This window comes from Sorex araneus, chromosome 2, assembly GCF_027595985.1.
Source record: "Sorex araneus isolate mSorAra2 chromosome 2, mSorAra2.pri, whole genome shotgun sequence".
NCBI lineage: Eukaryota > Metazoa > Chordata > Mammalia > Eulipotyphla > Soricidae > Sorex > Sorex araneus.
This window is the reverse complement of record NC_073303.1, coordinates 223098565-223169031: the sequence shown is the minus strand read 5'-3', so window position 1 is coordinate 223169031 and position 70467 is coordinate 223098565. Positions and strand designations below refer to the sequence as shown.

General features: G+C 48.3%; 2 protein-coding genes across 7 annotated transcripts; one reads left to right on the top strand and one right to left on the bottom strand.

Moving 5' to 3' along the window:
• Positions 1-12273: 12273 nt before the first annotated feature.
• On the bottom strand, positions 12274-61177 carry CBX5 (chromobox 5). 4 transcript variants are annotated; one of them, XM_004601559.3, is made up of 6 exons: positions 40913-40994; positions 40671-40774; positions 38820-38997; positions 30771-30957; positions 24669-24769; positions 12274-21300 (listed from the first exon to the last, which is right to left on the bottom strand). In XM_004601559.3, the coding sequence occupies exons 3-6, from the start codon at positions 38954-38956 to the stop codon at positions 21150-21152; spliced, it is 576 nt and encodes a 191-aa protein (XP_004601616.1). In that variant the 5' UTR covers positions 38957-38997; positions 40671-40774; positions 40913-40994; the 3' UTR covers positions 12274-21149. The 4 variants fall into 4 exon arrangements, with proteins under 4 accessions (XP_004601616.1, XP_054985095.1, XP_004601614.1 ...); XM_055129120.1 differs by having other exon boundaries at positions 40909-40931; XM_004601557.2 differs by lacking the exons at positions 40671-40774; positions 40913-40994 and adding an exon at positions 61029-61177.
• A 548-nt stretch (positions 61178-61725) lies between these two features.
• Positions 61726-68043, top strand: HNRNPA1 (heterogeneous nuclear ribonucleoprotein A1). 3 transcript variants are annotated; one of them, XR_008628666.1, is made up of 12 exons: positions 61726-61868; positions 62430-62546; positions 62811-62957; positions 63056-63266; positions 63354-63446; positions 63551-63643; positions 63907-63981; positions 64190-64348; positions 64888-65043; positions 65255-65317; positions 67692-67773; positions 67911-68043. XR_008628666.1 is itself a non-coding variant. In XM_004601560.2 (11 exons), the coding sequence occupies exons 1-10, from the start codon at positions 61854-61856 to the stop codon at positions 65308-65310; spliced, it is 1122 nt and encodes a 373-aa protein (XP_004601617.1). In that variant the 5' UTR covers positions 61726-61853; the 3' UTR covers positions 65311-65317; positions 65551-66265. The 3 variants fall into 3 exon arrangements, 2 of the variants coding, with proteins under 2 accessions (XP_004601617.1, XP_004601618.1); XM_004601560.2 differs by lacking the exons at positions 67692-67773; positions 67911-68043 and adding an exon at positions 65551-66265; XM_004601561.2 differs by lacking the exons at positions 64190-64348; positions 67692-67773; positions 67911-68043 and adding an exon at positions 65551-66265.
• Positions 68044-70467: the final 2424 nt, after the last annotated feature.

Sequence of the window (70467 nt, the reverse complement as noted above, 5' to 3'; positions counted from 1 at the left end):
ATCACTCCTGGCGGGGCTCTGGGGACCGTATAGGGTGCTGGGGATGGAACCCAGGTCAGCAAGGCCACGACGGCGTGCAAGGCCACTCCAACCCCTCGCCCCCACATTGCTCACTTTTGCTTCAAACAAAACGTTTGCCTAATTTCACTGCTTCTGACCACCTGGGAAGTGAAGAGTACCAGAATACCGGTACATTCCTGTATCACACATAAGAGGACACAGAAACTTTAAGCCTCCGTCACATAGCAAGTCACACTGGCACAGGCAAGGTCACCGTACTTGATGCAAGAATAAGTCCAGGCGGGGCTGGAGCAATAGCACAGCGGGTAGGGCATTTGCCTTGCACGCAGCCAACCCGGGTTCGATTCCCAGCATCCCATAGGGTCCCCTAAGCACCACCAGGGGTAATTCCTGAGTGCAGAGCCAGGAGTAACCCCTGTGCACTGCCGGGTGTGACCCAAAAAAGAAAAAAAAAAGTCCAGGCTTCCCTGATCCCTCTCCCAGGCTGTCTCTACTCGAGGCCACTCCCTGCCCACAGGCGAAGGATCAGACTAGAGAGAGCTGGGGTACAGCAGCGCCTTCCTGGGGGTACAGAGAGACCATCTTAGGAAATCCCCTGAGTAGACTGCAATGCAAAGGGGGGGATCAAGGCACAGCAGGACCCGCGTCCTGGGCTGCAGGGTCCCTCCGCTCATTCCTACAGTTTTCCTGGTTCACTGGGGAGGGGGCCTGTCAGAACCCCCTCTTGGGGGGAGGGGAGATCTCTGAGTCACCCACGTGTCTGTCCCTGTGGGAAACTGAGAGTACTTGGTCAGCTGCTGTTATTCAACCCGCCCACCAGCCTATATGGTGGGACAGCGCTCGCCTCTACATCATCTTTCACCAACTGGTTAACGCTCCCCTCGACCTCCCCCACCTCCCCGGTTCCCGTGGCGAAGCACCTTCTGCCCTCATCCCCGTGCCCTGTAACATCACACGCCCTCACATCATCCTGCAAGTCTGCCCACCGGCAGGGAAGTCCTTCCTGGTGTCTGACCACTTACTCCTCCGACCGCAGTTTCAACCAAACCCAACCAATCCCATCCACCTGGGAGAAAGCAGCTGCTTGGCTCTCCTTTCCCTTAGCCGGACATGCCACCCCGCCCAGGTCTTTGCACGCTGACACCCAAGTCCCAGCCTCGGTGTCAAGGGAACCCAAGGTCGCCTCCTGATTGGCTGCCCCCTGCCTTCCATTTCCCCCGCTCGCTCCCCGGGCCTCCCCAGGCCATGCACATCCCACACGCCTGGACCCCCAGAGATGTGGCTCAGTTTCCCCGGCCGGCAGCTGCACCAGCGCGGCCGCGTTCGTTTGCTGCGTTCAAAGCACTTTGAAACGAGCGCCTCGCGGCTCAGAGGAAGGGGATGGGGTCCGGGGAGAGCGCTGCGGGGACGCCAGCTCGGGGCCAGAGAACTGAAGGTCGCGCGAGAGGAGGTGAAGCTGCCAGCCGGGAGGTGGTCACCTATCTGCCTTGCGGATCCGCTGTCCTCGGGGAGGACACTGCGCCAGGCGCCCTGCCCCGCCGCGCCCGAGCCGCGCGCACATCTCCCATTCTCGGCGCAAGGAAGACCCCTGGTGGCTGTCGCGGGAAGAGCCGGCCACGAAGGGGGCGGGGAGGAGGGGGCGTGCCGGGAGGTGACGGGGCTCGGGCCTGGCTCCTTTCAATGTCTAGTTCGGGATTAGACGCTTGCTGGGGCGGGGAGGGTCTGCAGGGGGGTGGCTCTGCTGCACCCTCTCCCCGTCCCACGGGGACACTTCCGAGACAGTCTTCTTGCTACGACACAAGGAGAAAAAAAAAAAAAAAACAGCAGGCACGACTATGGTTAGACTTCTAGTAGGACTTCTGCAGGGGAGGAGGAGAGGCCGGGAGGACGCATCGCAGTTAAAGGATGGATGGATGGATGGATGGATGGATGGATGGATGGATGGATGGATGGATGGATGGAGGCCTCCCTCCTCTCGGTTTTGGAGGAGGGGAGAGAATGTCCTGGGACCAGATTCGCGTGGGATTTGCAGACCGTACCGCCAGGCTCCTTGCCGGGCACGGAGAGGAGCGCTCACCAGCCGGGAGCTTCGGTGCCCGAGGCGGGCTTGTGGGGTGGGGGGCGGCGGGGGATGGCAAGGTCCCTGGGGACGGGAAAGGCCCCCCCCCCCCACCCTACACTCGCCGATTGTCGGGGCAGGAAAGATGCGCCCCGCGGGGTCTGAACCCCTTTGGGGGAGCGCAAGAGCATTGACAACGCAGCACCCCTCCCCCGCCCCCCGCCTTTCGGCGCCGCGGCCCCCCGCTGCCGGGCAGCGCTCATTTGCATACATTTGCATAACCAGCTGCGCACAGCTGCATCCGGCTCTGGGCCATCAATTCGTGGCAGGCGGCTGCGGGCGAGCGGACCCCACGCAGGGCGGACGCGCTCCGGGCGCGCCTGCTCAGCTCAGGCCCGGGGTGCTGGCGGGTTCTCACGCCCCCCTGCGCTCTATCGGCGTCTCGCGCCCCCGTCTGGGCATCCGTCTTCCTCGCTCCACCGCAGGCCGAGCCTGGTGCTTCGTCTCTCCAGCACTCTGCTGGGTCCTGGTCTCCAGCCTGAGTCCAGACGCCTGGGGCCAGGGGAGTCCGGCCGGGTTTTCCTACCTCTGCATACACCCAGTCTCCCAGGAGGGGGTCCTCTGGGGGCGCTTGCCTAACACAGTCCAACTAGGGGCGACAGTTTAAACCCCCATGGACTCCTGAGGCTGGCATCATGAAGCTTGTAGTGCCCGTGCTTACCAACGGAATATCCCTTGGTTTCTGCTCGTACCTTGCTATCTGTCGCCTTTCCTCCCAGATGGTATCATAAGCAGACCCAGAAACATCACGGCTCGTACCAGAGATTCTTGAAATTCCCTTTTGCGCTCACTCCCTCTGCCTGGCCTCTACCTGGGCTGTTTCCACTGGAACAACAGTTTTGGACCCTGAAGTAACTCAAAGGGGTGAGGCAAGTGCACGCAGGGCAAGGCCCGTTTGATGCCCCGCACACCTCATGTCCTCCTTAGTGATCGTGTGCAGCCCTAGTGGCCGCGGACACCGCTAGTCAAGCCTCTATTTAAATACAGACAGACGGATAGATTAGATAGATGAGACATGATGAAGAGAGTATGGGGCTGGAGCAATAGCACAGCGGGGAGGGCGTTTGCCCTGCATGCGGCTGACCCAGGTTCGATTCCCAGCATCCCCTATGGTCCCCCAAGCGCCGCCAGGAGTAATTCCTGAGTGCATGAGCCAAGAGTAACCCCTGTGCATCGCTGAGTGTGACCCCCAAAAAAGAGAGAGAAAGAGAGAGAGTACAGGGGGTAAGGCATTTACTTGTCTTGCATGCGTTGGATCTGGATTCAGCTGCCAGCACCATGACCCCAAAATGCACACATGAAAACCTATGTCATGATATTTAATTACCATAAATATACATACAAACACATCCTTAAATCATGCTAAAATGTTCCTTCCTCAGGACCAAAGACCCAGATGTGCTAAGGGATTACTCCTTGTTCTGTGCTCAGGAATCATTCCTGGCAGGGATCAGGGGACCAGATGGGGTGCTGGGAACCGGAAACTGAAACTGGGTCAGTCGTGTGCAAGGCAAATCCCCTACCCACTGTGGAGAGAGGCTCTGGCCCCTGTTATTGTTTTTCAGTGAAGCAAAATAGTTTCAAATAAAACTAGGGTATCGGAGGAAGAAGAAAGCAACATGCGGAAAATGCCGGCTTTCCCAGAGGGAGTAGTCAGGGGCACCCCAAAAAGTAAATGAAAGGAATTACACATCCCTAGTTGAGACGAGGGAGACCCCAGAATAGGGATGCTACTGAGTAATGTTTTGCAGGCAGGAGCCCCAGATTTAATCCCCTTGCCCTGTGTGGCCCCCTAATTACTGCTGGAGGACTCGGCACAGAGCCAGGACTAACTCCTGAGCACTTCCAAGTATTTATCCCCCGAGAAAAGTGTTCCTCTCCGGGGAGACTATTCTGTTTCTCCTCCCTTTGGTAGTCAGATCTACTAATACTTACTGGCTAGATCTCTGACCAGTAACACCCTCCGGATTGTGGGCCTCATTGTTCAAACCAGGACTATGCCTGTTCTTTAAGTTCCCAGAAACACCTCCCAAGACAGGCTCATAAGTAATGAGGGGCCAGAGTGACAATACTGTAGGGAGGGCATTTGCCTTGCATATGGCTGACCCAGCTTCGATCCCCGCATCCCATATGGTCTCCTGAGTCAGCCAGGAGTGACTCCTGAGTGCAGTACCAGGAGGAATCCTTGAGCACTAGGGTGTGGCTCAGATTTTTTTTTAAGGATTTAATTTTTTTTAATTTTAATTTAATTTAATTTAATTTTTTGCTTTTTGGGTCACACCTGGCAATGCACAGGGGTCACTCCTGGTTCTGCACTCAGAAATTACCCCTGGTGGTGCTCAGGGGACCATATGGGATGCTGGGAATCGAATCCCGGGTTGGCCGCATGCAAGGCAAACGCCCTACTCGCTGTGCTATCTCTCCAGCCCCAGGATTTAATTTTTTTTTTAAGAGAGAGAGAGAAGCGATACTAGACTCTTTGGGGACCAAGCAGCCTCTCCATGGTGTATGTCACCCCTGGGAGAGTTCCTGCCTTCCCTGAGTTCTTTTGGGATCAAGCACCTCTCAAACAGCCCCAAGACTGAGAGCGGAGAGGAGCCAGAGAATTATCCCCAGAGAGCTGGCGAGAGGAAAGCCCTGGACTCTGAGTCAGAGACCTAAACCAGAACTGCGTGATCCTGGAAAAAAAGTTACTTCCTCCGTCTCAACTGAAATCACTGTCACTGTCACTGTCCTCCTGTTGTTCATCAATTTGCTCGAGCAGGCACCAGTAACATCTCCATTGTGAGACTTGTTGTTACTGTTTTTTGCATATCGAATATGCCACAGGTAGCTTGCCAGGCTCTGCCGTGCGGGAGAGATACTCTCAGTAGCTTGCCGGGCTCTCCGAGAGGGACGAAGGAACCGAACCCGGGTCGTCCGCGTGCAAGGCAAACGCCCTACCCGCTGTGCTATGGCTCGACTGAAATAAATGGGAAAAAGAGTTACGACTCAAGAGGGACTTCCTAGTGACTGAGGTGGGGGAAATAGCCTATGAAAGGCTACTGCACCAAAGTCTTGGATTTCTGGACTCCAGGCAGGTGACGGGAGGGTCCATCTCCCCCCCACCCCCACCCCCCGCTGCACCCCATGGGAGGAAGCACCTCTTCACATCCCAAGCCCAAAGGCTCCAGCTCCAGAGGTTTCTGAGGCCTTCCATTTCAGCAGCAGCCCCTCTGCAAGGCGCCAGGGGCCTGGAGACAGTCCAGGGTTGTCGTGGAGGTCAAACCCTGCTGTCCTCATGCTGTGCTGTTCCCCCGCTGTCTGGCAGAGGGCAGCACACACCCCCTAATCACTGCAGGCTGCCCAACTGGCCAGAGGCAGGGGAAGCCTGTGGGGACCCTTTCTGAGCCACCTTCTGAGTCCTGGGCCAGAGAGACAGTGCAGCAGAGAAGGTGCTTGCCTTGCATATGGCGGACCCGGGTTCAATCCCCGGCAGAGTTTATGGTCCCCTGATCCCACCAGCTGTAAGCCCTGCGCATAGCTGGGTGTGGCTGAAATCAAACAATACCCCCCAGTAATAACTGACTCTTGGTGTCCACTTTCCTCACCTGTTCTCTCCATCCCCTCCCGGGCAGGTGTTGGTCTCCTGACACCTGACTCTGTTGCTCAACTTTGCACTTAGAAGAATGCAGTTTCATTCATTCATTGATTCATTCATTAATCCACCTACTCTTTTTTTTTTTTTTTTTTTGCTTTTTGGGTTATACCCAGCGATGCTCAGGTGTTACTCCTGGCTCACGCACTCAGGAATTACTCCTGGTGGTGCTTCCTGGTGGTGCTCGGGGGACCCTATAGGGTGCTGGGACTCAAACCCGGGTCAGCAGCATGCAAGGCAAATGCCCTCCCCGCTGTGCTATCGCTCCGGCCCCAGCATGCTTCCTTTTAAAACATCAGTCAGTACTCAGGATTTGCTGCCCCTGCTCAGGCCAGAGCTTCCCAGAAACCCTATTTCTGGTCTGGTCTCTGGTTCCTTGGCTGGTGACGAGACCCTTGCTGTTAAGCCCAGACATACCTTGGGTTCATGTACCAGCTCCTGTCCCTGAGAACTGCAGCCTGACACCTGGCCAGGGTGTGACAAGGGACACGGAGTGTACATCCTGCAGGAGGGAGGGGCCTGCCACCTCCCAAGCATGCTTCTTGGTGTTTCCAGGGGAGTCTCACACTTGGTGCCAATGAGACAAATCCACGCTCTCTCTCTTTTTTTTCTTTTTCTTTTTGGGTCACACCCAGCAATGCACAGGGGTTACTCCTGGCTCTGCATTCAAGAATTAGTCCTGGCAGTGCTTGGAGAACCATATGGGATGCTGGGAACCAAACCCGGGTCGGCCGCGTGCAAGGCAAACACCCTCCCCGCTATGCTATCGCTCCAACCCCCCAAGCTCTCTTGATACCAGATCATGCCACTCTATTTTTGTTTTGGGGCCACCCCCGACTGTGCTCCTGGCTCTGTGGTCAGGGATCACCCCTGGCAGGGCTGGGGACCCTATGCAGTCCTGGGCATGGAACCTGGCTTGGTTGCTTGGTTGCAAGGCAACTGCCATAATCCCTATACTATCTCTCTGGCCTCTATAATAAATATTTTTATGGGGGTAATCATTAAAAAAAAGAAAAATGGGCCTCTGTTAAAAAAAAAGGAAAAAAAAAGAAACGGGATATCATTATTAGCATTTGGTGGACTCCCTCAACAAACTAATACTCAGAGTGGAAGTAATTAATTGGGTTGGCCACACCCAGTGGTGCTCCTCTGGCGAACTCTGCTCACCAGAAATAGAGCTGGGGTGGGCCACCTGCGAGGGAAGCACCTGAGCTTCTACACTAACCTTCTGGTCCCAGGAAGGGAAATTAATTTACCCAATTACACAGCCTGCAGATGTCAACAACCCACCTTCAATTTTCACCTTGTGACTTTCTCCTACTGCCGTGCCAAGTTGTACTTCAGCTAATTCAGGAAGGAGGTCAGGGACCAGAGGAAGTACAGAGGGACAGAGGGTGGGGCACGTGCTTCGCACCCAGCATCACGCAAGGTGATCCAACCTCTGCCAAGAGTGAGCTCTGAGCACAGAGCCAGGAGTAAGCACTGAGCAGCACCCAGATGTGGCCAAAAAAAAAAAAAAAGAGGTAAATTTTTTAAAAAATTTATTCTTTTATTGAATCACCATGTGGAAAGTTACAAAGCTTTCAGGTTTAAGTCTCAGTTATACAATGCTCGAACACCCATCCCTTCACCAGTGCACATATTCCACCACCAAGAATCCCAGTATAGCTCCCCCCACCCCCCACCTCCCCAGCCTGCTACCCCACCTGTGTAACTGGTAAATTTCACTTTACTTTCACTTTACTTTGATTACATTCAATATTTCAACAACAAAAAAAACTCACTATTATTGTTTGGAGTTTCTCCCCCCAAAGCCGAACCTGCTGAAAAGGAAGCATTTGATAGTTTGTTTTCCATTGCTGAGAATGAAGAGATATGAGGTCGAGCGGTAAAAAAGGTAAATTTTGAATTTAAAGAAATATTGGGAGGCCAGAGTGAAGAACAGTGGGTAGGGCGCTTGCCTTGCACACAGCTGACTTGGGTTTGATTCCCCCAGCATCCATATGGTCCCCTGAGCACCACCAGGAGGGATTCCTGAGTGCAGAGCCAGGAGTAACCCCTGAACATCACTAGGTATGGTCCAAAAAAGCCAGAACCCCCCCCCCCCCCAGAATATTGGAAGGTGGTGGGTGTTGGGTCACATCCAGTGGTACTTGGTGGCTATTTCGGGCTAAATGCTCCTGGTGCTTTCGGGGACTTTGTGGAGCCAGGGATGGAACCTGGCTCTCCTGCATGCAAAGCATGTGCTCTGCCCATTGAACTACCTCTCAGGCCCCTCAGTGGTAAGTTTATCTTGTTTCCAGATCTCTCAGCTCACTCTCCATCTAGCCACTCTTTTGACCCTAGACCTTCCAATTGCAAGCGACCCTTAGATTCTCTGTCTCCTATCTATGGACACCAGTTCCAATGCAGAGCCAACAGCTTTCCTTGACCCCCAAGGCACCTCCTGAGACCTGTTTCCAGTGTCAACTGAAGTGCCTTTCAATCAAATTCATAAATGATTTGCAGATTATCTTGTGCCTTGAATTACCCAGGCCACAGTTTCTCCTCCATTATTTGAGCGGCTCAATTTGGACGAGGTGGAATTGAGAATTTATTCAAATGAATACAAACATGTTCAGAGTTCTGCTCAATTAAGGTATTTCTTTAACACACACACACACACACACACACACACACATACACACCTGCCATTTCCTTGTTGGCAAAGAGAGAACTGGTTTGGTTATCATCTCTTTTTTTTTTTTTTGCTTTCTGGGTCACATCCGGTGATGCTCAGGGGTTACTCCTGGCTCATGCACTGGTGGTGCTCAGGGGATGTTGGGAATCGAACCTGGGTCAGCCGCATGCAAGGCAAACACCCTACCCGCTGTGCTATCGCTCCAGCCCCTTGGTCATCATCTCTTTTTGGGTGACACCAACAGCTTTTGGGATCCAAGCAATCCCTAAAGCACATCCAGGTACCCCATCCTGCAGCCAATGACATCTCCACAATCCACATCCCCACCCCCAGGAACCTCCTTCTCACGCCCTTCCTGAAACCTCTTGAAACAGGATTGGGGGTTGGACGAAGAAGAAAACATCAGGATTCCAGGCCTCCACCCCCTCCTGAAGTCACTCAGCCTGAAGTAATCTAAAAAAAAATTATTTATTTTTTTTAGGGCCGTCATCCAGAGCAAAGACTGTTCTAACTCAGAACATGTGAGGGTAAATTGGGAGCTGATTCACTGCCCGGAGCGTTCTCAGTGTCCCGGAGGATTGTGAGGGGCTGGGGTCAGCTTGCCCGGAGGCAGAGACTTTGGCCCTTGGGGGAAAACGCTGGGTGGGCGCCTCCACAGCCTCACATCTGGGCTTTGGCCTGCACAGGTTCCGGCCCACTCATCCTCCTTCTCTCGCCATCCCACTCCAGTCTCCCTGATTTTCAGAGAGAGGACTTTGTCCTCACTTCCCCTTCCACCTCCTCTAGCCAAATAGAAGCTTTGTCCCCGGCCAACACAGAACCTTCATCCAAACCAGAGAACCCCTGGGGCCGCAGGAAGGATGAAAGGATCCCCCAAAGCCTTTTCGTGCCAGCAGCAGCCCCCCCGCAATGTGTCAGCGAGCTTGATTCTCAGCACCCTTGGTTCTCCTGCCGGCGCCTCACCAAGCCTGCTGAGAAAGGGCACTGGCGGCGGAGTCTGCACACACCCCCCCTTCCCTTCCGGGAGGGGTCATCTCATTATGCACAGAACGGCGTGCACCTGTTTCCAGAGGAAAGACGGAGCTCATAAAGTGTTGCAGGTTATTGCAAGAAAGATGGTAATTTGATGGGATTGAAATTCAATGTCCAAATTGAGGCTGCTTGGGAAATTTAGTGCGTGCGTGCGTGTGTGTGCGCGCGTGTGTGTGTGTGTGTGTGTGTGTGTGTGTGTGTGTGTGTGTGTGTTGGTGGGGGCGGAGAAAATGGAGAGTAGAAACGACTGAAAAAAGACAAAGAGAAAAACACACACTGGAGATAGTAGACAAAGGGGAGAAACCATTAAAAAAAAATAATACAGCTGCACAAATAAAGGCAGAAGCCGCGAGCAGGGAACCGACACCTGGAAAGCGAAGCGAGGCGGCGCGGCGGCGCGGCTGGGGCGCTGGAAGCCCAGACAAAGGCGCCGGGCCGGGCGCGGACCCTCGCGGGGGGCGCCCGCTCAGCTTTCAGCGCCCGTGTCCCCCCACCCCGCCCAGCGCCTGCGTGACGGGGCCCCTGCACACCAGCCGGTCCCACCTTTGCCCTGTTCGCGCCCCCGGACTGCAAGGCTCGGGTACCAGCCTAGCGTGTCCACAGACTGGAATGCGCGCCCCCACCAAACACACACATGTTCTTGTGCCACCGCTAAATGTTGGGGCGCTTCACATCCCCCATGCCCCTTAGACACAAGGGCTCCCACATCCTTGCACAGGCCGGAGGCGGTCTGGAAGTGGCTCCCACCATCTGGGCGCAGACCCGGGCCCGGCTCCTCCCTGCGCCATCCGCATCCCCGGGGCTGTCAGAGGCGCATCGATTTCACCAGCTCCTGGGCCCCGGGTGCAGACAGAAATGCCCCTCTGCCGCCTCCTCCTGCACACCGGGAGAGGCAGGGTTCTAGGGGCAAGAGTTATGAGCCACGATGAGCTCATCTGCCGGTGCCACACTGGCCCACCCCGACAGACCCACGCGAGGGCAACAAAATCAGGACCCGGTGGCTGAGGAGGGCGCTCGGGGAGCCCCTCTTTCCAAGGGGGCCACAGCCGGGACAAAGTGGCGTGGAGGGTGAGCGTGGACAAGCAGTCCTGGGCTTCAGCGCTAGGGAATAAATAATGCCCAGAAGGGTCGGGCTCTGAAGTGGACCAAATGGCTCTCCTGTCCCATGTTTATGGGGTCATGGACCATTAAGTCAGCCAACCTACAGATGTCTTCATAAGACTTTACGAGATTAGACTGGGGAAACCCTATAACTCAGCTGCAAGAAGGGAAGAGAAGAGGGGAGAATATTGCAAATAAGACTCGGTGGAGAAAGCAAAGCGCAGCCTTCCGGCACCTCGGGGCCCGGTGTCTGGCTTCCTGGGTCCTCCATTCTTCCTGCCTCAGTCTTCTGTGGGAGTCTCTGCATCTGTTATGCAGAACCATATTACCCAATAAATGAGGAGGATGTTTTGGGGGGCCATACCCAGCAGAGCCCAGGGGTTTAGGGACACCTGGTCTACCTCCTGGGAGTTGTTTTTAGCAATGCTTAGATCATGAGGAACTGAACCCAAGATTTCTTCCTGCAAAACAACTACACTAGACTTTTGAACTACCTCCCTGACCTTCCTAGTAATTTTTTTGGGGGGAGCACACCCACTCCTGACTCTGCACTCAGGATTTACTCCCGGCAGTTCTCAGGGGATGCCGGGGATGCCATATGGGATGCCAGGGATCAAACCCTGGTCTGCCTTATACAAGGCAAGTGTCTTACCCACTGTACTCTCACCAGATCAATTTTTTTTTTTGTTTCTGGGCCACACCTGCCTGTGCTCAGGGATCACTCCTACTGGGGCTCGGGGACCCATACGGGGTGCTGGAGATGGAGCCAGGTTGGCTGCATGCAAGGCAAGTGCGTAGCCCGCTATACGATGTCCCTGCACCCCACCCCCCAGTAAATTTCTGATTAAGATGCTCTCATTTCCCTCCAACCCCAACTTCCATTGCCTCCCCACAATCATTAGGTGCTCAGAAAAGATCGTTTCTCCAGGGCCGGGAGTTTATGACGTGGGCCTCTGGGCCCAGAGCTGAGCCAGACCCGGAAGCAGTGCAGATGAGGAGGCAGACGCTCTGAAGGGCTAAAGAAGGTGCCAGCAGGTCAGACTTTCTCTTCTCCCAGGTTTACACCACGCTGTGGTTATTTGCACAAAGTCAGAAGTCAGCAATCCCATAACAAAGATTAACAACTTTTTTTTTTTTTTGGGGGGGGGGGTCTCACCCAGAGATGCACAGGGGTTACTCCTGGCTCTGTACTCAAGAATCACCCCTGGTGATGCTCAGGGGACCATATGGGATGCTGGGAATTGAACCCAGGTCAGCCTCGTGCAAGGCGAACACCCTACCCGCTGTGCTATCACTCCAGCCCCAAGATTAACAACTCTTAAAGCCAGGTTTTGTCTCTTTTTTCCCTCTTTTTGGGGTGGGGGCAGCTGGAGGGAGTCTTACCAGAAGTGCTGGAAGCTACTCCTGGCAGTACCCAGTCTTATGATGTGAGCCTGCAAGTTCAAGGCTCAGTAGGGCCCTGGGATGCGGTTTTGCCTGGGTTCAGGGTATGTGTGTGTGGCATGTGGCAGAGGAATGTAGCTTTAGACCAAACTCAGGGCCTCACATGTGCATGGCATGGATCCGCCCTTACATCTTATCTTCCCAGCCTTCTTTCTGAAATGGGTGTGTGTGACTTCTGGTTGACACTCTAGGGCAGAAGCGAAGGATGTCGAGTCCAGATCTTCAAACCACCACTCAGGATCCGTATTTGAAAAGCAACCATTTATTAGAACCAATACAAGAGTATGAAAAGAGGAGGAAAGAGGGTAGAAGGGAGAGAGTGAGGACTGCATCAGACGTCAGTTGTGGAAATACATAAATTGCCTACTTTCAAACATTTACATTTAAATTCAAACATATATATGTATATGCCTATACATATATATACATATATCATTTATCTTAAAAAAAATTAAAAGCAGACATGTTTGGCAGAAATAGAACAACAAAAAGCCACAACCAAAACTCCTGCACAAAGCAAAAAAAGGTCCATTAGAGAAGATCCCGTTTTTCCTTTCAGAAATCCAGCTACCAGGTATGATTTGTTTCGTAACTCGGGATGGTCCAGGGGCCGAAATCCAGCTTCTCAAGTCTCCTAGGTCCCATCCCTCGGGAAGGCCAGCAGGCCCTGGGAGTCAAGTCCTGGCTACTTGGCGGGGCAGGAGAGGTGGGGAGTGTAGACCACGCTCTCTCCATCTCCGGGGTTCCACAGAACCCACCGGTGCAGCGGGTGCTGTGTGGACAGAGGAGCAGAATGTGACCACAGCAAGGGGCCAGGACCTTGTGCTTTTTTACGGGTTCCAAGTCTGGGGCCAAGGAGAGGGAGATGAATGAGCCCTATAGGTTAAGAGGAGCTGTCTGAACCCCTGAACTGGAATGGAAAGTAAAGCTCCTGAGCCCACACCGGAGCAAACAGAAAGAGTGTCCGAAGTCTTCCCAAACCCGGAGGAACAAAAGGTCAAAGTCAAATTCAGACTGTGACACCGAGAAAGAGGTAACATCTATGCTCTACGTGGTGAACTGGAAGGAGCTTTCAGGAGGATCACTGTCCAATCAGAGTCAAATGTGTTTCTAGAAAAAGAAATTCATCAGGTAGCTTTTTTTTTTTGGGGGGGGGGGGTAGGGGACAGAGGATATGATTGCTTCCTGAACCATGCTTTCTGCCTTCTGAGCGTTACCCAGCTGTCCTAAGTCCAGTTTGGGGCGTGCTAAGCGGCCCTAGCAATCAAACTTACTGGGTTTGTTTGGCTCCTAAGACAGCCCAAGTCTGTCCCCAGGGAATGGAACCTTCCTTTCCTATGTGCAGAGAAGGAAAGAAGCAGTTGCATTGCTGCCACGTGATTCCTTAGTCCAAGGTTCTTGGGTCCGAAATAGCCTCTTGGTAGATGCAAAACAGAAAATACTAAGTGCCTTCCCCATAACATCCTAAGTCTGCACGACGGAGACTCCGACACATTCACGAAAACACTGTCAACATCTGAACTAGCAGCTTTGAGGAGGGGTGGGGGGCAAAGAACTTGCCAAGGTCACAGAGTAGTTCCAGCCTTGGAACAACTAAGTGAGGACGAAAGCCTGTTAGGCCTATACTTAGGCTCAAGACATCCTCCGCTGAGGAGCCTGTGGTATTCTACCAACTTCGATTAACAATGCCTCACAACACCCCGTGAGGTAGGTAGGTCAGGGTTATTACCCCCATTTGGCAGATGGGGAACTGAGGCATTGAAAGGAGTGACTTGCCCAAGGTCAGCCGTTATGAAACAGTTGGGGAGACTGGCAAACACACTTAATTCTTGTTCCATGGCCTAGAGCATTCTACTTCGGAAGGGGACATTTGACACTTGCCTTGCCTGCGTGAGGGTTCAATCCTTGGCACCGCCACCACCACCAAACAGAAAAACAATAAACAAGGAACCAGGAGTCTGGGGAGACAGGATAGTGGCTACAGAGCTTGCCTTGCACGGGGCAGACTTGGGGTTCAATCCCAGTACCCCAGGGTTTGATCCCTAGCACCCCGTAAGGTCTCCAGACTCTTCTAGGAGTGACCCCTGGGCACAGCGCCAGGAGTTAGCCCTGAGCTGTGACCTGAAAACAAACAAAAATGTGCATTTGGGAGCAATAGACAGTTGGTAGATACAGCTCACTCTGCTAAGTAGATGAAGTCAATCAACCCACAAGTATAATAAGAGCCTTTTATTTATCTAGCACATACAGGAACAACATCAGAGAAATGAACCGCTTCTGAAAGTCAGGTGTTGGTGGGTATTTTAAAAACAGAATACAAATTTAACATTAAGAGCACATGTTCTTTTGCAAAGAAATCATCATTTCCAACTGCAGGTGAGGTACAACGGTAGAGTGCATGCCTTGTACACGAGGCCCTTGGTTTTATCCCTGGCACAGTGACCCCCAGGAAAGAAAAATGAAATTTCACTTTCTTACAAAGGTGAAAGACGAAGTCACACTGATTTCTCAAACATGTCTGTGCCGAGTCACCTAAATTCTGAAAAATCCAGAACAAAGCGACGCAGGAGAAAAAGGACTGCCACCGCTGGTGCTGGTCGGGACAGCGCTCTGCACCCCCGGCTGGAGGTGGCAGGAAGAGGGTGACGGCAGTGACATCTTTACGGACAACCCCGCCCTCAGCTCTGCCACCTCCCCACAGTGCCCAGGGCCAGAATCTCTCCAAGCTTTTGACGTCCGTCAAACACTATGAACAGATCTTCCGAAGCAGCTTGAGAACAGAAGCAGAACTGCAAGCCGGCCAGACAGTTAGCTCAGTGGGGTGAGCGACCGCTCTGTATGCCAGAGGCCCGCGTCCAGTCCCTGGTGCCACTCGGTCCCCTGAACCAGAAATGGCTCCTAAGCACCGCTGAGCGTGTCCAAAAGCCAAACAAAGCAAAGAACAGAAAGTATAACTAGTGAACCCTAGATTCTCCTTCAGAGAGCGGAGACGAAGGGTTGTAATTGTCAGAGACTCTCACAGGATTTTTTTTTTTGGTGCTCCTTCCAAGACATAAATCACAAAAGGAAGGCAAAAAAGATGCCACCCTCCCCCCCAAAAAAAAGGTTACTTCCACTACAATTAAAGAAGAAAAAGAGACAAAACAACTAAAAATAGCATCGCCACCTGGGCACTTTGGAATTACCCTGGACTCTGGTAAAATTCGATGTTCTTATCTTAGATTTAAAAACTAAAACTAGGGAGGAAAAACAAATTTAGCAACGGGCCGTCAGATCTCCTCGAACAATGTCCATAGAGGAAGGTCCCACGTGAACAGAAGAGCAGAGGACGATCTATCACCTACCTATCAGCTATCTATGCCCTAGAGCGTGCAGCAACGTCACCGGGCACGAGCACTCTAGACGGAAATCTAAACCTTTCCTCACTGATCACAGGAGCAAATCCGGATGATGAATCAAGGCTGAAGAGAGCAGCAATGACAGTCCGTGGTCAATCTGCACCTGGAATCCCCCTGTCTGCGACAAACTGGCCACTGGCAGATGGGTCAACTCTAAGGGTCACACTGGCCAGCGCCAGGGGACAGCAGATACAAAAAGGAGAGAATGACAAGATAAAAAGTTCATTGCATTCAATTTGGTCTAATTTCTTGATAATAGTTCCCTATTAGATTTTCCGATTAATACTGATGGCTCTTACCTAGGCTGTGATAATTAGGTTTTGATCTATTGTGACATTAATGATCACAATCAGTTGACTTTGAAATTATCTTAATTAATGGCTCTTGCCTGTCAGCTCCCTCTGTACAGGCTGACCCCGCCCCCTCCCACTTTTAACTCCTTCCTTCTCCTGCGACCTCAGAGACAAATGGCATGAGGCAGTTACTTCTCAAAAAAACAAAAAAAAAAAAACCAGGATTCATTTTTGGCTTTAGGGCCACACCCACAGCGTCAGGGCTTCTTCCCGGCAGGGCTCAAACCCCAGGTTGGCTGCATGCAAAGCAAGAGCCCTCCTGCCTGCTGGTCCTATCTCTCAGATGCACCGGCAGGATTCTGAACTACTTCCAAACATTTATCCTGCAGAGAAACAATGCGATGTAATACTAAGTAAAATGAGGATCAGGATGAAAAGGCAAGAGAATATGAATAGGGAAAAAAAAATCACTGAATAGGCGGGGAAAAGTCCAAGGTCAAGATGATGTAAAGGGCAACAAGCTGAAAGACCTACACTTAAAGAGAAGATGAGGTAGATTAAAATTCAAGAATTCCAGCACAGGCCAGAAGACACTAGAACTGCTTTTACGAAGCTATCCAAAGAACTTCCACACTTCAGCTTTCCAGAAGTTACTCTACTTCCTAGGAATCCTGACTTCTAAAGACTGTGCAAGCTTCTCAATCATCCAGAGAAAAAGATTTTTTCCTGTTGTCAAGAGTTAGAACTTGGAACTTTGTTAAGCCCCTGGAGAGTTTATCTCAGCACCTCACCCTGAACGTCTCCTTACAGGTAATGCAGAGTACATATATTTCGGGGAGAGGTTTCCACAGAAAAGACACAAATCTCTGCTTAGAAACAGGTGTTTCAGCTGAATGAAACAAACTGCTCAGAAAATCTGCCCAGATATTACCAGACATACCCCTAGCCTTCTCTTTAGAAACCTGTTACCTCTCCAAAGTGTGTCTCCATTTCAGGCTTAAAGCCAGTTTCATGTTCATTACTCCAAAAGGCTTGAATAACTGGGAAACGGTCAGAGCGACTCTGAAGACGCGTGTTACAGTAACATGTAAATGTATCTGCCACAGCCCTCTCTATCCCAAGGGCTATCGATGCTACTGAACACTTTAGCAAAGAACCTAAAACAGGGACCCCAATCAGGGATTTTTCATCCCTATTCACTTGTTTTCTCCTAGTAAGAGCAATTCTAACTAAGCTTTCATTGTCTTATTTTCTGGAATGAAACACTGTCCTTGTGGTCTTTCTCTAGCCAACTGGCCCGGGTTATTCAAGATCATTGTGCCAACCTGCCACTGAACCCAACGTCACCCTCCTAACGTAGGGCCACAAACTTGCCCAAACATCAACTGTCTCTGGCCCCACATCAGAGATGTGTATCCATTCCTTGCTTTTGCTAGACTGATTAACCGTCTGCTCCACAATGTTCCTTGAGGGCAGGGATCAGACCTTCCTTTTGCTCTTGGAGCCTCAGGGCCAAAAACTGTTTTTGGGTGGAAATACTGATATAGACCAAAGAGCTGGAGCACGGAGAGCTCGACAAAAAAGCGCTCAATCCTCCCACTGGGCAGGGCCAGCCCAGCTCCGAGCACTCTGAGAGCAGAACTCCATGAGCAGTGGCAAGCCAGCACGAATCTGGATGCACGTTGGGGTTATTCATCGTCCAGACACACGTGGCCCAGTAACCAAGGAAACGGGGCACACAACACTATCCCTTCTCTCCAAACTGGAACCAGCATGCCGGGCTCAGGGCTGCCAAAGGACCTGCTGTGTGAGCAACACTCTCTCCGTTTCAGATCGAGTGGCACAGCAACTGCTAGGCTCCCCATGTCCCTGGCAAAATAGGATTTTGGGGTCTCCAACTCAAAACGTGAAAATAGAGGCAATAAGTTTCCAGTTCAAACAAAAAATCTCTTGAACACGCCCCCCCCACCCCGTCCCTTAGGAAAACTGGCATGAACCAGAGACCCAACACGGTGAAAATCCCAAAGTCCCTAGACTGGGCCTAAACACAGGAGAAACGAGGACTGCCGAGTGACCATAAACCAGGGAAGCAAAGCGCTCACGGGCCAGAAATGTAGCTCAGTGGGAAGGAAGAACGCAGGCTGCACGTGGATGAGGCCCCGAGCTCTATCCCGGGCACCAACAAAACAAAAATAATTCTGAAGCACGAACTGTGTGAACATGACCCATTTTTCACCAACAAAAAAACTGTAGTGAGCAGTTATGGGGGTCAGTCAAGAGGGGATCAGGGAGAGCCTCTGGGCATTAAGGCAAACCATATACTCTAATGTTCCCTAGGTCAGAGAGAAGCTGGGCTGCAGACGCAAAAGGATATGGCTCTAAGTTACAAGTGGGCGCTTCCCGCCAGAAGCGTATCTGAGCGTAGTCAGGAACAAGCTTTAGCACTGCCAAGTGGGGCCCAAAAAAATCAAAAACCAAAATGAATGGGTGTGTGTGTGTGGGGGGAGAGGGTGCTTCCAGCAGGGCTCACATTCCTACTCGCTGACCTTTATAGGGGAGAGACCTCCAACCCTCTGTGCTATCTCCCAGACCCCCAACAGATAATGGGGGTCTTATACAGACCAGCATTGGCCCAGTTCAGGGCTCAAAGGTGGCGACGCTGGCCCCAGCAGCTAACAGAGCAACAGTCGGTGCAAAGCGCTGCTTCGAGCAGCACAACAAGCCATCAGACTTTCAGAAAGAGGACTAAACACAGGGAAAATACGATCCCAGCACCCAAGCACCCAGGACGCTCGGAGAGTTAAGAGTGTTGAGCCCATCAATTCCCAGAGGAAACAGGTTTGTTGCCAGAACAAGCTACTCTGCACTACCAAGTGCCAAGGGCACGGGCACGCATTCGGGCTCCTCTGCTGAGGGCGGCGGCCAGGACCGGCCTCGCTCTCTGCCTCGCCAGGGAAGCAGCAGCCAAGAGTACACAGGGAGCGAATGCAAGATGCCATGACGGTGCTCAGAGTAAGACTCAACCCACTGGGCCAAGCAAACAAGGAAAGACAAAGCAAGGTACTACAGAGGTGCTGGGAATTAGATGACACCAGGGTTTACTCTAGGTCAGAAACAAGGTTCCGAAGAGACGCTTCTGTAATCTTACCAAGAATTCCAGCTGCCAGGGGGCCCAGGTTTCTCAATTTTGCTCTTTGCTTTGCTCTTTGTGCACATGCTAGCGATTGATTTAAAAAATCAGGACCACTGTTAGCCGCTATCCCCACGGCTTTGGGGGACCCAGACTGCGTGGTCATCCCCCCTCCACCTGCAATGTGAGAGACGCAGCTCCCTACTCGGGGCCTCTGTGCTTGCTCACCCCAACTGAGATCCTTGGGTACCCCAAGACTGATCTCTTTCCTGATCACCCTGCTTCTCTTTGAATCGCCCATCAGATGGAGCACGAGGAGCGGTCGATCACCCTGCACTTGACCTTTAGGTCCTACAGAGAGGAAAGGAAGATGGAGCTAAAACTCCCATCCACTGCAGATACGGGCTCTGAGTTCTCACCCAATCACATCACCATTCAGAAGGATTTTCCTGGGTGACTTAAACCCAAAGCTCCATTGTTCCAGCCTGTCATGTCACTGCGGCAACAGCTGTCTTCTCAACCGCGCACCATAATTTCTGACATAATTTACACAAGCACGCAGAATTCAATCAGCAGCTGAGCGAGGAAGCAGGGTTAGCAAATGCTATGAATGGGTATATAATTTGCATATTATTTGGCTCATCTGCGGACTGGAGCAATCCATCTATTCCTCTCACTCTTCTGAATAGCCCAGAAATGGCTGAGTGCTCCCGACCAGACAGCTCATTTCAAACATCCAAAGTTAACAAGAACACAACTTCAGTGGCTGGTGAATTCTAGAGTTAAGGCTATTTCAAGCATCAATTCTTATTTCTCAGCTTTGGGCTGGGATAAAGACATACTCAACACCTTGTTATTCCCTTACTTTCCACCTTCTCCAGTGCCACCCCCTCCCCCCTGCCCCCTCCAGCCCCCTGACTACAAGGGGGTAAAGGAAAGTAGGATGTCTGTTGAGGAACAAAAGTCAGATGGGATAAGAAAAAAAACAGTCTCTCCTATGGCAAAACAAGTGGAAAACAAAGGGAATTACTCTGCCAAGTAGGGAGAGAGGCTGTGTCAACACGCTAGTGCCAGGGCCTGTCACTCTCCGAGGTGATGCCTTCCACAGAAATGCATTAAGAAACAAGAACAAACCAAAAAACCCCCCGCCACAAACCAGAGTTTGGGGGGTAGAGAAAAAAAAAAAGAAAGAGCAGTAATACTGTGAGGCTCCTGGTGGCAAATCCAGGCGTCAACAGGGCAGGGAATGGGTGACAAGTGTGGTGGCCAACAGTTCCCCACTGGAAACAACGGCACGGAGGGAAACAGGGCCACTGAGAAGTGAGGGTCGGGTCGGAAGCCTCTTTGGTAACAGGAACGCTTTGGGAGGCCACAAGAGTTGGCAGGGCTGGGGGGTGCCTAGCACCTTGGCACAAGCAAGCACCAGGCAGTCACTCATACCTACACAGAGTCCAAATATGAGGCATAGAAGGAAATAATACATATATACCACATGTGATAATAAAGACAACTGTCCCCTCCCCCCTCCCCACGTACTCAGAGCCCAAAGTCTCCCACCGTCAAGACTCATGTCAGTTTATGACGGACTCGCACCACCTTGAAAATGCAGAATCAGGGATTGCTGATGCACGAGGCCAGGAGCCCGGGAGGTGCCTGGACCAACCGTGGCGCGACACTGCAAACCCTCCGAAGGCCAGAGCTCCTCTGGAAGGCCAGCTGAGGGGGAACAGGGCCGCTCAGAAGACAAGTTCAGAAACCCAGCATCCTCGGGGGAGAGGGCGGCATGAGGCTGGGCGCCCCAACAAGCAGGCGGTTGCTATTGGCTTTGGGAAAAGATGGGCAGCATCTTTTCCGTCCCCACGATCTAAAACAAAGGCCAGCAGGTCGTCAACGTGTTCTAAGAACCAAACTCAAGGAACCAAATTCATCATCACTGTAACAAAATCTCCCAATCTAAAAAGTGACCGATTCTGAAAAGATCAAGACTTGAAAGTGAGTAAAAAGTTAGAGGTCACAGGAGAGCAGAAGGGAGAGGTATCGGGGCAGAAGAAAAAAACTGGGGGGGGATTACATACAGCATGTAGATGCCTGGTCTTCACGGAGAGACACTTATCATGGGTCAGACCATCAGTTATTTTACAAGAGAACCAATACCAACATTTCTCCTGTGGAACACAGTGATAAGCACATTTTTTATGGATGTGTTTAGGGTAGAAGGGGGTGGGGAGAAGGGAGAGGAGGCAGGAAGGTAAATGTATTATATACAAAGAGAAACGACAGCATCCCCCGCCCCTTTTAGCTCTTTGCTGTTTCTTTCTCTTTGTTTTCTGCATCCTCAGGGTATGCATGCCACGTCAGTCTCTCTTCATAAAACGCTATCACAATCTGTGGACATTTGACATTTGCTTCTTTTGCCAGAACCAGGTCAGCTTCATCTGTGTCTTTCCTGGAAAGAAACAATTACGATTTAGAAAGACCGGGACCTGGGAGACTCTCGAGTCGGAGATGTAATTGGATCACATGCTTTGCATGCAGGGGGTGTCCCCTGAGCATTGGCAAGGACTGATCTCCAAACAACTGGGACTAGTCCCTGAACACCACCAGGTGTGGCCCCCAAACCAACCTAAGTAAAAAGATGGAGACGATCTGTCCAAACATAGATCTGTCATTTTTTTTTTTTGGGGGGGGGGGTGTCACACTTGGCATTGCTCAGGGATGACTCCTGGCTCTGCACTCAGGAATTACTTCTGGCGCAGTGTTCGGGGAACCATATAGGATGCTGGGAATCGAACCGGGTCAGCAGTGTGCAAGGCAAATGCCCTACCCGCTGTGCTATCGCTCCAGCCCCTGTCATTTTGTTTTGTTTTACGGCCATACCCAGCAGGTGCTCAGGGCTTACTCCTAGCTCTGTGCTCAGGGCAATCACTCCTGGCAGGGCTCAGGGGACCCATCTGGTGTGCTGGGGATCAAACCCAGGCAGCCTGTGGTCCATGTCATGAAGTGGATTCAGTCGATCTGATTTTCATCGTGATTTCAAGGTAAAAAGATCCCTAATGACTTCAAACTTTCCAAGGTGAAATTAAGGCAATGAATTAATGCGTAGCATTTAAAAATCACATTTGACAGACTCAAAAATCTTTGGCTACAATTTAGATGCAAAATAGCAGACTGAGGGCTGGAAAGACAGTGTAGGGGTCAGTTGCTCTCCTTGCATGCAGCCGTTCCCATTTGATCCCCAATACTGCATACGGTCCCCTGAGCACGGAGTCTGTTTTCAGACCTGAGCAATGCAGGATGCGACCACAGAGCTTTAATCAGAAAGTATGAAAGTTAAATCTGATTCCATAATGTGTGTCTCTTTGGAACCACACACAGTGGCGGGGATCAAACCAGGGTCAGCTGCTGTAATGCAAGTGGCTTAAACCCTGTGTAATCTCTCTGGCCCCAAGAAGTAGACTTTAGTCACTAAAATGAAATGCAGGGGGGCTGGAGAGACAGAGACGGTAGATAAGGCACTTGCCTTCCACGAGGCTGACTGGGTTTGATCCCGACACCCCACAGGCCTCTGGAGCCCTCAGGAGACAGCCCTGAGCACAAAGCTAGGCATTAAGTCCTGAGCACCACCCCAGCCCCCCCCCATCCCCTCTACAAAAAGAGGAACTAGAAATTTACGATATACAAATTTGAATTACTCAAATTACAAAGGTCCTGCTAACACAAATAATCAAAACAAACAAACAAACAAACAAACAAAAATACCTAGAGATGTTCTTAGCCAAGATCACACATCAAGGGAAAATCAATTTTTTTAAATTAAAATTCCACTGAGATGTGAGCAAAGACAATTACCGCCTCTTCTAGAAAACAAATATTTAATTCACAGAGATAAGTATGGGAAAAAGGAGGCGGAAAATCAGATAACTTAAAGAAACAACTCAGGGGGCCGGAGCGATAGCACAGCGGGTAGGGCATTTGCTTTGCATGTGGCGGACCCGGGTTCGATTCCCAGCATCCCCTATGGTCCCCCAAGCACTGCCAGGACTTATTCCTGAGTGCAGAGTCTGGAGTAACCCCTGTGCATCGCCGGTGTGACCCAAAAAAGAAAAAAAGAAGAAACTCAAATTTGGGCTATAGTGGAAAAAAAAGCCAATCTATAAATTAATCTACACTTACTGTTATTTTTTGGTTTCAGGGGCACACAGGGTGACCCCCAGTTCTGTACTTAGGGGTTACTCCTTGCAGTGCTTTTGGGGGAAACAAGTAACACTGGGGATTGAACCCGGGGTCTCCTGAGAGCAAAGTCTGCACTCAGTTCACTGAGCTATTACCTCTCTGTTACAAGAAATTAAATGGTAAGAAGCAAACATGGCCATGTAAAGAAAAGCAATCAAGTTTCTTCTGACATTTTGGTGATTTTTTTTTTTCCAACTTTAGGCTTTCAGGAAATATACCAAGAGCATTTCAATCAGATCAGCTATTAAACTCTCACGGTCATTAGCTTCCTCAGTGGCACTACAGCGCGAGCTCTCTATTTAGAGACCAGACTTAAATCACAAGTCCAGGCCGCTAGGAAACAGGCGGTGAGGGCCATGCCGTGAATTATCCTGTCTAAGAAACCAAACCGAGGGGAAGCTGGCTGCACTTTCCTCTGAGAGCCGTTCTCTCTACCGGATGAAGTAACTTGTACCTTGGCCAGTCTTCGTCTTAATGCTTTTTGCTGAAATTATTTTTTTCTTTTAGAGATTATTCAGTGGTCTTGGACCTCAAGTGATAGCAAAAACCTCACTCAGCTCCCATCCCGCGGCCACAGGCAAGGGCCTGACGGTAAATGTGCAACAGACGCTCGGGTCATGTTCTGCTTCCCTTTTCTGCTATGTGGGCTGACAAATTTGGTTGAACACCAAAACTTAGGAATATCTTAAACCCATTCAGAATTTTAATTCCCACTTGCTATGGACATCTGTTATCCAACATTCATTTAATAATCTCAGAAAAATTGATCAATATAACATGAGTTGACATGGCCATATATGGGTTTCTTTTCTTTTTTTTGCTCTCTGGGTCACACCTGGAGATGCACAGGGGTTACTGGGGTTACTCCTGGCTCTGCACTCAGGAATTAGTCCTGGCGGTGCTCGGGGGACCCTATGGGGTGCTGGGAATCGAACCCGGGTTGGCCGGGTGCAAGGCAAACGCCCTACCCGCTGTACTATTGCTCCAGCCCCATATATGGGTTTCTTTATTTAAAGTCTTTTTTTTTTTCTTTTTGGGTCACACCGGCGATGCACAGGGGTTACTCCTGGTTCATGCACTCAGGATTCACTACTGGCAGTGCTCAGGGGACCATATGGGATGCTGGGAATCAAACCCGGGTTGGCCGCGTGCAAGGCAAACGCCCTACCCTCTGTGCTATCGTTCCAGCCCCTCCTTATTTAAAGTTTTGGCACTTCAAAGTTTTATGTTTTAGAGTGTGACGTCATGCCTCCTCTAAGCACATGCTGTCACTGCCAACACCAAGACCATTAAAGATTCTTTTTTTGGGGAGTCACACCGATGGTGCTAGGACTGATTCCTTATTCTGTGCTCAAGATCACGCCGGTGGGCTGAGGAGACCGTATGGTGTGCTGGGTATCGAACCCAGGTCAGCCCAGTGCAAGGCAAGCTGGACCATGGATGGCTCCAGCTTCCATGAAAGAGTCTTGAGAATCAAAATTCCTAACTGGTGATGACTCAGCCTTGCCACCCTAGCTTCTTTACACATTTGAGTCATTGGCAAAAAACGAACAATTGTAGCGTAAATTCAATCTCTCTCACCATTTCATTAGAAACATTAAATCACCGCACGAGTCTGTTGCCCCGATGATCTTCTCTGGTTCCAGTCCTCTCTCGAAGCCCCTTGCAATGTCATTGCTTTGCTACAAAGAGAAGATGAACAGAGGAGTGAGCCTGGAGAAAGAATAAGCAGTCTCCCTGTTCACCAACGCCAGAAAGCACAGCTGACGTTAACATCACGTAACACCACTGTTGTTGTCAATTCCTGACAATGCTTAAAATTCAAGAAACACAAAACCAAGTTCAATAGCTGACAGCGATGTCAAAAGGCACTTTTAGAAGAAAAGCAGTTATCCTACTGGTATTTCTTCAAAAGAATGAGGTGTGGCCCTAAAACTGTAACATCCTTGAGATGTTCTATAGTTGTCAGCCCGGAATTCCTCTAGTTTCATCTCTGTAATAGTATAAATTGATTACCACCAAGTTGAACTAAAGCTCTTTTTTTCTTTTTTTTGCTTTTTGGGTCACACCCGGCGATGCACAGGGGTTACTCCTGGCTTTACACTCAAGAATCACCCTTGGCGGTGCTCAGGAGACCATATGGGATGCTGGGAATCGAACCCGGGTCGGCCGCGTGCAAGGCAAACGCCCTACCCGCTGTGCTATCACTCCAGCCCCTAAAGCTCTTTTTTTTCATTATATGCTTAAGAAACACTTCTGCAAGGGCCAGAGTGATAGCACAGTGGGGAGGATGTTAGCCTTGCATGTGGCTGACTCAGGTTCAATCCCTGGCATCCCACAGGGTCCCCTGAGCACCGCCAGGAGTGATTCCTGAGTGCAGAGCCAGGAGTAACCCCCGAGCACCGCCCTGGATATGACCCAGAAAACCAAAATAATAAAAAAAAAAGAATTCTTTCCTTAAAAAAACAAAACCAGAGGGCACAGTGGGTAGCGCCTTGCACGCGGCCGACCCGGGTTCAAATCCCAGCATCCCATATGGTCCCCTGAGCACCGCCAGGAGTAATTCCTGAGTGCAGAGCCAGGAGTAACCCCTGTGCATCGCCGGGTGTGACCCCCCCCCAAAAAAAAAAAAAACACTCTTTTGCGGAGCTGGAGAGAAGCAGAGTGGGCCCGGCAGCCTTACATGCAGCCAGCGAGGGTTTGACTCTCCGGCACCCTGTGTGGGCCTCTGAATCACTGAGCACTGCATGATGTGGCCCCCCACAACAAACAAACCCCTCCCCCCCACTAGTTTTGTTTGCTTTTGGACTGTAACCAGTGACAGCCCAGCTCTGTCCTCAGAAATGGTTCCTGGTGGTATTCGGGGACCGTATGGGAGGCCAGGGCTCACAAATTGCGGATGGCCCCATGCGAGGCAGGCACCCTCCCGGCTTCACTACCGCCCCGGTCCCAAACCCCACATTCTTGCTGCGGGGGCCAGGCCCAGAGGGACTGGGCAGCTGGCTGGGGACTGAACCCCGGGGCCTCAGGCACGCCAGGCTCCTGCTTTGTCTCTGCGCCGAGTGACCCCGCCCCCTCCCCGTACTTTTCCATTTTATAAACTTGAAATACACCACCTCTCAATCTTTATTTTCTTAGACACTTAGTTTACTCTAACACCGATCAATATTTTTAATACCTCTTTTTCACAGTCATCAATATTTATGAAAGAGCGGAGGTAAAAATGATTCAAGGCAGCAACATACAAAAGCAGGTTTCTTTCGCAGCTCATGTGCAGTGATGTCCACCAGCCGGGGACAAGAGGCCCAGCCTGTGCCTCTCGCCTCCCGATGTGGATGAGTGGGCAGCATCAGAGGACGGGACGGGAGGGCCATTGCAAACAAATCGTTCTCCAGGGGATCGTTCAGACTTGGCGCAAACGCAACCAGGCGAGCTGGACACGGAACACAGTCGGTTTCGGCTGTGACGGCGTTGGCAGGACGGGAGGGCAACGTTTTCTACAAGCCCAGTCATTACAGAAAATCTTATTGTGGAAGATAATGGGAGCTTATCTAGTGGCAACACGGAGATTTATAAGGACTGCCCTAATAAATTAAAGCTATGAAGTCTGACTTTTATAATACAATCTCTTTGATCTAACATTCATCTTGCTTTCTTCTGAGAGATACAAAAGCATTTGGGGTCCAGGTGGCCCCCGGAAAGTTACCAGAACCCACAGTGGGAAGGAAATTCCAGGCCTGGATCAGGGGAGACACTGATTCAAAAACACAGCCTCTTTTGGGGGTGCTTAAGGGAGGGGAGGCTCCCAGATGTGCACACAGCTGCTCACAGCTGGAATGCTGGAGCACGGACTGGGTCGTAAATCATAGCCGGCGGCTGAAAACAGTTTGCCACATAGGGAGGGAAGGGAAGAAAAATGTTCAAGCTGTTGAAAAGGAGCCGAGGCGAGGAAAATGCTAAAATCATCACACAGGCAGTAATCTTAAATCAGGCATAATGCCGACTAACAAATTTCTTCTGCAGTGGTCTAAAGAAAGAAATGCAACCCCCCCCCACCCACAACGTTAAAATATACAATCACCTATCTTCCCCGCCGCCTACCAACGGGAAGGCAGGCAGGGCCGCCAGGTGAACACTGCAACGAAGGCGCGGACGAGTGCTGGGTTGGTTTTCAAGGTCCGCCATCTCTGAGCCTGGCCTGGGAACAAGACCCCATGCAACGGCCAGGATAGTTCTTCTTGGTTTTGTTCTGGGGGCCACACCCAGAAATGTTCAGGGGTAACTTCTGGCGCTGCACTCGGGGATCAAACCCAGGTCAGCCACATGCCAGCTCCCCCGAGTGTCCCCTTTGTCCAAAAACAGAAACCTCTGGCTGAGGTTATGTTATTAGGTTGCGAGGGGCTAGTTCATAGTCTTGGGGGGTACTGTTTCCATTCTCTTTATTTAGCTAGAAAATGCAATCAGATGACAAAAGCCAGAATACAAAGGACTAATTAAAAGAAAGAAAAGAAACTAAGAAGGAAGCCTCCCCTCCTGAAAGGAAAATATCCTTGAACCCTTTATTGGTAAATCTATAAAAATGATATACAGACCTCACCAGAATAGGGCAGTTTCAATAATAAGGTTGTAAAAAATGAAATTCATTAGGAAAATAAGGAGACTGACACAAACCCAGCGTCAACTTTCACTTGGAGGGTCTACTATTTGCTTTCTTTCTTCTGGAGACCCAGAGTGACTTGAAAAAGTCTTTAGAAAATGCAGATACACTAATGCCCAAGTCCAGCCCCTCAAAACTTTGAATGTGGGGCCAGAGAGAGAGAGAGAGAGAGCAGCAACCCCTATGGTTCCTCGAGCCTGCCAGGACTAAACCCTGAGCACAGCCAGCGTGGCCCCAAAAGTCAAAACCAAAAAGAAATCAGAATGGAACTGGTCGGGATGCTTCCTAGGCACTGCAGGCTGTTTCCAAGTCTGTCCCGAGTGTATCGTGTCACGAGTATAACGTGCACTCAGGGCTGAGAAGTAATGCGGCAGGTATCCAAAAGGAATGAAGACATATAAGAATGCTTTACAACAGCCGTACTAGAAGATTAGAAGCGGACTATGTTTTTTATTAAACTTTAAAAGAATATGCTACATTCTTTAATGTGGAAGGCTTCATGACCTTAGAATAAATGAAGAGAGATGAAGGCCAGGGGGCTGGGTTATTTGTGCTGTGTGCACAGATGGAAAACACTGTCCCTGAGGGCCGGAGCACATGCTGTGCGTGCGGGAGCCCCAGGTACAATCCTTGGCATCACAGGGTCCCTCAAGCGTCTTTGGGAATGACCCGAAGAGGAAAAGACACAGAGGCACTGCTCCTGCTCCTGCGTTGACAGTTACGGAGCAGAAGGGAACAGACTCAAAGTCACTACCTGGTAGTGGCTCAGGACTTACCTGGGCCTCACACTCAGGGATCACTCCTGGCCGACTAGGGGGACCAGATGGGGCGCCAGGGATCGAACCTGCTCAGCTGCGTGAAAGCCCAGAGCCTTACTGTCTCTCCGGCCCCACAAATACACTTTCTAACCTGAACGATAAAAAGACTCCACAGGAAGATAATTCATTTTCTAACCCAAATATAAAGAAATAGGATCAAAAGAGACCATGTCTGTCTCCAAGACTGACACTAAGTCTTTATCACTGATACTCTTTTTTGCAATGCCAGGGAACGAACCCAGGGTCCCACGTGGGTAAGGCCACCAGTGCTGTGCCACTGAGACACATCCCCAGTCCTGAACTTGACTTCTGACTTTGCTATGGGAGGCTCTGAGCCACACCCTGCAACACTCTGCTGGTATTCGGGGTTCTGAGCTCAGCAGTGACCCCTGGTGGTGCTCTCGGGGGCTTCACTGATTGACTCGACTGAGCCAGGAGGAGATAGCTGAGGATTTTTAAGGCGCCCTTCTGGTTCAACCGCACTATTGCCCGATGCAGAGTGCGAATCCAGGTAGTTGTGCTGTCCGTGACTGCTGGCTCTGCAAGCAATTTCCAGCTGCACTGTAGTTTTTCCAATTCTGCACCACAGTCAGGCAACTCAAGGGTAAAACCTGACAACGGGAAAACACCAGAATGTGTGAGAGCTCCCCTGCCCCACTGCAACATCAGCAGCAGGGAAGAGAAGGGAGGAAAGCGAAATTAAATAATGCGGCCAAAGCGATCGTACGCTGGATCCATTTGCCTTGCATGTGGCCAACCTGGTTTCAACCCCCAGCATAAAGAACGGTCCCCTAAGCACTGCCAGGAGTTACTCCTAAGTGCAGAGCCAGAGGAAGCACTAAGCATCACCAGGCGGGACTCAAATAAATAAATAAATAAATAAATAAATAAATAAATAATGGAGGCCCGAGTGATAGGGTAGGGCAACTGACCCAGATTCAATCCCAGCCCATCTGATCCCTTGAGCACCACCAGCAGAGATGCAGAGCCAAGAGTAAGCCCTGAGCACCACTAGGTATGACCCAAAAAGCCAGAATTAATTTAAAAAGAAATGACAAAACAACCAACTATACAAGGGGGCTAACTAAGTCAACCAACAATTACAGAGAGGGCTAAGAATATAGTTCAAAGAAATGGAGTGCATGTTTTGACTGCAGGAACCCTAGGTCTGACAATACCACATGGTCCCCCAACCATCATGGTTTTGGGTGTGGCTTAACACCCAAAAATCGTAAGTTCTCTTCTGTCCTTAAGAAATTCACTAGGTCTGGGCCAGAAAGATAGTACAGAGACCCTGGTTTGATCTTTGGCACAGCATATGGTCCCCTGAGGACAAGCAGGAATGATCCCTGAGTACAGAGCCAGGAGGAGTAAGCCCTGCACACTGCTGGGTGTGCCCCCTCTCCGCTCCCCACTCCAAGAGAAGAAATCCAGCGTTCTGGACAGCCAGGCAGATGGCTGGAAGGGTCAAGTGCATATTTTGGACACAGAAAGTCCGGGTCAGATCCTTGGCACATGTGTCCTTGAGTACCACTGGGCAGACTCCAGAACAGCACCAGAGGATGGCAGCGTACGGCCCCACGGGGTTGGAGCACAAGCCTTGCAAGCTGAAGGCTTGGGTTTCATCTCTGGATCCTCATGGAACCCGAACCACCTCTGGGATCAACCTCCCAGCACTGAGCCAGGAATGACCCCTGAACTAAGCCAAAAATGGTCCCCAAACAAACAAAAAACAAACGAGCAATTCACCAAAGTAAAGCGCACACACTTTGCATGCAGGACACACTGCCACTGCGAGGTCTCCAGCATAAGCCACGAGCCAGGTGGGGCCCCAAATAAAAACAGGAAGTGTTCACCTGAGACCCTTCCTCTGTGAGAAAGCTGTCTTCTACTTAAGGGGAAGTTGGAGAATGGCCGCATTTTACAGCAATTTAACTTGCTGTAAATGTAAATTCTATTGTTCTATTGCACACCAGCCAGGAGGGGGCACTACAGTCAACGGACACAGCTCCCGAAAAGCTCTTTTGTTCAACGTTCTCACTGTGGAGGTCAACTCAAAACACAGAAATAAAAAAATAAAAATAAATAAATAAATAAAAAATAATAAAAAACCCCATAGAAATAAGCCTAAAAAATCTTTGTGGGTGGGTGAGCAACAGCAAGGCAGGCCAAAGAACAGATCGTGGGGAAACAAGAAGGAAAGCTTACCTCTCTCTTTTTCTTGGACTTGATATCATCAGCACTGTTGGAGAAATTGGATTTCCGCTTGTTATTTTCTGACTTCTCCCTGGGCTTGTTATTTTCTCCCTCCTTCATCTTCTTATACTTTTTCATAAACTCAGAAATTAGCTCCGGGCAATCCAGGTTTTTCTCAGGTTCCCAGGTATTGTGCTCCCTGGGCGAGAGAGGAATGGAGAAAAAGGGAAAAGAATGAAGGGGAAAATTCAATACAGAAATCTTAAAAATGAAAAAATTCAATGTTTTAAAGACAAACTGGCAAGAAAGAAAAGAAACCCTATGCTTGAAGAAGGAAATTAATAAAAGCTAGGGACCCACCCAAGAGAAAGGAAGAAATATGTTCATACAAAAGCTTGCAAATAATTATTCATAGTAGCATTTCAATAGGCAAAAATAGAAAAAATAATTTAGTGGCTAGAGAAACAGTACAGCAGGTAAGGCGCTTGCCTTGCACACAGCTGTCCAGGGTTCAATCCAGTATGACATATGGTACCCCCGGCCCCACCAGTAACCCCTGAGGCACAGAGCCACATGTCGTATAAGCCCTAAGCACCACTGGGTGTGGCCCAGAAAAAAAAAGAAAAGAAAATTTCAATCATTATCAACTAGTTAATGAATAAAATACGGTGTGACCCACAATTGAGTACTATTTTGCAACAACAACAACAACAAAAGCAAAATATTGGGGCTGAAGATTTAGTACAGTGGGTAAGACGCTTGCCTTGCATGACCCGGGTTTGATCCCCAGCATCCCATATGGTCCCTGGAGCATTGCCAGGATTGATTCCTGAGGGAGGAGTAATCCCTGAGCATTGCCAGGTATAGCCGAAACAACAAAAAAGAGCAAAATATTAATACATGCCAACACACGGAAGTACCTCAGAAATATCCTATGTGAAAGAAACCCAAAAGCTGGGGCTGGGGAGATGACAAGATTTTGGTGCTCGCCTTGGGAGTGGCGGACCCTGTTCAAATTCCTAGGGCCATATAAAGTTCTCCTGAGCACAGAGCCAGGAGTTCCAGGGCACTGCCAGGTGTGGACCAACCCTCTCTCCACCAAGAAAACAGATGTAAAAGACTGACATCGGCTAGTTCCATTTTGTAGGGGAGATGGGGGCCACACCTGGTGGTACTCAGGTGTTTCTCCTGGCTCTGCATTCAGGGATCACTCCTGGCAGTGCCCACGGGAACATATGGGATGCTGGGAATCGAACCCGGGCCGGCCACGTGCAAGGAAAGGTCCTACCCTCTGTACTATCGCTCTGGTCCCTGTCTGATTCAATTTTAATTTCATCTATTTGTTTAAGATTTCAAGGCTGGGGGCTGGAGCAATAGCACAGCAAGTAGAGTGTTTGCCTTGCACGCAGCCCACCTGGGTTCGATTCCCAGCATCCCATATGAGCACCGCCAGGAGTAATTCCTGACCAAAGAGCCAGGAGTAACCCCTGAGTATCGCCAGGTATGACCCAAAAAGAAAAAAAAAAATTTCAAGGCTGCTGGGAGTGCTCGGGGGGCAACACAGTGTTGGGTGAGGCTGGAATCCCTGCAGCCTTCGGAGCTACCTCTCCCTGGCCCTATTCGTTTACGCTTTGCTAAGCTAGTAACTAAAGTCAGGGCGTCACACGTGTGAAGCATGTGCTCTACCACTGAGCGCTACCCCTGACCTTGTCTGGTTCCACTTACCTGAAATTTTTAGGAAAGACAAACTTGAGACAAAAGCAGATCAGAGATTCCCCTAGGTTGGGCCTGGGACTCTCAAGGACATTTAGAGGTTAGGGAAATGTTAAAAAATACAGTGTGAATGATAGTTTCACAGCTCTACCCATTATTCTAACTCACCAACTTAGTGTGTTGCTTGGGTGTTTTTTTTGTTTTGGTTTCGGTTTTCTGGCCACACCAGGAAGTGCTAATAGGCTTACTCCTGGCTCTGTGCTCAGGGAACACTCCTGGCAGGGCTCAGGGGACATATGTGTGCCAGAGATTGAACCCTGGTTGGCTGCGTGCAAGACAAGTGCTCTACCCGCTGTACTATCATCCAGCCCCCTAATTTATTTCTAATTAATTTTACATGCTATAAATCATACCTCAATAGGGGTGTTAAAAATTCAAATATGAAACATTTTTATAAAGGATCAAATACACAATTCCATACATATAGCTAACTTTGCAAGTCTTTTCCAAAGCAGGCTATACCCAGAGGGTTGGAGGGTAAAGATTTAGGGGCCCATTATAATTTCAGGTGTATACATTCTGTTTATTCACTTAAAGAAGGAAGATTCCCAGGGCCAGTAGTATAGCGGGCAGGGTGCTTGCCTTGCACACAGCTGACCACTGCTTGATACTCATCACCCCCTACTTCCCTGTACACCACCAGGAGCGACCCTGAGTGCAGGGCCAGGAGTAAGCCCTGTGCACTGCTGTATGTGACACCCTCATCGTACAAAAAAAAAAAAAAAAAAAAAAATTCTGGGGGGAAGTCATTTAATTTTTTCCTGAAATGGAGCAGATAGTAGACCATATAAGTTTGGGAACCACTATCTATGTAAATCCTGAAGACAGTTTTTTTTTAAGCAAAAGAAGCAGTAAGGTCTTAGATAATTAAAATATAGGCACACAATAAAAAGGAAAAGACTCAAAAGTGGAGTTTGAAGTATAATAATTCAATGTCCTATTTATATTCCCAGGAAGTCAAAAAATAGTTTTATGTAAAGAAAGAAGAAGAAAACCCTCGTGAGACCTAACTGCACTTGGTCCAACTGAGTATTATTAGGAAGAAAACAAATCTTTTGTTATTCACAAAATTGTTCTGTCCTCCTGGCATTGGTATTAGAAACTCAAACCGCCAATTGCCAATCGGTTCAAAGCAAGAAACATGCCTTGGGCTGATGACGTGGCTTAGTGGCAGAGCACTTGTCCGCCTTCAAAATTAAGGCCTTCGCCCCATTCCTAGCACTGGGGGTGAAAGGATAAAAATTTTGTCTGTTTTTGGGCGACACCTGGCAATGCACAGAGGTTATTCCTGGCTCTGTACTCAGGAATTACTCCTGGCGGTGCTCGAGGGACTCTCCAGGATGCCAGGATTAGACCTGGGTCGTCTGCGAGCAAAGCAAATGCCCTACCCACTGTACTACCTCTCCTGGAGGGAGGAATAATTTTTTTTTTTTTTTGCTTTTTGGGTCACACCCAGCGATGCTCAGGGCTTACTCCTGGCTTTGCACTCAGGAATTACTCCTGGCGGTGCTTGGGGGACCATAAGGGATGCCGGGGATCGAACCCAGGTCGGCCGCGTGCAAGGCAAACGCCCTACCCACTGTGCTATCGCTCCGGCCCCAGGAATAAATATTTTTAAGTGGGAAAATCTAAGCCAGACCTTCTTGCCTTTAGTCCTAGCTAGTGGCCAAAATTCTTTAGGTTATGTAGTAAAGATGAACTTATGTTCAAGTAAGGTTCCCTGGGGCTGGAGAAAGGGCACAGCGCATGCTCTGCACACAGGAGACGCGAGTTCAGCCCACCACAGTGCACACGCTCCTGAGCACCGCCAGGGGCAGGAGTCCCTGAACATCAATCAGGGGTTGCGGAACCCGCCCAAGAGATGTGTTTAGGTGGGAATGCTCTGAACACCTGCCATAATAACTTGACTCAAGCAGAAAGCAAAGTGATGGGGAGAAAATCATACTCTAGATTTAACTTCTTGCAAAAGGAGCTTAAGCATGAAACAAACTTATTTCAAGTTTGTATCATTTCAACTAAACTCAAAATCTCTCCTTCAAAGTCTTGCTTTCAGCAGGAACAAAATAGTTCTTCTTTGGTAACTCTGCCCAAATCTATAGACCATAAAGTTTATTTATTCCAGAAGAAATGAAAGCAGCGGGGCTGGAGCGATAGCACAGCGGGTAGGGCGTTTGCCCTGCACACAGCTGACTCGGGGCTCAATTCCCAGCATCCCATAGGGTCCCCTGAGCACTGCCAGGAGTTAATTCCTGAGTGCAAAGCCAGGAGTAACCCCTGTGCATCACCAGGTGACCCAAAAAGAAAAAAGAAAAAAAGAAAGAAAGAAATGAAAGCATCAAAACCAAGAGTCATGCATACAGTCCAACATAAAAAAAGTACAAACGTGGGATGAGTTCCCGGTAGAAGCAAAAAAGGACAGCCCTGTAATGAGGATCCCTCTTCCCATCACTCTGGTATTGCTGTTTACACACCCAAAAGAAAGCCTGGCATTATTTTGAGAAGTCTGAGCTTGGGCTTTAGGGCCAAAGAAATCTCATACTTGATCCTTGTTCTAGCACTTACGTTACATGATCTTCACAGGTAACTTCTTACAAGATATCCAAGTGCTTCTAGCAGTGATTTCACAGGCCTCGTAAACATCTTTAATGCTATGTCTATACAAAAGCTAAAATCTTTCAGGTTTGTTATTTCAATTCTTGTTTCATAGTGGTCTAGGTCTCTCAAAGTCTTCTCTACAAGAAGCTGTGATACTACTATTCCTCCTTAGAGTCCAGGGTCGGAGATTTGAGGTACTTGTCCTGTTCAGGGACAAGCCGGGCTTGATCCCTAGCAGCTGAGAAGATGGCTTAAAAGGCAGAACACAGGCTTTGCATGTGGGAAAGTGGGGTTCATCCTCACCACTGCATGCCCCCTAATCCGCCTTCCCCCGCAAATAAGGAGGGCATATTCTGGTTGCCCACATTTCGTCTTCGATGTGGTAGAGATGCTAACCATTAGCATCTGCCCCTGAAATGACAAAGGCACTCCAGAACCTTATGTGTGCTCTCAAAGCTCTAGTACTCATACCTCTTTCCAAAGGTTCTGTCAAATACTGAATTTTCTCCCTCCACCACTGGTGCTTTCTTGCAGGTCAAAACACGCAGCTCTTCCGGACCCGCCACCACTTCAGAAAAAGCAACCGAAACTTTTCCTGCACCCTGAGCTTTCTCTTTTTGCTTTTTGGGTCACACCCGGCGTTGCACAGGGGTTACTCCTGGCTCATGGACTCAGGAATCACTCCTGGAGGCGCTCAAGGGACCATACGGGATGCTGGGAATCGAACCCAGGTCGGTCGCGTGCAAGGCAAATGCCCTACCTGTTGTGCTATTGCTCCAGCCCCGCCCTGAGCTTTCTAAAGCTGCTGCAGCCAAGTGGCCTGAGGGACCACATGCGAATCTGAGCATCAAACCCAGGTGACTGCACATAGGGCAAGCGCCCTACCCACTGGACGGGCACTCCAGCCTTAATCTCCCCTTCCCTTAATGTGGCTACTGTAAAGCTCACATTATACTCCTGTTGACTAGAACTGCTCTCATGGTTAGAGAGTCAAGTTAGCTCCTAGCTGCTCACTGAGGTTCTGGAAACTCCACTGATTGGTATCGAGCTTCGTTATCTGGGGAAAATTAGAAATGGAAGCAAAACGCCTAAGTGTGCAGCTTCACCTTATTTGGGCGGAGTCTCCCAAGCAGTGCTCAGGGGGCTTGGGTAGCTCGTAGCAATGCTCAGAGATGTCAGCTGGGGGTTGAGGGTGTGGTGCCGCTTGGTTCCACGGTGCCTGGGACCACCATGCCATCCTGGCAATGCTCTGCAGGTCACACAAGTGTCAGGGGTAGGACTGGGCCCCCCAAACGTCAAGCACGCACTTCTGACCCTGCAGTGTATCTCCCAACCCCCTCCTTCCCCTGCCAAGCTACTTCTACGGATACCTGCCTAATTCTTTTTATTTCAAAGCAAAGAATAAACTACCTTAGCACTTCAGCATAAAGCAAATTACTTAGTACCTAATAGATATTCTACTCAGCACTCCTGAATTGCTCGCAAGTGTCACTGATCTAGAGCTGGGGAAAGGGTACAAAGGCTGAGTTCATGCTCTGTGTGCAAGAGAGCAGTGTTGGACACCTGGCACTACGTGGAGTCCTCAAGCACAGCAGACAGATGGCCCCAAAGCTGAAAAATTAAACAAAAAACTCTCAAAAACCCCCACTTAACCCCCCCCAAAAGGCTCTTAAGGGTCTCAAAAAAATAATAATAAAAAAGAGAGAATGGGGAAATAGTATAGCAGTTAGGGCACTTGTCTTGCCCGCAGCTGATCTCGGTTCAATCCTTGGCATCCCATATGGTCCCCAAGCACCACCAGGAGTGATCCCTGAGTGTAGAGCCAGGAGGAACCCCTGAGCATCAACAGGTATGGCCCAAAATATCCCCCAAAGGTGAAATTTTTAGCTTTTATATATTTTTATTTTATTAGCACTGTTCTCCATTGTTCATCAATTTGTTCCAGTGGACACCAGTAACGTCTCCATTATGAGACTTGTTACTGTTTTTGGCATATCGAATACACCACAGGGAGCTTGCCAGGCTCTGCTGTGCAGGTGGGATACTCTTGGTAGCTTGCCGGGCTCTCTGAGAGGGACGAAGGAATCGAACCTGGGTCGGCCTCGTGCAAGGCAAACGCCCTACCCTATAGCTCCAGCCCTGAAGGAGAGACTTTTAAAAGTCTGTTGGATAACAGACCTGTTGGATAAGACTGGGTTGTCCTTGCTCCTCCCCCAGGGAGCTTAGGTTTATTGAGCTACTCCCACAACAGTGCCCCTGAGGCACACCCAGTTCCATCAAGTACTAATAATCCTATATTGCTTTTCTCTTTCCTTTATGTCATTTGCATGGTTTATTTAGTAATGTCCTTTTTGTATAGACACAGGAAGACAGTTCATGCTATGTTTTGTGACATGGGAGTTAGTTGACTCCAAAGTAATATTTACTCCTGGGCATCCATATTTACTTGACTTAAGCTTGAGTTGCCCCTAGCTCCTAGCACCCCCAAAGCAGGGTCCCAGTGAGGGACTGGATGGACCCCAGGACAAGCTGTGATCTACCTGGCATCGAAATGGGGCAGGCCAAACACCATAGTACTTGACTATAAATTTAGAGCACGATCCTGGACAAAGTCTGCCATGACCCAAAAAGAAGTAACTGAATAAGGACCCTGCTGGGGTTAGCAAAGACTAACCTGGCCTGAGGACTATGGTCTGGAATATATGGCAAGATGTTCCCAAGAAAAGCCAATTTTTTTTGTTTGTTTGTTTCTGGGTCACACCCAGAGATGCACAGGGATTACTCCTGGCTCATGCACCCAGGAATCACTCCTGGTGGTGCTCGGGGGACCATATGGGATGCTGGGAATCGAACCCAGGTCGGCCGTGTGCAAGGCAAATGCCCTACCCGCTGTGCTATTGCTCCAGCCCCAAGAAGAGCCAATTTTTAAGCTTAATATATCTCTTACTGTGTTCATATAAAAATGGCATTGCTAGAAATATTGTAAGAAGTAAATTTATTGTTTCAGTGGATTACTAGCTGAGGAAAGGAGAAAGCAATACACCCTAGACAGAATCCCGCCCTTGGGTGGATCTCCTAGTAATCTGGAGTGCTGAACCCTCAAGATGAGATTTTGTCCTTGAGTTAATCTCCTGAAGGAGTGGCTCTACATCTGTTTGTTGTTATGATAAGGTTCAGCCCCATCTTTGTGTATCCCCATCCTTTATGATGTCAATACTACAGGGGATAAGAGGGGACTAGAAAGGTGACAACTAGGACACCGAGAACTGAGACTCCGGGGACTTTGGGACAAGAGGACCAGATGATGACGATGACTGGAAGTAGGGATGTGACTCTGTCGGGGAGGAAGAAGATGTAACAAAAGAGAGGACTTTGAGGTCTAGGAGGAGACTAGGATGATGGTACCACGATGACTGGGACTATGACCAAAACGACGAGGACAACTGCGCCATGAAGGGAGCGATGGGGCTAAGTGGGGGAGGAGAGAGAAATAAACTGTCTACCGACCCGCCTGCAACCTGGGACCTGTTTCTCCGTTCCCCTGGTCCTTCGTCGTCCATCGCCGCCATCCCCGTCGTCCGGCCTGGGGAGGCAACTCTCGGCCACCGAACGCCCAAGTCCCCGCGCACCCACACCTCTCTCTTTGGACCTCACCCCCCTCAGAGCCCCCAGCTCCCAAGCAAAGGCACTTACTCAGTAAAGCCTTTCCACTTGAGCAGATACTCCACCTGCCCCTTGACCACACGCCTGTCTAGCACCTTCTCCACGACGTACTCTTCCTCATCCTCTGAAGAAGAACTGTCAGCTGTCCGCTTGGTTTTCTTTCCCATGTCGCACTCTGTTCCCCCGAAGAACCAAAGCCACCGGATTCCTGCAAAGCAAGGATAAAAGACTCAGGCTCCACCAGGAGGTACAGAGCTCGGCCATTATTTTGACAGGAGATGCAGAACTGTCACGCGCCTTGCCTTCTCTCGGGGCTCAGGCCTCCGACAGGCTGGTCCCAAGAGTTAAGTAACAAGAGTCGACCCCTGATTTCCCACCCACAACTTTCCCTTTTCTTGAATGAGACCAAAATCATTTGATGCCACAACTGTTTATCAGACTTCAAATTCCAAACGCCAACCCAGTGTGTTATGTTACTTCTGTATCACTTTAAAAGTCAGGACTTACCATTTCACTGAAAAGAACCCCTGACAGAAATAAAAACTTTCCCTCCAAGGTGAATGATTGCTTGTAAAAGGGAAAAAGAAGTCACCAAAATGCTCTTTCTTCCCTTTTGGCCTTTTATGATATTTGTAGTGAACTGGTACGTTTCCCTTAAACAAACCGAGCTGGTTCCCTTAGAACATCCATCAGCTCCCAAAAGCAAGGCCCACACCTTGCACATACCAAGTCTCCTTTTTCATTCCAGGATGGGAGGGAAGAGAAAAAATAATTTTTAGTCCGAAATTTTAAAAAATTAGCATTAGACTGTTCACTAATTTTCTTTTCTTTGGGGGGGGTCACACCCGGCAATGTTCAGAGGTTACTCCTGGCTCTGCACTCAGGAATTACTCCTGGCTATATGGGATGCGGGGAATCCAACCCGGGTTGGCGGAGTGCAAGGCAAGCACACTACCCGCTGTCCTATTGCCCCTTTTCACCAATTCTTAAGGCTCAGCTAATTCAAAGAGTTAAGGAGTTATGTCTCCTCTTAACTGAGACTGGCTTCGGGCCAAAGGTAGAGGAGGAGGGAAAAGAAGTTTGGCCCCACACACTCACAGCAACGCAAAGCCTCAAAACACAGAGGAACCATTCATAGACTCAAGGAAAGCTGAAAAAAAAAAAAGGCAACACAAATGGAAATTGAGTTAAGCTCAGAAATATGCACAACTAGGGGGTACTCAGTAGAAAATCTCGTGTTTTTTTTTTTTAAATTTCCACATTGTTGCTACAACAATCTTTTAAGAATTCTTCCTTGACTATATTAAATGATGCCTACAGTCTGCATTAGAGATTAGCATGGAATGTTTTCTTAGCTGAACTCCATTTTTTATTATGCTGTCATCTTTAAAGGTTTCTTTCAACATGCTCTAAACTATTTCCATGCTGCCCAGAAGACCACTCCCAGGGCCAGGGAAAGCCACTACTAATCTCAGATTGGCTCAAGTCAAGTAGCATGAAAAAGTACCATTTAACGAATAACTCTAAATTCTCAAAAATTTAAAAGGCATGATTCCAAGAAGATAAGAATTGGAAACTACATCAGCAAAACTTACTAGCAACGGATCTGATCACTCAAAAAAAAAAAAAACCCACAAAACTGTTTGCCCCTATTACTGCCTTGCAATAAAACAAAGTTTTCATTAAAATGCTTTATTTGGAAGAATATGCAGAAGAATGTAAGGGGTTTGAAAATGATTTTGCCCATTTATTTAGAAGCCAGTCCTAAGGCTCAGTAAAGAAAGAGAAAGGGATCTATTCCAAACGCAAAAGGCCTCCAACCTCCTCAGAAACAGGAAATGTCATATTCCAGGGAGAGGACCCCACCCCACCCCCACTCACCTTGGAATTTCCGGGAGCCGAGCAGTGTAAGTCAGAGCGCTGGGCTTAAGACCAGCGCCGGGTGAGCTGCATGCAGTTAAGCATTGTGGCCATGGCCTCCCCACCTCACAAGGAAAAACAAGGATTTACATATGTGTTCTTCAGTTGGAGGGAGGAAGGGGGGGGACCTCTCCTTTCACACCTTCATGCACAAGAGGGGCCCCGAAGGGAGAAGATGGATGGGGGTTCCCTCCCTTACCTACCGGATCGCCCCAGTTCTTTCTTCCCCTCTGGGCTAACAGGAGGGGCCTCCCCTCCCAGGTCTGGGGCTTGGCGGGCTGGCAGCTCCCCCGCCCCCACCCAGCTGCCTGGGCGCCACTGCGCAGCTGTCCCAGCCCGTTGCCGTGGCAACTGGCAGCAGTACTAGACTAGGGGGGTGGGGTGGGGGGGGCGGAGAGGCAAAGGAGAAAAGTTAAAAGGCTTAACTTTCCCTTTCAGAGGAGACTGGGTGAAGTTGGAAGGTACCTCCCTTCCCTCCGGGCCCTGGCATTCAAGGCTCCAGGGAACTGCTCCGAGGGTTTTAAATCCAAGACTGGAACCACGTCTGCCTCTACCAACACTGGGGATTAATCAACAGCAATCTTAGATCATTTAACAGAATTATGGAAGCACGAGCGGAAGGGGGAGGGGAGAGGCTCGGTCCTTCCACAACAGAATCGGAACAAACCGCCCACCCACCCCCTAATCCAGCCCACCAGAAGCACCGAGACTAGGCCTTCCACCATCTGTCACTGAACAGTTAATTAAAATTTGTGTGTGGGGGGGGGCGAGGGGGAAGTGGGGGAAGCAGGGGTGATAAGAGAGAAAGGGGGAAGGGAGTCTTACAGATACTACACCACTTCTTTGCGGGCCATTAGATACAGAAACAAACCCTGCAGACATGACGCCCTGGCAGAGAAACTTCCAAATGGAATTAGAGGCCAGAGAAGTAAGGACAGCGGGCAGGGCGCTGGCCTTGCGCGTAGCAGACCAGGGTTCAGTCCCTGGTGCCAGATGTGTCCCCCAAGTCCCACCAGGAGTGATCCCTGCTCTCAGGGCCAGGAGTGAGTCAGAGCACGGCTAGATGTGGCCCCAAAACAAACAAAAAGAACCTTTCAAATGAAATTACAGGTTAATATACATATGTAGTTTCACAAACTTTCCTGGCTTTGTCTTTAGAAGTATTAGAATGCTCTCAGCCTTACAGATAGTCTTTAAAGCCGGACATTGCCACTAGACACCGAGTGACCAGAACGCCTCGGCTGACCAGGGTTTTAATCCCAGCATCCCATATGGTCCCCCAAGCACCACCAGGAGTGATTCCTAAATGCACAGCCAGGAATGCCCCTGAGCATCACCAGATGTGGCCCCAAAACAAATGAAAGACAATCAGAAACAAGTATGTGACTAAGGGGAAAATAAAGTGATTAGTTTGATTATCAGACAAAGCCCATATAAGACCAAAGACAGTCTTTTCTTGGATTTTTGTGGTCAACCCAGCAGTACTGGGAGACCATATGTGGTCCAGGGGTTTAACCAGGATCAAGTCACGTGCAAGGCAAGAAACCTTAATGTGCTATCTCTCTGACCCCAAAGACAGACATTTCAACTACAAAGACTTTTTCTCTACTTTGAACGGCCCCATCACACATGCAAACACAGGTGCACGTGTGCAAAGCAAGATAAGCAGTTTTTACTGAACTTATTCAGAGAGATGTGGAGAGAGAGAAAGAAGTACGTGTTCAAGAGAGAACACAGACGGGGCTGAGCAATAGTGCAGTGGGTAGGGCGGTTGCCTTGCACATCTCGGGTCCTGGGTTTGATTCCTGGCACCCTATATGGTCCCCTGAACACCACCAGGAGTGACCCCTGTGTACAGAGCCAGGAATAAGCACTGAACACCCCTAGGTATTACCCAAAATAAAATAGAGAGAGAACACAGGCTTCTTCAGAGTGAAAATAGGCAAACAAAGAAACGGACTGACTCAAAGAACAAACTGCAGAACTTTTGTTTTCTCAGGAATTGAACCAAATCCTCATGTATCAAAGCAAATGGTCTATCACTGGGCTATTTCCTCAGCCCTCTTCCTAAAAAAAATTTTTTTGACAACACCCAGCAATACTCAGGATTGGTGCTCATTCCTAGAAGCGCTTGGGGGACCATGTGGTGCAGCACTGGGGGCTTGGAACTGTCTCAGAGGCCTCTTAATTAAAAAAAAAAAAATTAAATTCTCATAGAGAAGGACTATATGAAAATGCCACAGGATTTAGATCAGAATTGATTCGGTGATTAACTTGCCATGTAAGTAACTAAAAATTTGTTTTTCGGGGCTGGAGCAATAGCACAGCGGGTAGGGCGTTTGCCTGGCACGCGGTTGACCCGGGTTCGATTCCCAGCATCCCATATGGTCCCCCGAGCATCGCCAGGGTGATTCCTGAGTGCAGAGCCAGGAGTAAGCCCTGTGCATTGCTGCGTGTGACCCAAAAAGCAAAACAAAAAACAAAACAAAACAAAATTTGTTTTTCATAAAATATTTAAGAAAAGGGAAAGGAAAGAGAGGCTGGGAAGTCCATGTATTATGAAGGGGGAGGGTCTCCTTAAACAGGACTCCTGGTCAAATTTTTTTTTTTAATCTGAGGATCTAAAATGGGCTAAATGAATCCCCACTGCCTACCTACTAGGAGAAGAGACAGTTTATGATGAAACCAAAGTGCTGTAAATCCCCCAAAGAGAAATTTTGTACAAGTATTATAGGGTCAAATAAAACAGCAGAAATTCATGACCTTCCAAATTCCTTTAACCATATGACACGCAGTTAACTCTTGGAGCTCAACATATTAATAGGAGGCAAAAAGGGAGAAAAGTCTTTGCTAACTAGATGTAGATGAACTAATAAACCTTCCTCAATAGGCGGGTGAGCTCCTTTTCTAGGATTAAAATAAACGCGTGCTACCTGCAACTCCGAAAATCACTAGAGGGCAGAATGCGGAGTAAAGGCAATCCTGTGCAGGGATAAAGGACGGGAACGGAGAACGCAACAACAAGACCGTGGTGACACCTTTCAAAACAGAAAACAGGAATTCCACAGTATAGGGGACAAAAATACTCTGGTGTCCACCTCTTCCCTCTAAGACAGAACGCAAGAGTCAATCAATTCCCTCCTTCCCACCCGTAACCACTGCCTAACATCCCTTTCTCTTTGGGAAATGGATTTTGTAACAGCTGACAAATCAAATTGGGCCTGATGCCAGGAGTCAGAGTCCAACCATAATATTCTATAAAGAATGGCATGCGATTGTCTTGTAAATCTCCCGGACAGTCACAGATCAGAAGCTGGCAAGGATGACGACATAGTTCTGATGGAATGTGTCTTATCTTAACCTTGAAGTTACAGATCTGCTCAGGAGCGGTAGTAAGAAATGAGAAATGCACTCAGACATCGGAGGGGACATAATTCTCTTTAGACAGTGCGACCCAGCGTATTAGGGTCAAATGAAACACAAAGCCAGACGGACAATTTAAGGGCTAGAGAGCCTGGACCAGATAAAGCATCCAGACTGGTGGTTCCCACTGTGCCGGGGAGGGGGGAGCGTTCCAGTATGAGAAATGAGACATGGCTGGCAGGATGATGGAGTGATTAAGGTGGAATCCCGATACCATGACGGAGGAGGAGAGCCTGCGTCTCGGAGAGCAACCTTATCCTTGTGGAAATCTCCCTGGGAAGGGGGCGAGCGGCTTCTCAAGTTTCCAGGCAGCTTCCAGCCCCCGAGACTTGAATACATACACAAGAACTGTCTGGTAAAGGTATCAACAACTACAGACGGATTCTGGTGATTTAACCGTCCATCAGGGCAAGACGAGAGCAGCGATGCTGAAACGCACACGCACAGGCGCACGCGCACACGCACGGGCCCGGGACCTTCACCAGGGATCCGATTAGAAGTCAGATTTGGAAAAAAAAACATCAAAGAGCTTTGCGGTCAGGGGCAGTCAGAACCCACATTCCAAGTCACGGAGAAGAGATTTCTTTAACAGATGAACCTTCCAGAAACACACACACACGTAGATGGGGAGGAGGAGGAGGAGACAGACAAGAAGTGAAGCAGAAAAAGAGGGACAAACAACCCACACACTGTACGGCTCAGAGAAAAGAATGTGTAGAAACCACCAATCCCCAGAAATTACAGAGGGGGCCTCGGAGAGGACTGGGGCGATGCAAAGGCAGCAATGCGACGGGTCTGTTGCTTGCCGGAACCAATCAATACTGGAACCACAGAACCGTGGGGTGGGCTCGGCTCTCCGCCTGCTCTAACCAACTCAGACTCTTCAATGCCGGCTATCTTAGCGACTTCTCTTCCTTCCTTCCATTTTAGGGTGGGGGTCGCTCCTGGTGATGGGCTCTGCTGTGAGGGCCTAAGGGTTTGAAGTCTCGGCCCAGAAATGTGGCTTTGCTCAGGCCCCGTGGTGGCTGGATAACACGGGGGCCACACCTGGGAGTTTTTTGGGGGATAAGCGGGCGGGAAATGCCGTGGCTAGGAATGAAACCTGGGCCCTAGGATGGCTGGCAGGCACTCGAGCCCTTTCAGCACATTTTCTTTCTTTTCTTTTTTGGGGGGAGGTGATACATCTGGCAGAGTTCAGGGGCTACTCCCAGTTCAGTGCTTGGGGGATTATGAGGTGCCGGGGATTAAATCCATGTCTCCTGCACGCAAAGCAGACATTCCAGCCCACTCAACTGTCTCTGACTCTATACATCTTCTTTGCATCACTACGTACAGGCAATCAGTGTGTGCATAATACATAATTCTGAATCGGCTTTAAGCTTTCTATGTGTTGTATAAAAGAGTAATGAAAATCTATTTTAAGTTTCCTCACTCTACTACACGGAAGTGGTAGAACAAATGTTACGACGGGTATGCTCAATAAGCGCTCTTCATTTTTAAGTTTCAACATAAATTCTATAAAGCCTGCTAGGATGGCAGAACCTCCCAGAAAGCCAGCCAGGCTACAGAGCAGAAAAGGACGGGAGCATATGCAAAACTCACTATCATATATGTAGCACTGCTCGAGTGGGCACCAGTAATGTCTTCATTGTGAGACTTGTTACTGTTTTTGGCATATCAAATACGCCACGGGTAGCTTGCCAGGCTCTGCCGTGTGGGAGGGATACTCTCGGTAGCTTGCCGGGCTCTCTGAGAGGGATGGAGGAATCGAACCCGGGTTGGCCGTGTGCAAGGCAAACGCCCTACCCGCTGTGCTATCGCTCCAGTCCCCCCCCCATCATTAATTTCAAATGCTACTGATGGGTGATTTCCATAGGTCCAGAACTGCAAGTTCCCATTTCTCCGAAGTCTCTGAGGAAAGCTGGTGTGGCTCAGGTGAAGATTTAATGATCAGCTACAGTACTGTCTTCAAGGAATCATTTATATAGCCTTATTATAGCAAATAAAACAGATGAAAAGAAACTGTGTTTACAGAATCATTTTCATCTCGTCTATGTTCTTTGCTCTTTATGCATTTAGACGTGCCAGTGGTTTTAGGTTCATAACACACACAGCATAAAACTAAGACACTCTCTATAAAGATGTTTTCTTCCACTAGATTTATGATTTCCAAAGTATTAGCCATGTGGCATTTTAACAAAAACACACCATAGAGATGCGCATTACAGCTGTCCTGGCTGTCTCAGGGTTTGTTAAATGGGCTGATAACTATCGTTCCACCTCCACCAAAAGCCCATGAGCACCCAATTCAAGGGGAGTTAAAAGCTTTTTAAATGTCTATTTAAGAGAGTGGATTAGGAAAGAGTTGAGGAGGAAGATTAACTGTGGTCATTAACACCCCTATCATTAACCAGCCACACACAGACAACACAAACTTTATTAATAGAGAGGAGTGTCGAAAGGAAATACTTCCCCTTTGGCTAGCCCAGCTCCAGTTCACGATCCTTTAAAAATCAGGCCAAGGTAGTGCTTCAACCAGACACAGAATTATTCTGTGCAAAGTCTCCTGCAAAGATCATGAAGACCTCCTGCACCACAGACAAAGCAAGCAAGTCAAGGGCCTTGAGCTCCTTCAGACGGAAACATATACATTATATTCAGTAATCAAGGATGCCTTCATAAGGGCTTGCTCCTGGCTCTGCACTCAGGGGTCACTCCTGGCAGGCTCAGGGGGAACATATGAGGTGCCAGGAATTGAACCCAGGTTGGCGCCTGCAAGGCAAGCGCCTGACCCACTGTACTCTCTCTCTCTCTAGCCTTGGCCTTATAGATTTTACTTGCTGTTCTGTTCTCTCTGCTCTGATCACCACTAAAAAAAAAAAAAAAAAAAAAAAAAAAGTATACTTCAGGACCCAGCAAACTGTGCTGAAGTTCTGTGTTTGGCAAAGTTAGCACAAACTCTTAGTATCACGTTATCAGATCACAACCCAACAAACAATAATTCTGTGATTTGCTTTTTCCTTTACTAACATCTATTTAATGTTTTCTCTCAAATGTCAAGTCTTCTTTAAACTTGGTTAGGCATGCCTAAACCCATCACTGGGAAGAAGTTAGCTATCCGATTGTTCCAAGATTTATGAGAAAGTAGAACTTGGCACTACTACGGGAAAATGTCTTCCAGATGGCGCTTTCCAACAACTCCATCCCTGGAATGTAATGAACTCATCTCCAGGCACGCAGTCTCAGGTGGGTGTTAATCTCACACCCATTCCTCCTTTAATTAAATGTGATGAAGCATGAACTAGTAGATCCTGTCATCTTTGGGGAAGAACCTGGTGATTTCATTATAAATAAATCCTAAAATGGGCAATAGCAATGTCTTGAGTGAGTTACCAAGAATCTTAAGATTTTTTTGCTTACTACTTTGGAAGATTATGTTCACAACATAAAGGGTTAAAAGAGAACTGCGGTGTCCACCCTCCCGATAATGGTCAGAAAATATTTTTCAAACACCAGCCATAAAATTAAGACTCAGTGCTTACCCTGGTGTCATCCAGTTTAAAGGGATTTTGGTAATCAGCAGGGTAAGGATTATAAAGGCCTTTTCAAGTCATTTCAACAAATTCTCTGTTTTAAGTATTTCTATTATGCCAGATAATTTGCATTCTCTCGGAATTTAGCAAAGTCAGTCAAGAGATATAAAATTAATTTGTATAACCACAAACTCTCTAAAAATATTTCTAATGTAACAGTTGAAATTGAATTAGAAATTACATCAACATGATAAAATAACAATACATATGGATGATGAAGATTTTAGTTTACTGAATCAGAAGTTATCTCAGACTAAAATTTCAGAAAGTTTCAGAATTCCTTCAACGCATAGCATAATTTCGTGCTTTGTCATTATCTTGATGTAACTGCAACAATTTGTCATAGCCTTACAATTTAGATACATGAAATCAAGTCAGTATTGAAAAATTTCCCACCTAATTTTTCTCTGCAGCAATTTATAAGGCTGTAAAACGAAACAAAACAAACCCTAATGGGTAATAAAAGAAACAAACCCACACCAAAAATTACTGAATCTTGCATGTCTATGTGAGTTTATCTACTGACATCTTAAGTGTGAGTTACTATGCCATAATATCATTAAAATGTGCTCTACACTTCAAATATATTGATAATTAAATAGGGGGCGGGTGGGAGAGGGCCACCATCAGATAAACAGCTAAAGCAATGGCCAACCCCAGACCACCCAACTTGTCCGAGTTTTGTTTTGATGTGCAACTTAAGCCAAGTAAGATATTTCTGACTCTTTTTTGTCCAGTTTCCAACTACACTCCCAAGCCAAGGGGCTGATGAATATGTTAATTTTGACCCTTAGTCTGAAATTGTTTCATTTCTTAGGGCATATTTATGGGGGCCTACTAAAGTGTCAAGCACTGCATGTGCACTGAGGCTAACCAGTGTCCAAGTTAAACAGCTGGGAATTTATTTTTTTTAGTTGTTACAAGAACCACATCTGGCATTCCTCAGGGGTTCAGGGCTAGCCCGCCTCCAGCTGGGCCGGGCCGGGGCTGAGGTAGTCGGGACCGCAGCCAGCCCCAGGTAAGCCATGCACCCCATCTCAGAGCCACAGCCCCAGTGCCAGGGGCTGAGAATTTGAAGTTTTTCCTTGAGGAAGTTAGCACCAGCTAGCCAGAGCTGTTACCAAAAAGTTAAAAGGGCAACTTGCTACAGTTGTAAGGTGTGGGTCTATCCCAATTAGGTCACCGAAAGGTGGAATTGGACTGATCACACCTGAGGGGTCACCGGCAAATGCTTTTGCATTTGGACCCTTGGGTTTGATCTCTGGTACCTACTATCCCCACAGCAACTCTGGGAACTGCACACCCCCTCCCTCAAGTTAAAGGGCAAATATAAGTTAAATGCATGGTTTGCAGGTGAAGTTAAAAATAATGAACACTGGGGCCAAAGTGATAGTATAGCGCGCAGAGCTCTTGCCTTGCACAGGGCTGACCCAGGTTCAATTCCCAACATCCCATAGTGGGTTAACCTTGGGTGCACAGCCCTGAGAATTGCTGGATATTGACCCCCCAAAAAAAATAATTTAAAAAAAACAACATTTTGGAGAGTAGTAGGCTCTTTATAGTTTTCTAACTTTTTTTTTTTTTGGGGGGTCACACCTGGCGATGCACAGGGTATGCAATCCTGGCTATGCACTCAGGTATTACCCCTGGCGGTGCTCAGGGGACCATATGGGATGCTGGGAATCGAACCCAGGTCGGCCGCGTGCAAGGCAAATGCCCTATCCGCTGTGCTATTGCTCCAGCCCCACTTTATACTTTTCTAGAAGTTTGTATAGAATTTACTGTTTCTTTTTGGGGGCCACACCCAGCGATGCTCAGGTATCACTCCTGGCTCTGCACTCAGGAATTACTGCTGACAGTGCCCGGGGACAATATGGGATGTCAGGGATTGAATACAGTGGGATGCTGGGAATCGAACCCAGGTCGGCCACATGCAAGGCAAACGCCTTACCCACTGTGCTATCACTCCAGGCCCTAGAACTGATTATTTCTTTTTCTTTTCTTTTTTTTTTTTTGCTTTTTGGGTCACACCCAGCAATGCACAGGGGTCACTCCTGGCTCATGCACTCAGGAATCACCCCTCGCGGTGCTCAGGGGACCATATGGGATGCTGGGATTTGAACCCGGGTCGGCCTCGTGCAAGGCAAACGCCCTACCCGCTGTGCTATCACTCCAGCACCTAGAACTGATTATTTCTTAAAGATTTGGTAAAATTCACCATTGAGGACATCTGGACTACTGTTTTCTTAGTGGGAAGGTTTTTAACTGCAAGTTCCACTTCCTTGATAGATTGATAAATAGGTTCCTTAATAGGCTAGTGAGATTCTTTATTTCTTCTCAAGCCAGGTTCAGTAATTTGTCTTTCAAAGATGCTATTACCCTAGGCGCTGGAGCGGGGAGGGGGCTTGCTTGCCTTCCACACTGCCTACCCAGGTTCTATCAACCCCTGCCAGGAATGATCCTTGAGCAGTCAGGAGTCAGACCTGAGCACCGCTGGTGTAAGCAAAAAACAAACAAACAAAAACATTGTTATTAATCTAAGACATTGAATATAAATGCAGAGTGGTTCCTAATATCCCTATAGAACCCTTTCAATGTCTATAAGGACAGAAACTATATCCCTTCTCTAATTCCTTATCTGGTGATAGGGTTTTTTGATTTGGAGTGGGTTTTTTTTTTTCTCTCCTTTTTTAAAAAAAATTTTGGGCCTAGTGTGACATGCCACTTCAATTTTTTTTTTAAAGTCTTCAGGGGCAGGGCTGGAGCCATAGCACAGCGGGTAGGGCATCTGCCTGGCACACAGCTGAACCGGGTTTGATCCCCAGCATCCCATATGGCCCCCCGAGCACCGCCAGGAGTGATTCCTGAGTGAAGAGCCAGGAGTAACCCCTGTGCATCAACAGGTGTGACCCAAAAAGAAAAAAAAGTCTTGGGGCTGGAGAGATAGCACAGCAGGTAGGGCGTTTGCCTTGCACTTGGCCGACCCGGGTTCAAATCCCAGCATCCCATATGGTCCCCTGAGCACGGCGAGGGGTAATTCCTGAGTGCAGAGTCAGGAGTAACCCCTGTGCATCGCCAGGTGTGACCCAAAAAGCAAAAAAAAAAAAAAAAAAAAAGTCTTCAGGAGCTGCACTTAACCTTGGTTCTTGCCTGGCCAAACCTGGTTCCATCCCCCAACCAACATATGATCCCCTGAGCACATGCTGAGCACTGCTAGGTGTGGTCCCCAAATAAATAATTATTAACATTCAGTTTCCATGATTTTTCTCTTTTGCTTTGTTCTATACCTCATCAACTCCACATTGATTTTATTTTTCCTTTTCTGCTTACTTTGGGTTTAACTTACTCTTCTTTTTCTAGGTTAAGATAGTACTTAGGATACTAACTTCAGATGTTCTGTTTTTCCTTAATTGAAGCATTAAATAATATGATCATCCTTCTCAGCACTACCTTCATTAAATCCTACAAATTTTGATGTGCCATGTTTTCATTTTTATTGAGTTCACTGTTATTTTTAAACTTTATGATCTCTTCTTTGATCCAGGAATTACTTAAGTATGTTACTCAGTTTCCAAGGAGTTGGGCGTTTTCCAGGTGCCTTTGTTATTTCCAATATAACTCCTCGAAGGTCAGAAAACCTATGTTGCATGATATTAGCCTTAAATACTTTTGGTTGCTTGTTTGAAGTAAACAGTTTGACTGCAGGAGGAAATGAATTCTTTTTTTCTGTTTTGCTTTAGGGCCACACCCAGCTGTACTCAGGGATTACCCCTGGCGGTGCTCAGGGGGCCATATGGGATTCCTGGGATAGAACCCAGGTTTGGCCATGTGCAAGGCAAATGCCCTATGGCTGGCTGTACTATCACCAGGGACACAGAGGGAGGATATTAATTCTAAGGAGAATGTGGGATGAGAGAGAAGAGGAGGAAGAGAGAGGAGAGAGATGAAAGGCCATAAAAAAAAGGAAATATGTTCCCTAAAAAACAGCCCCGAGGTGGATGCCTCAGGAGATTACAGACCAGAGCTGGGAGGTGGACATCCTGAGTGGATTGTGTAATCCTTTTCGTCTTGAGAGGCTTATTTTATGATGGAAGGGGACATATTCTAGAGTAAATGTTTTAGTACTGGGAAATATTTATAAGCAGTTAAAAAAGAATGTATAGTCTGCTGTTGTCAGTGAAGTGTCATATACATGTCAATCAGCTGGTTGACAGTGTACAAGTTTTCTATTTTTTTACTGATTTCTACCTAAATTACTAGAAAAGGGTGTTGAAATCTCCAAATATAATCACAAATGTTTGGTAATCCAATTGTATTACTTTTTCTTTCACATTAAAAAGGCTTTATTACGGGGGCTGGGGGGCTGGAGCGATAGATAGCACAGCGGGTAGGGCGTTTGCCTTGCACTCGGCCAACCCGGGTTCAAATCCCAGCATCCCATATGGTCCCCTGAGCATCGACAGGGGTAATTCCTGAGTGCAGAGCCAGGAGTAACCCCTGTGCGTTGCTGGGTGTGACCCAAAAAGAAAAGAAAAAGGAAAAAAAGTTTATCATTGAAGCTTTTTTGTGATTTGTGTAACCTTTATGATTGTGTCTTCTTGATAAATGTTCCCTTTATTATCTAACCAGGCATTAGTTATTTGTCCTACCTCCTTCAAATCTGTATGAAAAAGAACACAAAAACATTTTGGAAAATACACAGGAAACAGAAGGTACAATGTTTGTGATGATAGATGAAGTTAAAAATAACTTTAATGAATTTTCTGAACTATCTTTAAGTTTTATCTATGCTTGTCTCCAACTACTCATATAAATGAGGTTTGCTTATGTTTTATCAGATACTTAGATATAACTCACTATTAGGGAATACTGAACAAATTAGCAGTATATTCTCCTCCACAACTCCCTGTGAGGTAAGTTTGTCTAACTGATTTAGAAATCTAAAACAAGGCATGAGGAGTTCAAGGTTTTGTTTCAGAAACCAAACTGAAGACAGATTTCCCAGTCTGTTAGCTGACCCTTTTTAGCACAGGGCATTTTATTCCGACATAATTATGCCTCTGGCTCAGATTTGAACTTGCTTTATTCTAAGAAATGTAGATTACAATCAGAGAAATACTTGAATTCAATTTGGTTCCTCCTCTACACGGAAGAAATAATGAGTCTGTTATAAAACTTGATCTTGATAGCACAGCGGGGAGGGTGTTTGCCTTGCACGCAGCCAACCCGGGTCCGATTCCCAGCATCCCATATGGTCCCCTGAACATCGCCAGGAATAATTCCTGAGTGCAGAGCCAGGAGTGACCCTGTACATCGCTGGGTGTGACCCCCCCCCCCCAAAAAAAAAGCAAAGAAAAAAAAATACAAACAGGTACAGATTGTTGTCCTTCGTTAATACTGAGGAGTTAGCAGCCGACAACCCCAGCCCTTCATCCCCAAGCCCTGGGCAAGAACCCCAGGAGGGAAGCCGGGACACCACTCACAGGGCCGGAGCTTGCTCCTAACAGGAGAGTCCTGGGTGGGAGCCCAAGCCCTGCGTGGTCCTCCAAGCACTGCCAGGAGTGACTCTGCCGAGCACCAGTTCGGTCATCCCTGAAGCACCACCTGGTGGGCGCCCAAACAGAACAAACCGAAAAAGGGCACAGGACCACATAAGCCCAAAATGTAAGACCGAGTTCTTGTATCACATTCACAACTACTGAGCTCAGGGGCCCGGGAACAGTTCCGGACTTTTCCTTGCAGGGAAAAAGTGAAGCCGTTTCGCCCCTGCACCACTCAACATGCTCGGTGCAATCCCAGCTGTTGGCGATCCCTAGGGCCAGAACAAGAAATACGGGAAGCCAGAAGACCACTGGAGTCAAAAGTGCAACTCCCCCACCCCCCTACCCCGTTCTTGGCAACAACAAAAGAAAAGAGGAAACGTCTTGGCTTAGAGAAATGGTACAGCAGATAAGACGCTTGCCTGGCACAGGCTAAGCCATGTTTGATCCCTGATGCTCCATAAAGCGCCCTGAGTCCGGCCAGGAGTAACCCCTGAGCAGAGCTGAGTGTGGCCCCAAAACCAAAACCGAAACCAAAAGACAAAAAGAGAAAAACAGCGGGGAGGAGGGGGAAGAAAACATGGGGAGGCTGGACAGAGAGTACAGTGGGGAGGGCGCTTGCCTTGCACACATCTTCGCTCTCTGGCACCCCATCTGACCCCCAAGCCCACCAGGACGGACGCCTAAGCAGAGAGCCACGAGAGCCGTGAACGCCACCAGGTGTGGTCCCCAAGCAAAAAACAAAAACCAAGTTCACATCCCTGGGGTGTCCTGTGTGTACTGAGCACAACCCGGTACCGAGTTTGCTGATGGAGCCTGCGGCTGGGCTGTCTCGTCACCCCCTGCATGACAAGCAGTTTTTATCAACACCACAGCCAGGTGGGTGTCAGCAACCCCCCCCCCCCGCGAGCGCGCGAGCGCGCGCGCACGCGCGCACACACACACACACACACACACACACACACGATGGTATGTGTGACACCTGGCAAGGCACCGAACTACAAAGATGTGGGCAAGCCATGGTCTTGGGAAGTTCAAGCCCTGGCAAGCAACTACTATAACTTGTGCCTCAACCGAGTGTGTGACCCAGAGAAACACCCGGGCGGACTCCTAAGGGAGTGCAGACCTCACTGGGCACAGGGGTCAAGTAGGTGGTAACACAGCTGATGGCAACGTTCGGCACACACCATGGCTAAAAGTGTGCCAAGGGCTGGAGAGATAGCACAGCGGGTAGGGTGTTTGCCTTGCACGCGGCCGACCCGGGTTCAAATCCCAGCATCCCATATGGTCCCCTGAGCACGGCCAGGGGTAATTCCTGAGTGCAAAGCCAGGAGTAACCGCTGTGCATCGCCAGGTGTGACCCAAAAAGCAAAAAAATAAAAAATAAATAAAAGTGCGCCAACAGTCACACACATGTACAAACCTGTACATGGCGACACCAAAAACCACAGGGAAGGGTCAGAGTGATGAGAATACAGTTGGCAGGGTGCTTGCCCTACACGAAGGCAACCTGGGTTTAATCTCTGGCATCCCATATGATCCCAAGTACCACCAGGGGTTACACCTGAGCACTGCTGGGTGTGGCTCCCCCAAACAAACAAAAATCCATGAAGGGGAAAACTTTTTAATTCATTTTAAAATAACCCAGACAGGGGCTGGCGTGGTAGTATAGTGATAGATAGCCAGGGGTGATTCCTGAGTGCAGAGCCTGAAAAAAGGCCCTGAGTATCTCCAGGTGTGATCCAAAATGAACAAATTAGCGAGCCAGAGCCAGGAGAAACAGGTGAGGGAGCATGCATTGCGTGCACGAGGCCCAGTTTTGATTCCTGGCACCACATGGTACTCGAGTATCACCAGGAGTTATCCCCTCACACATACTCACAGTGACCCCCCTAGCGTCATGTGTGGCCCAGACAAAAACATAAACTGGGCATATTTAAAACACCCTACTGTTCCAAAAGGTGAAAAAAAAGATGTAAAGAATGTTTAACGGGGCGGGGCTGGAGTGATAGCATAGCGGGTAGGGCGTTTGCCTTGCACGCGGCCGACCCGGGTTCAAATCCCAGCATCCCATATGGTCCCCTGAGCACCGCCAGGAGTAATTCCTGAGTGCCGAGCCAGGAGTAACCCCTGTGCATCGCCAGGTGTGACCCAAAAACCAAAAAAAAAAAAAAAAAAAAAAAAAAAAAGAATGTTTAACGGGGTTAATGCACTTACCTTACACACAGCTGACCTCAGAGTTCAATCCCTGGCACCACATATGGTCCCCGAGCCCCGTCAGGAGTGACCAGTCCCTGAGCACAAAGCCAGGAATGAGCCCTACGCACGACCAGGTATGGCACCAAAATCAAAATCAAGGCAAAAAAGCCTCCTTGAATTCATTCCAAGGGGTAAATCAAGGCAATTTTAGGGTATGAATTACCCCCATAACACGGGCAGATGTAAGAAGACAAAATCAGAAAGGTCGAGTATTTACATAGCTGCTAACAGGAACAGTGTAAGTTTTTCCTCAAACACGCTTAGCTGCGAGAGCTCCTGGACAGACTAAACACAGGCAACAGTTGTCAACGTGGGTATTCTGCCAGCACAAGTGTAAAGTTGTCATCAGAAATGAATACATGGCTTTGAGTGGTTCTGAAAAGCCCCACGGATCTGCATCTTGGATTCCACACAAGTTAACTCTTCTTTGACCTGGATTCCTTTCCGGGAGTATAATGATCAGTTAATGATTTTTGGTTAGGAGGGAAGGGAAACTAGTTTACATCAGGGAAAGAGATGACTGCTCACAGTCCAAGTTCATGAATAACCTAGTATAAATAGTGCCATAGAAGTGTTATCTGGGGAGCTGGAGTGACAGTACAATGAGTAGGGCGTTTGCCTTGCATGCAGCCAACATGGGTTCAGATCTCTGGCATCCCATATGGTCCCCCGAGCACAGAGCCAGGAGTAACTCCTGAGCATCACAAAAAAGAGAGAGAGAGAGAGAGAGAGAGAGAGGGAGAGAGAGAGAGAGAAAGAGAGAGAAAGAGAAAGAAAGAAAGAGAAAGGAAGAAAGGAAAGAAAGAAAGAAAGAAAGAAAGAAAGAAAGAAAGAAAGAAAGAAAGAAAGAAAGAAAGAAAGAAAGAAAGAAAGAAAGAAAGAAAGAAAAAGAAAGAAAGAGTGTTCTTGGGACTGGAGAGATAATCCAGCAGGCGGAAGGAATGCTTGTCTTGCACATCGCAAACCCCGGTTCAAGCCCAAGCATCGTATCTGGTCCCCCAGCCCCACTCGGGGTAACCCCTGAGTGCAGAGTAAGGAGTAAACCCTGAACGCCATCAGGTGTGGCCCCCAAACACAAAACAAATCTCAGAACATCAACAGAAAATTAGTCTAAAATTTCACCAAACCTAGGATCTCCCACCTATAAGGCAAGGACTGACCACTGAGCTACATACCCAGGCCAGAAACAAGCGATTTTCCAGGATTAAGTCCTGTGCTCCGCCAAGCTGTCATTTTTATTTGCATACCATATGAAAGTCTGAAATCTTTACAATTAAATACATCATTACACATAGGAACCACAACAGTTCACTGGGTAAGGTACTTGCCATGCATGTGGCCAATCCGAGGTCAATCCCCAGTACCCCACATGGCCCCATAAGCCCCACCTAAGGAGTGAGCCCTGAACACAGATCCAGGAGTAAACCCTGAGCACCACCGGGTGTGGCCACCCCCCAAGATTAAAACAGATCATTACAAATACCAATTAAGAGGTTGCTGATTAATAAGTTTATAAACCCAAGTAGTTAGAACCGGAAATGAAAGAATTACTCTGGGTAAATTATAAATGACACATTTGGCTATCTGTTCTTCGTCATCTGTTGTGCTTCCAAGGCTGTGGGTCTGGGGTTGAGAGACGGAACAGGAGGTAAAGTACTTGACAAGGTAAACCTCAGCCTGAACCCCCGTACCACTTATAGTCCCTGAATTCCACCAGGATCACTTCTCAGCAGACACAGGAAAAGCCCAAAGCACTGTAGGGTACAGCCCCAAAACAAAAAATGCTCTGGGGCCCTGACACATAGATATGAAATCAGTTCAGAAAAAATCGACCTTTAGGGGCTGGAGTGATAGCACAACGGGGAGGGCATTTGCCTTGCATGTGCCTGACCCGGGTTCAATTCCTAGCATCCCATATGGTCCCCTGAGCACTGCCAGGGGTAATTCCTGAGTGCATGAGCCAGGAGTAACTCCTGTGCATCGCCGGGTGTGACCCAAAAAGGAAAAATAAAATGACCTTTAAAAAAATATAGTCGGCTGGAGTGATAGCACAGCAGGGAGGGTGTTTGCCTTGCATGCAGCCGACCAGGGTTCTATCCCCAGCATCCCATATGGTCCCCCGAACACCGTCAGGAGTAATTCCTGAGTGCAGAGTCAGAAGTTACCCCTGTGCATTGCCAGGTGTGAAACCCCCCTCCCCCCAAAAAAAAATTTTAAAAATGCTAACATACCCAGCACCAAGGTTCATCTTGGGGGGGCAGATGCGGGCACAGGGGCTCTTAAGTCCAGGAGTGCCCATGCTGGGGGCCAGTAGGACCATGAGTTATCAGGAGCGGAACTGAAGGTCTTTGCATGTGATAGGCACGTGCTCTTCTACTTGAGTTATCCCACCCAAAGCAATTTTTTTGTCTTGAGGTGTTTTGGGGGGAGGTGGCATAGCCAGTGATGTTCAGGGGTTCTTCTGACTCCGAATTCAGAAATCACTCCTGGTGGGCCCGCAGAATCATATGGAATGCCATGAATCAAACAGCAGCGTGCAAGGCAAACACCCTATCCACTGTACCTTCTCTCCGGTCCCAATATTCTTAGGAAAATTAAATGAGAGGTCAGAGAGATAGTACAAAGGTTAAGAAACTTGCCTTGCATCCCGCAGATCCCAGATTTGAAGTCCCCACACCAACCTATGTGTTGCACCTTCGCAAGTGCCCATCTTGCTGTATTATCACTCTGGCCCCAATGTATTGGGGGGGGGGGAAAGGCCAGTCCTGTGAAGAGCCAGGAGTAGCCGGAGTACTACCATGCATGGCCCTAAGCTACCCCCCAACAACAAAAAATAGTTTGTATCAAAAAATGTAGCATTTGCTTGTGAAACTTGTTTCAATGTACATACAGAGTCAGGATAAAATGGGATGGGATGAGATGGGATGGGTGGGAGGGGGAGCCCACACCCAGCAGAGTTTGAGGCTTAACTCCTGGCTCTTAATCTGAGAGATCATTCCTGATGTCTGGGTACCTTATGTGGTGCCAGAAATTGAACTAGGGTTAGCACAAGCAAAGAAAGCACCTTAATCCCTGTGCTTGCTCAGTCCCCTAAAATGCATTTACTTTTTTGTTTGTTTATTTGCTTTTTGGGTCACACCCGGCCATGCACAGGAGTTACTCCTGGATCTGCACTCAGGAATTACTCCTGGCGGTGCTCAGGGGACCATACGGGATGTTGGTTCGATGGTTCAAACCCAAGTTGGTCACGTGCAAGGCAAACACCCTACCCTACCCGCTGTGCTATCGCTTCAGCCTCTAAAATGCATTTCCTACTAAGGATTAAGGGCAAAAAAATTAAGATACTGCGCCTGAAGAATGCCTGGAGAGGCTTACCTAAGATGAAACCTAAGTAAATGAAGCAGCATCTTGTATTTTTCAAAACTGTAACTGCCTTCTTTAAAAATTTCAAGCACTAATTATTGTGGGTGTGGGGAGGGGAGGGGGCAGATACCCAATAGTCCTCAGGGTTTACTTCTGGCTCTGTGCTCAGGATCACTCCTGGGAGGGCTCCAAGGGACTCTGTGGGACGCAGTGGATCAAACCTGTGCTGGCCATGTCCAAGGCAAGTGCCCTTCCTCCTGTATTATTGCTCTGGCCCTAACCATCTTTCTAAAAAAAAAATGGTATCAGGCTAAGTATCTAAGAAATGATAATAATCTTCATGAAATGTTCCTTTTCTCCAATGGAACAAAGATTGCTCAATATGTAGAGATTGACTTTTAGGACTTAGCAACCCATTTACCAAGGGTTAAACACTTCTCCTACTTAGATGCCAATTAGCAAAATAAAAGATTTTGCTAAGACAATCTCACCAGTTACAAAGAAACTATGGTATATATCCTTTAAGATCAAAGGTGTTTCCAGCCCCTGCAAGAGTGATTCCTGAATGCAGAGCCAGGAGTCAGCCCTGAACACCACAGGGCGTGGTCCAAATTGAAAATCAATGGGGCTGATTCAATTAAAGGTTTTTGCACCAGGGGCTGGAGCATAGCACAGCGGGTAGGGCAGGTAGGGCGTTTGCGGGTAGGGCAGGTAGGGCATTTGCCTTGCACGTGGCTGACCCGGTTCGATTCCCAGCATCTCATATGGTCCCGTGAGCACCGCCAGGGGTAATTCCTGAGTGCAGAGCCAGGAGTAATCCTTGTGCACCGCCAGATGTGACCCAAAAATAAATAAATAAATAAATAATAAAAGATTTTATTTAAAAAAAAAAAAAGGTTTTTGCACCAACTCACCATTATCCGGCAATGTCAGGAGATAATCTGTCAAAACTAAGGGTGTGTAGAGAGGCTGGATAAATTTAGTTTACCCCAGGTTGCCCAAAACCTACTCCTGGCTCTGTGCTCAGGGGTCAGTGCAGGGTGGAGGAACAAGACCAAGGATGAACACAGGTCTCCCGCTTGAATAGCATGAGCTCGGGTCCATATGCATGATCTTCGTATGTTTTTAACACCAAGAATCATATTAAGGAAAAAGCAGTACTCTCTCAAGGTGTAAGAAGAGATGGCGAGAAAATATGGGAGACTGATAACACAAAACTAACGACTTTTACGTTTTAATCACAGTTATAATCCCAAAAAGCTCCTAAACGCAGCAAATGCAGCACACTTTGGCACGATGCTTTCCGAAAGTTTTTCTATGGACTCACAAATATTTGTCCGGGGAACTATGAATTATGATGTAGATTTTTCTCCGGCGCCTCTCCAGTACAGTACAGTGATTTATCCTATGCGTTCCAACATTTCAATTCACTTTTCCTAGAGAAGCAAAGGCTCAAAGTCAAAATAACCTTTCCCTTGTTACCCACCAGCCTAAAAAAGTCGTGAAGGATGTAGTGCACTGATATGGGAAAGAAACGCAGCCTGGAGGCTCTCAGGAACAAACGTCCAGTAACGTGATGGAGGCCTAAACGCACAAGTCGTGGTGAAATAAAAGACCCCCGACGTGGACTTGATGGGCATCTCTTCCTTAACTCGAACACTAGGAGCATCCTCTTTTGGAGGGCTCATTAGACAGCCTGCCCAAGTTCTGCTCGTAGACTGCCTGCCTACTGAGTGCAGACTGGGTTCCTCTAGCTCATCGCCCAGCTCCCCCATTACCCGTTGGAGTCAAACCGCTGCCTCTCGGCGGAGCCCAACCTACCGCGCGCTTCGTGCTCATTGGCTCAGAAAGATGCTGCTCAGGCGGGGAAAACCCGCCTCCCACATTCCGATGGCCCAAGGACCGGTCAGTCGGCAGCAAAGGGCTAACATAATTGGTCTGCAGCCTCGCCAGTCAAAGTCTCCGTTCCCAGCACCTACAGGGATAAAACATCCCGCCCCCGCCCTCCCATTGGTTGGCCGGGCCCACCGCTCCCCCATCACTTGCCCCCACCCCGCGGTCCATTCATTTCACACAATAACGGGCCCAACTGGAGTCGCCTCAAGACCTCGTATGGGTAGGCAAGACTGTCCTCCACTTACCCAGGATCGAGACCGGTCACTCACGCTAACGTCTTCCCTGCTACTCTGCAGCGAGGCCGGACCACAAGCCACCGCTGCCGCCGCCTTCTGCGCAACGCCAACCGCCCGCCAAAACGGATCCTTCCCTGCGCCTGCGCGACCAATCCTGGACCCGGACCCTTTCTCCGCCCATTACGCTTGCGCAAAGCGGAGCCCGACTCCCGCCACGACGCAGGCGCCGTGGGTCCGCGGCGGCCTCCCGCCCGCCCGCCATTTCACGTGTTTCTAAGCGCCCGGCGGAACTTGTTAATGCGCCGGCGTAAACTCGCCATTTTACTACACATGCGCTCAGCAGGAGCAACGTTGCCCCTCCTCCCCCCAAAAAAAGTTACATGTTAACTACTTTTTCTAAGTGTAGTCTTTTGGCCCTAATGAGTAGGTTGTAGTTTCCGGGGGAGGCGGAAAGAGGGGGAGGGTGCCTGGAGGACTAAATAGAAATTAACTAAGTGTATTCAAACATGAATGATTGGTTGGCTAGCCAATCAGACTACTTAGGAATAATATTAGTAAGGAGCCAATGGCCCTCGAGGGGTGGAGCCCTACTGGACTGCCTAGATGAATGACGTTACACAGCAATGCGGTGTCTTAGACCAATAGCAGAAGGAAGCTGTCTCGGGCACCCAATCAGAGCTCCTCCTGGGCGGAGTCTACCAATACTGAGGGCTCGGAGGCGGGATAAAAAGCGGGGCCAAGGGTAGGCTGGCAGATACGTTCGTTCGGTTACTCCTTTCTCCTCGCGGACGCCGCCGAGTAAGCATCGTCGAGGTTTCCTTTTCTACAGCCGTCATGTCTAAGTCCGAGGTAAGCGAGATGCGCGGCGGCTCGCCCCGCTCCTCACCTCTCCGGGGTCGCGCCGCGTGCGGCGGGGCCCGGCCGCCGCCCCCGGCCTGGGCCGCAGCTCGCCCGGCGCCGCGAGGGCCTACCCCTCCCCAAGTTGAGGTCGCCATTTTGTCCTCGTCGCCATGAGGCCGCGGCCCCGCGGCCCTGCCGCAGCGTGCCGGGCTCGGGCCTCGGGGCAGAAACCGTTGGCCGTTTTTTTTTTTTTTTTTTTTTTTACCGGGTGTCCTCGGGCGCGTGCCGTTTCAGCAGCGGCTGGAGGCCCCCCCGCGGGGCCGCGGCGCTCCCGCCCTGTTCTTTTGTTGCGCCTGCGTCCCGAGGAGAGCCGAGGCGCATGCGCCCGCGCCTTTCCAGCCCCCAGCATCCCCTTCTCGACGGGGGCAGGAGCACGTGGTCGCTGCCACCCGCAGGAACAATGAGGACCACACTACGTGGCTCCCGGGGGCTGCAGATCTGGTGGGGTGGGGGGGTCTTCTCCCGTGAGCCCCTCCCCCCGCCGTCTAACTTCTTCCTTTCTCCTCCTAGTCCCCCAAAGAGCCCGAGCAGCTGCGGAAGCTCTTCATCGGAGGGCTGAGCTTTGAAACGACCGACGAGAGCCTGAGAAGCCATTTTGAGCAATGGGGCACACTCACGGACTGCGTGGTAAGCCTTGGGAGACAGCGTGCAGGGGACCTGCTTTGATCTTGGCCTCTTACCCCTGTGGTTATTTATGCAGGTCAACAGGATTGTATTTGAGAATGAAAATTTGGGCGGGCAGGGGTGACTTGGTTAAACAGATTGTAAAAAAAAAACAGGGTGATGGGAAACTGGAGCCTTCTGCATTAGGGTTGGTGAGTCTGTGCTCTCACTCGAGATGAAAATGACAGTGGAGTGCTAACGATGTGCCCCAATGAATTAACATCCCAGGTAATGAGAGATCCCAACACCAAGCGCTCCCGAGGCTTTGGGTTTGTCACCTACGCCACCGTGGAGGAGGTGGATGCAGCCATGAATGCGAGGCCACACAAGGTGGACGGCAGAGTTGTGGAACCAAAGAGGGCTGTCTCGAGAGAAGTAGGTGGGGATTGCCAAGGAGGGGTGGGGAGGGGCTTTTACTTTATTAATCTTTCGGTAGATTTTTCAAAGTGGCGTGATCCGAATTTTTCTCTTAGGATTCTCAAAGACCTGGTGCCCACTTAACTGTGAAAAAGATTTTTGTCGGTGGCATCAAAGAAGACACAGAAGAACATCACCTAAGAGATTATTTTGAACAGTATGGGAAAATTGAGGTGATTGAAATCATGACCGACCGAGGTAGTGGCAAGAAGAGAGGCTTTGCTTTTGTAACATTCGATGACCATGATTCTGTGGACAAGATTGTCAGTAAGTGTTAGATGACTGGCATTTTCTAATTGCCGTGAAATTTGCACTGTATTTCAAAGATTTTTTTTTTTCTTCCTCTATTTTTAGTTCAGAAGTACCATACTGTCAATGGCCACAACTGTGAAGTAAGAAAAGCCCTATCTAAGCAAGAGATGGCCAGTGCTTCATCCAGCCAAAGAGGTGGGCTCATAGCTTAGTTAATCTAATAAATTAATTAGGAGGATGATAATCCTATGTGGTTTAATTCTGATGCGGTTTAACCTTCAAATTTTTTTTCTCTTAAGGTCGAAGTGGCTCTGGAAACTTTGGTGGTGGTCGTGGAGGTGGTTTTGGTGGGAATGACAACTTCGGTCGAGGAGGAAACTTCAGTGGGCGAGGTGTGTACGGTTATAATTTACTAAGAATTAATAGTAGTAGGTGTGTAATTAACCTCAGTTATGCTTGTTGCAACCTGCGATACACATAGTTGCTACTGGTCTGCATTTCCAAGTTACATTTTATCCAAGTGTAGTTTTGGGTTTCAAGCCTGAAACTAAATATTTTTGGAAACCAAGTCTGCTTTGGGGAGTATGGAAACTGTTTCCTGAGCATTAAGCAGGGCTTATGCCATCTGTAAATGTAGCATGAATTTTTTTTGCAGGTGGATTTGGTGGCAGCCGAGGTGGTGGTGGATATGGTGGCAGTGGGGATGGCTATAATGGATTTGGCAATGATGGTGAGTTTCTTTTGATTAAGGAATGCATAGGTGGAAAGCTTTTTGAAATCTTTAGACTAGGTTAGTAGAGACTAAACTTGAAGTGCATGATAAAGCCTAACTGACTGTAATAAATAGCATGCTGTGAGCAGGCCTTTAGCTGTTAGACTTGAACAGATTTTAATTGCTGAATACTTTTGTCTTATTGAGAAGAATTGTATTCTTGTAGGTGGTTATGGAGGAGGCGGCCCTGGTTACTCTGGAGGAAGCAGAGGCTATGGAAGTGGTGGACAGGGTTATGGAAACCAGGGCAGTGGCTATGGCGGGAGTGGCAGCTATGACAGCTATAACAACGGAGGAGGCGGAGGCGGCTTTGGCGGTGGTAGTGGTAGGTATCCAAGTACTTGGTGGTGCAATAGTTAGATTAGCCTTGTGGAGTGTATGCCTTTGTGGGGATCTGATGCTATTAGAAGCATTGTGTGGCACACTGCATGGTGTTCTTTGAATGGGCTTCTATGCTACCTCCTCCTAGCTTTAAGCTGGGGCCGCCTCACTGCCAGATAGGTAGATGTGGATAAACCGTAGTGTCTTACATTAAAATTAGGTTCGCCAGGATTTAGCGACTCACCTCCTTCGGGACCGTAGGCACTTAGTTGATGTATCCAGAAAATGTCTGCAGTACTGTACGTGGGGAAAGGCCTCCAAGGCTTACGTGTGTGTTGTGTTGGGTGAATTTTTTCTAATGACTGGATTATTCAACTGAATGCCTTCCCCAGAAAGGATGCCATAACAGAATAAACATTGCAGTCCTCAGTTTGGGAGGAAGGCAGGCATACTGGTGCAACTTATTTTGCTGTGAACTTTTGTTAGAATTCAAAACTGTCATTCCCCCAAGTTACAGATTAAGGCTTTCTTTTCTACTTCTAGGAAGCAATTTTGGAGGTGGTGGAAGTTACAATGATTTTGGCAACTACAACAATCAGTCTTCAAATTTTGGACCCATGAAGGGTGGAAATTTTGGAGGCCGAAGCTCAGGCCCCTATGGTGGTGGAGGCCAGTACTTCGCTAAACCACGAAACCAAGGTATAGTAGTACCCTCTGTGCTGTAGGGAGACCAGATACCTGTAATTAGGGTTGGCGTTATGAAACCTAAAAGTGATACCTCTAGGCAATTAGGAAAACCACAACTAACTGTTTTAAACCTTGGAAGGAATGATACAGATGTGATCACAAAACTCCTAAAATTCAAGGCATTACTCTTTGAGAAGATTAAAGGAGTGCATTTTATTTGTAGGTGGCTATGGTGGTTCCAGCAGTAGCAGCAGCTATGGCAGTGGCAGAAGGTTTTAATTGCCAGGTAAGTGAACCCCTATTTGTGTTTAGGCTTTATTTGAATTAATACTAATGAGCCCAGTAACACTAATGTAGCCAAGCAGTGCAACATAGTTAACATTATAATTGCAGTAAAATTGTGGATTTTAAGTTAATATTCAGATCAGCAAAAATTTGTGGGAAACGACTTGCTATTGGATTGTAGCCTTGAGTCTTAATATGTTTAGATTAACAACTTTATTCCATATTGTTCAACAGGAAACAAAGCTTAGCAGGAGAGGAGAGCCAGAGAAGTGACAGGGAAGCTACAGGTTACAACAGATTTGTGAACTCAGCCAAGCACAGTGGTGGCAGGGCCTAGCTGCTACAAAGAAGACATGTTTTAGACAATACTCATGTGTATGGGCAAACACTCGAGGACTGTATTTGTGACTAATTGTATAACAGGTTATTTTAGTTTCTGTTCTGTGGAAAGTGTAAAGCATTCCAACAAAGGGTTTTAATGTAGATTTTTTTTTTGCACCCATGCTGTTGATTGCTAAATGTAATAGTCTGATCATGACGCTGAATAAATGTGTCTTTTTTTTTTTTTAATGTGCTGTGTAAAGTTAGTCTACTCTGGAGCCATCTTGGTAAACTTAACCCAACAGTGTGAAGTTAGAATTCTTCAGGGTGATGCCAGGTTCCATTTGAAATTTATTTATATCCTGCTTGGGCAGAGAAGCCATTGTCTTCAGAAATCTTGGTGTAGTTGAACTGACAGTTACTGTGTTGTGACCCTGGAGTTCAACATTAAAAGGGTCACCCAAGCAGAGTCAATGAAGTTTATTTGGTTATTAATGATTGTTGGCACATCCTATGCGATATATATCAAAATTGAATTATGGTACCAGATAAAATTATGGATGGGAATGAAGCTTGTGTATCATCCATTATCATGTGTAATCAATAAACGATTTAATATCCTCTTGAATGGAATGACAACTGTATGGATTTGGGACTGGCAGAGCTTTGGACTTCCCTGCCCACTACCCCCCAATAATGTTGAATGCTTCTGTCATAATTCAAGTTCAAAACTCTGCCAGAGAACAGAAACCAACTGCTGGCTAATGCCACCCATATCCCACAGAGTAGAAGTGTTTGGGAGACCTTTTTGAAACTGGCCCATACCAGTTAGAATTCCTTTATCACAAAACAGGCTCACATTAAAGGAAAACTGCAGTTGTGGGGGTGGGTTTTTCTAGACTTGCAGGTTGAATTACACTGCTTACCTTGGGTGCTAAAAATTGTGGAGATGGGAGGAACTGTGTTTTCTGAAAATGGTAGCTGCAGTTTTCCTTTAAGTACAGCACAGGATCACACAAACACCACCTTCAAATGTTAATTGTACAGAAATGATTTTTTAAGTCTTTTAACAGTTAACATCCGATCATTGTTGTTTGTACATAGATTCTTTATTGAGTCCGCCCTTTGGTACCCTGAGTTTCAGTGCCATTGTACCTAGTAGCATAGATTTGTTTCTCACTAGGACTATGTAATCCATCCCATGGGTGGCGTGTTACTTGGAAGTTTGGGGTGGGGGAGGGCAGAGCTGGGGGGAGAGGGAGGTGGGGAGGGAAGCACTGATGTTCTGTAGTTCCATGGGTTTGATACTGGCTGAGTTTGCAATGGCAGGTGGAACCTTAACTATTGAGGGAGTTTGCAGATACCTCAGGATTCGTGACAATGCCTTTAAAGATCCAGGAGAGATGTTCAGCTACTAGGAACTGCTAGCAAGCATAGCGCGAATGGCTCCGAGCTCAGACACTCTACAGCTGAGAGTAGACACTTGTGGTATGTGGAGTACAGATAAGCCAGGGGCAGGCCGCCCGGCATGCTCCATGAAAGCTAGGAGGGAGTGAAGTTTCAGTGACCACCGCAAGGAAGGAGGCAGACCAGAGTAAGGCACACCTGGCTTGACTCTTAGGACTAGCTGTCAGAACCAGGAGGAAAGGTTTTATTGCTATGCTGGTAGGTAAGAACAGATTTTACTTCCATATAGTTACCTAAAGTCCAGTTTTATGTTTCTATTTTTCTTAATAAAATTGAGCCTAAACTAGTCCAGTTAAGCTGAACTTGGTTTTTCTGGCGTTTAATTATTTCCGATTAATGCCCTAGTCTGACTTCCAACTGAAGACAGTGAGCACTATTAATTATTTGTGCTATCATGATATTTTTGCCCTTAAATTTTTATTTCTTTAATCTGTTTCCTTTATAACAATGGCTCAAAGTAGAATCTACCCTGAAGGGGTGGGGGTGTGGGGTGGTTGGACCATTAGTGGGGTGGGGGTGGGGGAGTCTAGCCTGGAATGGGACTTGATTTGAGGGAAGCTAGTTCTAAAGATTGTTTGCTTTTCTAGGGAGGAATCTGCTACTACATACAGGTTTATCCACTCTTTAAAATAAAACAGGAACTCATCTGTCAAGGTTCATGACTAAAAGGTAAGTGTCCATACTTTAATGGTTAGTGTTTGATCACCAACAAGATAATTGCAAACACCTAAGTACACTGAAGTGGGTTTCCTGTATGGATGTGACGGTAGATTCCTTAGGTAAATACTGTAACTTCTCTTTTGCAGGAACATCCTAATGAGGACAGCCTTTATTGTGAGCCACAGCACTTCATTCTCACTGCCATGCAGTTCAGCTGTTTTGCAGCTCATTGATCATTCGATTTTGTGAATGGATTTTTAATAAAGCACTTTTAACTTACTTGCTTAGTCATTGCATTTATGGCAAATTACATGGTACTATACAGTTACTGTCTCAGTTTGATTATACCTGGTCTTTGGATCATTTTTGGGGTGAGGGCTGAGGTTCAGTGGATAGAGCGCATGTTTTGTTTTGTTTTGTTTTTTCTTTTTGGGTCATACCTGGTGATGCACAGGGGTTACTCCTGGCAGTGCTGAGGGGACCGTCTGGGATACTGGGAATCGAACCCGAACCCGGGTTGGCCACATGCAAGGCAAACACCCTACCCACTGTGCTATTGCTCCAGCCCCGTTTATGGCAAATTTTTATCTTATGTTGGAGATGTGACTCAAACCTTCCACGCTGCCCCCAAAAAATGGCGTCTGTACTTATCACTTGGTCCCATTTTTTTCTATTAGGGATTGGGACAAGGGCCTCACAGTTTAAATTGTTTTTATACTGCATTTTTGTGGTTAGTGGGTTGGGCCATACCTCGTGGTGCTCTAGGCTTCCCTGTTCCGCTTGGAAGTACATGGCTAGGATTAAGCCTGAGTCTGGCTTTTTGGGTTACACAGGGCAATGCCCAGGAATTACTCCCTATTTGGGAGACAATGAGATGGCAGTAATTGAGCCTGTGTCAGCCATGCACAAGGCAAATACCCTACCTGCTGTTACTATAGCTCCAGCCCCTTAACTATATTTGTAGCTGAAAACTTACTGGATTTCTCATTTGGACTTGTTCTTTGTAGCAATAATAATGAATGGTATTTTGAATTCTTGGCAATTCTGAATAAGACCCATATCCTGGGGCAGTAGGCGCTCAGTGTGGCGTTTACAGTGCCAGAGGTCAAACTGGGGGGAGCTGTGTGCAAGGCAACTAAGTGCCCTAACCCCTGCTACTCCCAGTCCTATTAAAGTCTTGTTACACTTTTTGCAGTTAGGTGAGCATATCCCAGTAGTATCTATTAGCCAGTATGGTGGTATCTCCATGACCACAGGCATTGTCTCTTGTGTATCCAGTACCTGTTTCACCTTTGAGAGCTTACTCAGAATGAACAGTACTCCAGTGTCTTGTGAGCAAAAGAAAAATTCTCAGCTAATCTGAAGCCTTTCCAATTTGACAAATTATACTTCCAAATATTTGAGAAAAGTTGTATCTGGACTGTCTTCATTAACCTAGCTTGAGGTGACATTTTCCAGAAACTTGTAGGCATGTTTCTGGAAAATGTCATTTTCCAGAAAAAAAAGGTAGATTACATACCTTTTTGTTTGGTGGGGAGGAAACACCTGACAGTACTACTGGCTCCGGGCAGTGTTCAGGTGACTATATATGGTACCAGGTACCGGGGATCAAGCTGGTACTGACATATGCAAGGGAAGAACCTTAATCACTCAACCAATCTTTTTTTTTTTTTTTAAGGGGAGGGGGTAATTCTGGGCCACACCCAGCAATCAATGTTCAGGGATTTTTCTTGGTTCTTAATCAGGAATTAGTCCTAGCAGTACTCGGGACTGTATGACATGCCAGGAATGAAACCCAGGTTAACTGTGCAAGGCAAACTCCCTTCCCACTGCCCTATGGCTCCAGCCCAACAGAACCATTTCTGCTTTAATGTCTCTAGCATATGACCGCTTAAAATAAGGTTGCTTCTTGAAATTGAATGGAAGTAGCTCTGTCTGCACTGTCCTCCCATTCATTGATTTGCTCGAGCAGGCACCAGTAACATCTCCATTGTGAGACTTGTTTCTGTTTTTGGCATATTGAATATGCCACAAGTAGCTTGCCAGGCTCTGCCATGCAGGTGGGATACTCTCAGTAGCTTGCTGGGTTCTCTCAGGGATGGAGGAATCGAACCCGGATCGGCCGCGTGCAAGGCAAACACCCTCCCCGCTGTGCTATCACATGCTGTGATATCAAAATATATATATATATATATATATATATATTTTTAGAAAAAAGCTTTAAGGGGGCTGGAGCGATAGCACAGCGGGGAGGGCGTTTGCCTTGCACGCGGCCGACCTGGGTTCGATTCCCAGCATCCCATATGGTCCCCTGAGCACCGCCAGGGGTGATTCCTGAGTGCATGAGCCAGGAGTAACCTCTGCATTGCCAGGTGTGACCCAAGAAGCAAAAAAAAAAAAAAGAAAAAAGCTTTAAAATAGATATAAACCACCTTTTTTTCCCCATCCTAGTCATTAGTCCTGTCAAGTTCATCTGTATTGTTTATATGTTCTTCTAAATAAACTGAAATTGTTTTAGCGTATTGTTTTATTTGAGGGACCTGGAGAGAAGATATAGCAGGTAAGTAGTTGCCTTGAATGCAGCAAAACAAGGTTAGATCCTGAGCATCCCAAATAGGCCCTGAGCACTGTCTGGAGTGATTCCTGGGTGCAGAACTAGAAGTAACCCCTGAACATCGCCGAGTGTGGCCCAAAAGCAAATAA

Coding starts and splice junctions, on each gene's coding strand:
- CBX5 (XM_004601557.2), bottom strand. CDS start 38,956: ATGGGAAAGAAAACCAAGCGGACAGCTGACAGTTCTTCTTCAGAGGAT. Junction 30,958..38,819: donor AAGTGGAAAGGCTTTACTGA/GTAAGTGCCTTT, acceptor TCTCTCGCCCAG/GGAGCACAATACCTGGGAAC. Junction 21,301..24,668: donor TTAATGTTTCTAATGAAATG/GTGAGAGAGATT, acceptor GTTTCTTTCCAG/GAAAGACACAGATGAAGCTG.
- HNRNPA1 (XM_004601560.2), top strand. Junction 63,644..63,906: donor AGGAAACTTCAGTGGGCGAG/GTGTGTACGGTT, acceptor TTTTTTTTGCAG/GTGGATTTGGTGGCAGCCGA. Junction 65,044..65,254: donor CGCTAAACCACGAAACCAAG/GTATAGTAGTAC, acceptor TTTTATTTGTAG/GTGGCTATGGTGGTTCCAGC.